Source organism: Meriones unguiculatus, chromosome 15 (assembly GCF_030254825.1).
Source record: "Meriones unguiculatus strain TT.TT164.6M chromosome 15, Bangor_MerUng_6.1, whole genome shotgun sequence".
In the NCBI taxonomy this organism is placed as follows: Eukaryota; Metazoa; Chordata; class Mammalia; order Rodentia; family Muridae; genus Meriones; species Meriones unguiculatus.
This window is the reverse complement of record NC_083362.1, coordinates 1,901,861-1,960,000: the sequence shown is the minus strand read 5'-3', so window position 1 is coordinate 1,960,000 and position 58,140 is coordinate 1,901,861. Positions and strand designations below refer to the sequence as shown.

Here is a 58,140-nt window from a genome sequence, read left to right as displayed (position 1 = left end):
CCTTTTCTCTGCCCCACAGCTCTCCTGCCATCTGAGGTAAAGAAGGTCATTGCCGTCTCCCTGCTATTCGTCAGGTGGTCCTTCACAGCCGTAGCCACCACCTTCGAGGGCTTTCTAACATTCGCAGCAAAGCCAGTGGGAGACTTCACTGTTCAACCACGTGACCTCTACAGTCAACTGAGAGGCTGCGGTGTAGCTCAGCTGGCAGAGCGCTTGCCTCGCACGCAGGCCTAAGTTCCATGGCCAGTCCTCTTAGACCAAGCGTGGTGCCACACGCCTGTAATCCCAGGGCTTGGAAAGGAGCAGCTTTGGGACCATTATCAGCCATACAGCAAGGCCAGACGGGGATACGTGAGATCTGTCTCCATCAATCAATGAAGTCTACTAAAAGCAAGGGGAGCTGGAATCAGGTTCCTCCCTGATTTCACAGATGTGGACTACCAGGCCCACACTTTGGACATGTTGAGAACTTTTCTCCTTCTTACAATGTGGTCTTACAACACCAGTTGCCCCTGCTGACGGGTAGGAATGTCACAGTTATGAGAGCATCTACGGCCTCCTGTACAGGCCTCCAGCCACTGAGTCCTTCCAGAGGGACACGCTGGCCCTCTGTCCTAGACTGGCTTTCTCCAGCTGGCAGCTCCTGCATGTAAGCCCTGTGACCACACCTGTGCCCAGTGGCTTGTTTCCCTTCCTGTCGGGATAGGAATTCCTTTAAGCTCTCTCATTGGCTGTGGAGTCACCTCCCCCAGGCAGGATGCCAGGCCTCAGGGAAAGAGCTGTGTTTCCAGTGGAGACTGTCTGCCCAGGCACTAGTAGCGATGGTACCTGTCCTGCTGTCCTTGCCCCTCCTTCTGGGTCCTACAGTCCTTCAGGAGACTGGTGAGTGGGCAAAACAAAGAGAGATTGGGAAAGAAACAAAGGGAAGGCAGAAAACAGAATTCTGGGCCTCATGTACCTGGGGTTCCTGTTCGTCCAGTAGTAATGGGTCTGCAAAGCTGCCAGTTCATTTAGCTCACCCTTCTGGGAGCGTTTGGGAAGTCACTGGACTTGTGTTAAAAAAGACCCTAAAGAACATGATTATTCAGGCTGGCGGTATGGCTCAGTTGACAGGGTGCCTGCTCTGCAGATGTGAAACCTTGGGTTCAGTCCCTCGGCACTGCTTAAACCAAGTATCTCATGCCTGTAATCTCAGCTCAAGGGAGCTGGAGGCTGGAGCTTGAAAAGCTCAAGGCGAGCATACACTATATACTGGGTTTGTCTATTTTAATCTGCCTTTAGTGTAGGTTTCACGCATGCGCAGCAAGCACTCTGTTTACTGAGCTACACTGCCAGCCCTCAGACTCATGTTCTTTAAAGTCTTACTTAACACAAGTCCAGTGACTTCCCGCTGGTGCTAGAAGGATGAGCTAAGTTAACTGGCAATTTTGCAAAGGCGTTGGTATCGCCAGTGGGGCGGAGGTCTGTATGGTAAGTGGCAGGTGGCTGGAAGGTACGTTATTCTTACAGTGGAGTCAGACAGCAGAACTGAATGAGGGGCACACAGAGTTTGCTCCACTCTCCACCCCCCCTTTCTTCCATGGGCTGGACACAGTTGTCTGACTCTGGGGGAAACAGAATGGATCCCAGGGGAAAATACAGAGGTTAGAAGACGCTCGGAGGAAACCAGGCCCTTCCTCCAAAGTGAGTGAGAAGCCAGGAAGGGCCACAGGCAGTGCCGGGGGGAGCCAGGAAGGGCCACAGGCAGTACCAGGGGAGCCAGGGAGGGCCACAGGCAGTACCAGGGGAGCCAGGGAGGGCCACAGGCAGTACCAGGGGGAGCCACAGGCAGTGCCAGGGGGGAGTGAGGGAGGGCCACAGGCAGTGCCAGGGGGAGCCAGGGAAGGCCACAGGCAGTGCCGGGAGGAGCCAGGGAGGGCCACAGGCAGTGCCAATGCAGGGAATGAAGCTAGTGACTGCACACAAAATTTGGGGTGACGAGTTCCAAGCTATGCCAGCTTAAAAATGTTCACAAGAGGTTCCCTACTTACGCCTGTTCTCTAATAAAGCTTTGTATTTAGAATGTTAAGTTTATTCTAAAGGGGCTGGAGAGACAGTTTGGTGGTTAAGAACACTTGTTGCTCTCAAAGAGGACCTGTGATTGGTTCCTAGCATCCACGTGCTTATAAATGCCTGTACCTCTAGCGCCAGGGGATCTGACAGCCTCCTCTGGCCTCTTTGGGCACTGCACACACATACACGCACGGGAAACACATGCACATATATAATTTTTAAAATAAACATATTTTTTAAATGTTAAGTATATTCTATACCAAAAATCTGCCTTGGTAATAGGCCTCTAGAGAAACAGAACTAGTAAAACAGATCCACAGATGGATGGACGGATGGACGGACGGATGGACGGATGGATGGAAAGATAAAGACAAGTGATGGGAAGATAGGCGGATATATGACAAATAAAAAGAGTGATGGTGTCTTGATCAGGGTTTCTATTGCTGCAATGAAAACATCTGACCGAAAGCACTTTGGGGAGGAAAGGGCTTATCAGCTCACACTCTTGGAGTGTGAGTCCATCACTGGAGGAAGTCAGGTCAGAACAAAACAAGGCAGGAACCTGGAACAAGGCAGGGGCGGATGCAGAGGCCATGCCACTTGCTGGCTTGCCTCACAAGGCACCTTCCTTTCTTACAGAACCCAGGAACACCGGCCCAGGGATGGACCACCGCAATGGGCTGGGCCCTCCCCCACTGATCACTAATTGAGAAAGTGCCTTACAGCTGGGGCTCACAGAGTCATTTCCTCTACTGAGCTCCTTCCTCTCTGATGACTCCAGCCTGTGTCAGGTTCACACAGAAAACCAGCCAGTAAAGACAGATAGATAGATTTCTCAAAAATAAAAAAATTAATGTGGCCGACAGACCAGAGAGATGGCTCAGAGTAATGGTACTCACAAACCAGCCTGTTAACTAAGTTTGATCCCTGAGACCCAAAGGTCTCTGAGACATGGTGGAGAGAGCCAGCTCTTACAAGCTGGTTGTCCTCTACCTGCCACACACAGTAGCACGTGCATGCACGTGCATACACAAGTTGCACACACACATACACACATATACACAAACATACACATGCACACACAAAAATATAATTAAAAAATAAGGTAGAGAATGATGAAGACACCTCAACTTGACCTCTTACCTCTACAGCCTGCACATGTGCTCACACCCACAAGAACACATACACCAAACACACACACAATTTCATATGCAGAGCAGAGGGATACAGGGTAGACTCTGCCACGTCACCCTGAGTTCAAGCATAGCCCCTTGGCATGAATGGACCTCCCATGGTGTGAGGTTGGCAGCAAGGCAGGAAAGGAAGGTGCTCCAGGTCAGGTCCTCCCTCCTGAGGCTCTGCAGCTCCACAGTGGGCCCCCTGTGCATAACCCCACCCCACAGAACCTTCTCCTCTTCTGCAGGGACGTATTCTCTGATCTTCCTCTACACTGGGCTGTCCAGGCCCAGCAAAGGCAGCCCCAGGTTTCAAGCCACCGCGTTTCTCAATGACCAGGCCTTCTTCCACTACAACAGCAACAGCGGGAAGGCAGAGCCTGTGGGAGCGTGGAGCCAGGTGGAAGGAATGGAGGACTGGGAGAAGGAGAGCCACCTTCAGAGGGCCAGGGAGGAGATCTTCCTCATGACCCTGAAAGACATCATGGACTATTACAAGGACAGTGCAGGTCAGTGAGCTCTTCTAGACCAAGGAATTGAAGGGTCTTACCTGAGGCAGCCTGGTGAGCATGAGTGGAAAGGAATCCACAGGATGAAACTAGACACACACACACACACACACACACACACACCACAATTACAATTAATAAAAAAAGAAAAAGAAATTAAAAGTAACTTACATTAGCTGGGCATGGTGGCGCACGCCTGTAGTCCCAGCACTCTGGGAGGCAAAGGCGGTAGATATCTGTGAGTTTGATGACGGCCTGGCCTACAGAGTGAGTTCAGGACAGCCAAGGTTACACAGAGAAAACCTGTCGAAAAACAAAGAAACAATACAAAAAAGTTACTTGCATTTACTGCACATTTACTCTGTGCCCGGCTCAGGTATGAACACATTTAATGATCGAAATAACATCTCCAAAGATCATCACTCTTGTCATTTCAGGGTTTTTTTTTTTAAGTGTTTCACTTAAAGTTAACTATATTTCATAGTTCATTCAACAAGGCAGGTGGGAGGGCCAGGGAGAGAGCTGGGATTTAAACCCAGACAGTTTAACAGCGTTTAGAGCCTGTGCCAACAGCGCCACTCAGGCTGGGTAAACACCTGCTGTTGTACACAGACCTACCTGTAGGTCACTCTGTGTAAGAGCCGTTGTTCAGGGGGAAGGGGTTCAGGCTCTAATGTTGGAGGAAACAGTGAGGATGGTGGCTTATCAGTGATTCCAGCATCCAGAAGGCTGAAGCAGGGAAATTGCTGTTTGTGGCAGCATGAGCTACGTGATGAGATCCAAGCCAGCCTGAGATCCCCCATCTTACAAAGTGAGACCCTGTCTCAAAAATAAACAAACAAATGAATACGATACTAACCACTGAAAGGAGGGAAATAATCTAATTATGTATAGAATAATGCTTTGAAAGCAACACAGAACCAACCAGTGGAAATTCCTATAATCCATACGAAACCAGGAATAAACCAGGCGCATGCCTGCAATCCCAGCCCTCAGGGAGGCCGGGGCAGGAGGATCGCTGTGAGTTTGAGGACAGCCTGGTCTACAAAGTGAGTCCAGGACAGCCAAGGCTACACAGAGAAACCCTGTCTCGAAAAACCGAAAAAAGAAAAAAAGGAAGGAAGGAAGGAAGGAAAGAAGGAAAGAAGCAAGAAAGAGAGAAAGAAAAAAGAAAGAAATGAACAAACAAACCATGAATAATTCCCATTTAGATTTAGCTTGGACATAGGAGTCCAGGGTGTTTAATTCTGAAGGACTCACCATCCTTTAAACATATAAGTTCATTAGAAGAGAAGATTCAAAAACACTTGAAATCTGAGTGCTTGCCTAGCACACACAAGGTCCTGGGTTCAGTTCCCAGCACCGCATAAAACTAGGTATGGTTTCACACACCCATAATCCCAGAATTAGGAAGATGAAGACAGCAGAGTCAGGAGTTCAAAGTCATCCTTGATACCTAGAGTATATGAGGTTATTACCTGAGACCCTGTTAGACAGAAACAGACTTGTAATCTGTCCATAATTTATGAAATTCTCCAACTATAAGGTATGTGTTTCCTCTCAGAGTGGCCTGAAACAACCAGCCAAGTAGTTTCTTCCTCTGCTGTGTGCCTGGCTAGCAACCCTGCCGCAACACGCTGGCAAAGTCAAAGAGTACTGAGCGGGAAGTGAGGATTGAAAGAAATAAAGCAAGACATAGGGATCAGCTTGAGAGGACTGTCAGTAAAAACTGTAGCAGCCCCGTTTATTCCACAGCTCCTTTTTATAGGCAAAACAAGGCACATCAGTACTAGGAAGGGGTTCATGGAGCAGTCAAACTTGTTTCCTTAGATTACTTCTCTTAAAGCAGAAATGGTTCAAAATCACAGAAACAAGTTAAGGGAACTTTGCAAAACTTCCTGCTATTTTCAAGGTGAAGGCCAGGGTGAAACATGAAACATGTTTTTTGATGAATACTCAATAACAAAGCAGCTTGCCAAACAAGCAGCTCTCCACACAACCCATTTGCCAAGACAAAGACTTGAGTGTTTAGATATATCAAGCATGCAGGAATGAAAGTCACTCAGCTGGAGTTGGCATCCATCTGACTGACTCCCTGTGGGGTGGGGGAGGCTTCAGGGTCTCACACCTTTCAGGGAATGTTCGGTTGTGAGATCTCGAACAACCGAAGCAGTGGAGCATTCTGGAGGTACGCCTACGACGGGGAGGATTTCATCGAATTCAACAGAGAAATCCCGGCCTGGATCCCCTTAGACCCAGCAGCTTCAAACACCAAGCTGAAGTGGGAGGAAGAAAAAGTTTACACACAGCGAGCCAAGGCATACCTGGAGGAGGAGTGCCCAGCAATGCTGAAGAGGTACCTGAACTACAGCAGATCTCACCTGGACCGAAAAGGTACGCACAGCTTTCAGGATCTGCTCCAAACACTGAGCTAAAAACCAAGATAATCTCAGGTGTAGAGGATCATGACACGTTGCCCCGTCAAACCCTATTAGTCCCTTAATCCCCCAGGTTTCATATACTAGGATTCATTCCTTCTGAACCCATGATGTGAGAGCCAAAAGTTCATCAAAACTTTAGATTGGAAGAGCTGGGGATATAGTAGAGCACCTGCCTAGAATACCCCAGTGGGGGGCTGGGGTGTGGCTCAGTGGTAGAGCCCCTGCCTAGAATTCCCCCAGTGAGGGGCTGGGGTGTGGCTCAGTGGTAGAGCTCCTGCCTAGAATCCCCCAGTGAGGGGCTGGGGTGTGGCTCAGTGGTAGAGCAGTGTCTAGCATTTACAGGAGTCTGGATTCAATTCTCACCACACACACACACACACACACATATACACACACACACACAAAAGTCAGAAACAAAACTGGCTCAGTAGCCAAGTTTCCTAAATAACCCTCACTTTGCAGCACATGCGCCCAGCACCCAGAAGGCTGAGGCTGGAGGACTGTCATGAGTTCAAGGCCACCCTACATGACAAGTACCAGGCCAGCTAAACCCTGTCTCAAAAACAGGTGGGAGGGACAAAGAGAGAGAGAAAGCACGGAGGCTTCAGCAGGCCCTCAAAATCCGTATTTCAGGTTCCCAACTCCTTGATACAGTGATGCCTCTTGTCTTGTTTATAGAGAAAAAGTAGGTGTATAAAACATCTGGCTAGGAAGAATGAACATGCGGGAGCAGAACCAAGTGCCACACACACGGAGACTTTCACTGGAGAACAGGGAGAAAGACTATGTAAAACAGGGAAAGGCTTGATGGACAGAGATAGGGACAGAACTAAGGAGCTGGGCTGAGATTCTAGTGGCAGGGGAATAAGCTATAAAGCACACTCAAGACACTTGCTATGGTACATGCCAGTGACCCCAGCACTCTGGGCAGGAATATCACAAGTTCAAGGCCAGCCTGGGCTACACAGTCTCTCTGTTGGGTTAACTGTGTGTATATGTATGATGTATATGTGTGTGTATATGTATGAGGGTGTACACGTATGGGTGGAGATCAGAAGACAGCCTCAGTTTTTGACCTTCTACCCTGTTTGAGACACCAGGCTGGCCTGCCTGCCATCTTCCAGAAATCTCCCTGTCTCTGTTACCCATCACCATCTATGAGCTCTGGCAATAGAGACATGCGTGACTGCAGCCAACGTTTATATGTGTTCTGGAGAGCATCATGCTTATGCAGAAAGCCCCTTACCCACCGAGCTGGCTCCCCAGCCCTGTCTCCATTAGATGTCAACACACTGTAAGATGAGAAAGGGAGTGAGGAAGAAGCTGTGGACATCCATATAACCCGGCAGGGAAGCTTTTGGGAAGCCCCAGCCCTTACTGAACTTCACAAAGGTCTCTTGGGGGATTCACACTGGATGGTCATCCAGGGAGTTAGGAATAAAAGAGACATGGCAGCAAGAAGCCTGCCTTAAGCCCTCAATGTCCGCACTTTACCCACAGCTCCACCGACTGTGACAATCACCAGCCATGCAGCCCCAGGAAGAAAGAGGATATTCAGATGCCTGGCCTATGACTTCTACCCACAAAGAATTAGTCTGCGCTGGAACCGGGCCAGCAAGATGATGGCATCGGGTCCAGGACAAGGAGTTTTTCCCAATGGAAATGGCACTTACCTCTCCTGGGTGGAGGTGGAAGTCCCCCCACAGGACAGAGACCCCTACTTCTGCCACATAGAACACAATGGGGCGTCCCAATCGCTCTCAGTGCAGTGGGATGAGACAAAGAGAGCAAAAGCTGAAAGCCAAGTAGTGGCTCTGCCTCAGTAAATTACCTTCTCTGCCTGACATGAACTTCAGAAGTCAGCGGCACCAACGAGGTCTGCCATGGGCAGCTGTACAGCAGCCAGCAAGAACCCGAGGAACAGGCGCGGGGCCGGACGACTTGGATGCCAAGCACTGAGTCCACTCTCGGTGTCAAAGCACCTTGCCTTGTAAAACCCCTCATTGATTAATCCGTAAACCTTCACAATTATTCTAGCACAGCACAGAAAGGCATTCTAAACCCTGAGATGTTATCAAAGTGACGTGACTTGATCATGCATCCTGCCCCGCATATTTGATTCACGTGGATGTTTTCATATGCACACAAAGATGCTGTCCTAATATTTCTGGTGATGTGAGAAAATGTCCTGACGAAGGCAGCTTTAAGAGAGAAAAGGGTGTATCAGACTTACACTTGCAGGTCTCTGTTGTGTGACTCTATTCTCGGGAAGACATGAACAAACATCTGCTACCCAGTTAGGGAACCAACTACAGATCAAAGTGAAGGGGTTGAATTAGCGGAACTAACTCTGTGTTGTTTCTCAGACTCCATCCAAGGTTAGCTTGTCCCTGGAGTACCTTGGTTCCCAGTCTTAAGATCTGAGAGAGAGAAAAAAAAAAAAAGACTGTTCTCATCAGCTTGCAGCTAGACACAGCAACTGAGGCAGACTGATAAAGACAGGGTCTGTAAAGAAAACGTAAGTTGTTCCCAAGGTCGCAGTGTTCTTCTTGGCAAGCTGTTCCTCTCTGTGGTTTGGCCAGATGCTGTCAACCAACTAGGTCAAAGTGCATTTCATTCCTTCACCTTTTGTCCAATCATGTAACACCAAAGCTTGGAGGTCCCTGCTTGCGGTTCTTCCCTTTAAAAACCCTGTCTCCCTGTCGCTCTCCCAACCTGCTGTGTCAGGAAGGATTGCAACCCAGGCTCGAGCTTCTAATAAAAATGTTCTCTTGCGTTTGCATCAGACTCGTAATCCTGGTGGTCTCTTGTGGGTCTCGTGATCTAGGCATAACAAAAAGAATACCACCCAAGTCCAGCTTGTGGAGAATATGGGTAAAAGCTTATTCCCAAAAACAGAAATGACCCAAAGTCAATTTCAGTACTACAGTCCACCACAGCATAGGTGACGACGGCTCATAAAGCTGGACACCTGGGACCCACTACCCAACCTGCCGGCAGCTCAGTAGTCTAGAGAGTGTTGTTTGCAGTAAGCTCAGCTCGTCTGAGCCTCTTCCTGGCGGCCAGGCTGGTCTATGCTTCTTCCAGGAAGTTCGGCTTGTCTGAGACTGTCTCTTGGCAGTCTTCATTGCCCATCCATGCTTGGAGAAGGTGGGACCTAGTGAATTTGGTCAGTTTCAGTGACTTCCTGAAGCTATTAAGCTGTTTACTTCCTGAGCTTAATGAGCTCCCCTGCAGAATGGAATGTTTCACATCCCCTTAAACCAGTGGTTCCCAACCTGTGGGCCGTGACCCTTTTAGGGTTCAAATGACTCTTTGACAGGGGTTATGTATCAGATATACTGCATATCATATATTTACATTATGATTCATAACAGAATCAAAAATATGGTTGTGAAACAGCACCCAAAATAACATTGCATAACATGAGGAACTGTACTTATGGGTAACAGCTTTAAGAAGGTTCAGAACCACTGCCTTAGATCATCCTGTTGCTTCACCTCCCTTTAAACATGCTACGTCCTAACAAGCCTCCTCCCAAGATGGAAGCTTGCAATCGTGACAGGAATTACTAAACAACAGTTGTCGTCCACCACTGTGGAGAAGCCAATGCAGGAACTTGAAGCAACTAGCCACATCCACAGCCAAGAACAAGGAGAAAATGAATGCATGTGTGCCTACAAGTGCCCAGCCCCTGCTCTACACTTATACAGCCCAAGGTCCCCGCCTAGGGGATGGTGCCACCCAGAGAGAGCAGGTCTGCTCTCCTCAGGTAACACCACAGTGAAGGATGTCTGCCACAGAGATGCTCACAGGCCAACCTAATCTTCCTGGGTGACTCCAGCTTTGCAGTCAAAACTAAGCATCACCGTGGCTTGGCAGGCAAAGGTACTCGCTGTAAAGCCTTAGGACCTGAGTTCAATCCCCAGGACCCACAGGCAGAAGGAGAGAAGCCACTTCTGAAACATGCACATGTATTTTCTCTGTCTCTCTGTGTGTGTGTGTGTGTCTGTCTCTCTTGAGCTTGCTCTCACTCTCTCTCCCCTATTTTCCTCCCTCCCTTCGTGCCCTCCTGCATTATCTCTCAATTCTGTCTCCTTAAGTTTTTTAAGGAACCTTTCTAGATTTATTCACTTTTATTTTTATTTTGTGTGTATAGTTATTTTGCCTGCATCTTTATCTAAGCACCATCATGCATCTCTGGTGCCCACAGAGGTCAGAGGATGGTGTCAGATCTCATAGAACTGTCATTATGAATGGTTGTGAATCACTGTGTGGGTCCTGGGAACTGAACCCGGATCCTCTGCAAGAGCAACAAGTGCTCTTAACCCCTGAGCATCTTTCTGGTCCCCTAAAAATTAAAAAAAAAAATGTCACCACAACTATGTTTTTAAAACCTTGAGCATCTTTACCTTGGGATATCACATGGCTTGGACCACTCAGCCCCTTGGACATCATTCAGGAAACCACTTCTGGTAGCCACAGATATGGCCATAGCCCTGATGACTGTGACATTTGAAAAATCTGCCAGAGCCCAAGAGTTCGAGGCCAGACTGATCTACACAGTGAGTTCCAGGTGAGCCAAGGCTACATAGTAATACCAGGTCTCAAACACAGAGAGAGACAGATGCAGAGAGACAGAGAATAAATCTGCACAAACGAACATTTCTGCCTCAGTTTCCTTAGCAACCTTTCACACTGTGAGACACCAGTCTCCACTTTCAGCCTTCCAAAGGTCATTATAGCCTTAGGACACACACTTAGGAGGCACATTCTCTCCAGAGCACACCCAGAAGAATCAGGAAACAGGTTTTTATTTTCCTGGACTCCTTCCCAAGACTATTTCAGCCCACTTTCTCAGCTGAGTCACCCACTGCAATCCTTGCATCAGCAAAGCGCAAAGGCAGAACCATCACTGCCATTTGATTGCATTTCACCTGCCTGCGCCTGTGTTCTTCCATGTTTTCCTCATAACCAGGCAGGGTAGCACTCGCCTGTAAGCTCAGCACTTGGAAGGTTGTTGTAGGAAGATTGCTGCAAGTTTGAGGTCAGCCTGGACCATGCGTAGTAAGGCCTTGTCTCAAAAAGAAGAAGAAGAACAACAACAACAACAACAACAACAAGGACAGGCAGTGGTGGCACACACCTTTAATTCCAGCACTCTGGAAGGCAGAGGCAGGAGGCAGAGGCCGGCCTGGTCGGCAGAGTGAGTTCCAGAAGACAATGAACCCTACACACAGACACACACACAAAATCCTGTCCTGAAAAGTCAAAAACAAAACAAAACAAAACAAAACAAACCTTCCTGGAGGGAGTCAGGCTTCAGAGGAGGTATGAAGTATTACTTACCACAGCTTATAAATCAAAGTATTGTTCCTGACCAGCTGGGGGTGAGACAGTTGGGAAGGGACAGGGCTTGGGTGAGTGGGCTGGGAAGTCGGCACTGATTGGGAACACTTGGAGGCCGAAGGTGTCGCAGGAACCGAATGTGGAACCTCCCATGGGGCCTGCTGCACTGAGCACCACTAGCACGACAGGCAAGCTGGTGCGAAACGGCAGTCCCGAGAGGCAGAGGCAGGAGGACGGCAGAGTTTAAGCACACACTGTTCATCTCCAAAGGAATAAGTAACACCCACAGAGTCTTCCCCGGACAAAACCAAGTTCAAATGCAAGTGGTTGTGAAGTAGCAATGAAGTAATTTTGTGGTTGGAGGACACCACAACGTGAGGAGCTGTATTTAAATGGTCAGAGCATCAGGAGGGTTGAGAACCACTGCTCCAGCCCAGGCCCCATCCGGTAATTTTGTTTGTTTGTTTGTTTTATTGAGATTTATCTATGTTTCCCGGCTGTCCTAGAGCTAGCTTGGATTAAAAGCAAGTGCCACCACCTGGCTCCCCTTCAGTAATTGCTGGCACCCCTGGTACGGCCTTGACTCTCGCTAGAGTCTAAAGCAGTGGTGAGGATGTAGGGTATGAGAAAAGAATCTATTTTCAATTTTTTTAAAGGAAATTTAAAAAAAAAAAGAGCTGGCAGATAGAGAAGGGACCCAGTGGTCCTAACTAACGAGCCCTAGGCTCGGGTCCTGGCTAAACAAAAGGACAAAGCGAGCAGAGACCAGCATTCCTGTTTCCCACGCCCCCATTCCTCCTCTTCCCCCGCCTTCTCCTCCTTTCCCCTTCGCTTCTTGATTGTGGGTGCGAGAGGACCAGCTCCCTCAAGCTCCTGCCGCCGTGCCTTCCCACCATGATAAACTGTACCTCCAAAAGAAACCAAAAGAAACCCTACTTTCCTTCCGTTGCTTTTGCCGGGTATTTTTCACAACAACCATGGGAAAGGCAACTAAAACATCCCCGCTGGGAGACAAGTCCTTGTACCCCAGAATGCTCCCTAATGCAAATAACGGATACCTCCAGCAGCCTAGCACACTCCTCATCTTCAAGCCCCACGCATCCTTCTAGAGGTAGGTTTAGTTGCAGTTTCACATGTTAACCACCAGGTGGCAATATGGATCCTCCTGTGGATTCCCTAAAGCTTAGCCGGTTTACAGGCTGTGAAATAAACATTTAAAAGGTCTCTAGGCTATTTCTTTTCCGTCTCTCCCCCCTCCCCCGCCCCAGCAAGAGTTTCTTTTAACTTATGACTCTCTGAGTTTAACTAGAGTTGATTGCATGAGGCTGAGTGGGGCCTTGTTGCGTGACGAAACTCCCCTTGGGGTGGCCAAACATATAGGAGCGCGCACAGGCCGAAGTACAGAGACCACCAAAGTCCAAGTTGGGGAACTGAAGGGTTTTAATGTGGATACTTCAGGAATACGGGTGAGGGGTTACTTACTGGAGCGGAAATGACTCAAAGGCGGCCGCATCACCAAAGCCCACTCCAGCGAGGGCGACAGCTCCCAGAGCTGGGGGCCTGGAGCACACTGCCCAGACTGCAGCGTGTCCGTTCCAGGCCCTGCTGGATAAACCAGCTGCTCGGCTCAGTCTCCTCTGCAGCTCTGCTCGCCCGAGAGTCTTCTTTGGAGTTTGGCTTTGCTTCTCAGAAAGGGGCTCTCAGCTCGGGCACAAATCTGGTCAGTTTCAGACACTGCCAGAAGTGAAGAAACTGTACACAACAGGGCTTACTTACTGGAGCATGAGCGATGTCCTTCAAGGAACTGGGGACGGATGCAGGTTGACACAGCAACAGTGCTTTTGCTTTAAAGGAGCCTTGTGGAGAGACGGCCTGGGAGGGGGGGCGGAGGGAGGCTCCCGGGCTGGGGTTCAGAACCTGCCTAGAGGTTGGGTTCCAGGGATCTGGGAAGCTGACCCTGCAGCCTGGGCACAATCTACAAGGTCAGAAAAAGTAAAAGCACAAAAGGGAAGAGGGAGAAAGGAGATAGGGAGGCAGAATTCTACGGCTTTTCTTATCATTGCTGTTTTTGGGGTTGGGTTTTATTTGTTTTTCAGAATTTTTTAAGGTGACTTTTTCGGTCTTGTTTTGAGAGGTTTTATCCTATTGGGGTTTGGGGGGGTTGATAGGGTTTGGTTTGTTTGGGAAGGGGTGGTATTTTTGAGACAGGAAGCCCAGGCTGGCCCCTAACTCACAGTATAGCCAAGGATCACCTTAAACTTGAGGTCCTCCTACGACCTCCACATCCCAGGTCCGGGGTTTATGGGTGGTCAGTGGCCGATTTTTAGGTACTCAATACATGATTCCAAACAACAGTCACAATGGTGATCTTCAGAGCTTACCCGCCGTGTCCCCCTTTCGGACACCATCTTCCCATGCTTAACAGCTAATAATGGCGGATGAGACTGGAGGGAGGCCTGAGGAGCACATTGCCTGCCTGTTAGAGGTTAAAGTTCCAGTTCATTCGCCGGGCGTGTTATCTGTAGAAGTATCTTTTTCTGAAAATCCCTCATGCCTTCAAACTTTTGCTGGTCCCTGCAGCAGAGTTAATAATGCGCCTTGGGATCATTCCTAACTACATGCTAAGCCTGCTTGCCCTACTGTGTGTTCAGCCTGTCTATGCTGTCTTTAAGAGAACAATGTAACCGACCTTACCGTGCCTTGCACTTCCCACGTAATCAGCTTTTACAACCTAAGCTAAGTGCATAGCTTTAATCCTAAATTAGGTACTCTCTCACGTCCCTGACCCAGAATGACAGGGGTGGGAGTTGTAATCATTTGCTGAAAGCAACATTAAAACAAAATAAACACCCCATAAATGTTCAAAGCAACATGTGGATATAAAGATGGATAACGACCGTTTGTAGTTTTGATGCTATTGTGAAACAGTTGGGAATCATGCAGTAACTTCTCACCTTGTAAAAAGACTGTTACAGACTGCTGTAGAAAGAAAGTAACTCCTCGTTCCTTTCCCACACTGTGCAGCAAAGCCCTTTGTTACACAGACTTCAGACACATCCAACTGATGGGACACACACCACAAATTACAGACAGATGGAAGACATAGAGGCCAGAGAGGAGAATTCAAGTTTGGGCTTGCTCTTGGTCTATACTGCTTGAACCATCTATAATCTCCTTTCGGTTTTGCGAGAAGGGTTTCTCTGTATAGCCCTGGCTGTCCTAGAACACACTCGGTAGACCAGGCTAGCCTTAAACTCATAGAGATCCACCTGCTTCTGCCTCCTGAGCCCTGGGTTAAAGTCCTGTGCCACCACTGCCCACCGAAGTGTCTCTAATCTTCATGCAATACTAATGCGTGTGTACACTCCTACAATCTAGCTCTCGGGAGGCTGAAGGAGGAAGACTGAACGGAAGACCAGCCTAGGCTAGAGAGTGAACTCCAGGCTACCCTATTAGGCGTGTGTGTGTGTGTGTGTGTGTGTGTGTGTGCATATATAACAGTTAGGGTGTGTGTGTGTGTGTGTGTGTGTACAGATATAACAGTTAGGGTGTGTGTGTGTGTGTACATATATAACAGTTAGGGTATGTGTGTGTGTGTGTGTATGTGTGTATGCATATATAACAGTTAAGGTGTGTGTGTGTGTGTGTGTGTGTAAATCACATGCATACAGGTCCCTTTTGGAGGCCAGAAGTGGGCTTCAGATCCGCTGGAACCGGAATTACAGGCATCTGTGAACTACCTGATCTGGCTGCTAGGAGTTAAAGTCAGGTCTTCTGGAAGAACAGTAAGTTCCCTTAACCACTGAGTTCTCCAGCCCTGAGAACTTGTTTAAAAACAACAGAAAAGACCTGGACGTGGTGACCCACACCTGTAATCCCTGCACTAGGGCAGGCAGATCTCTGTGAGTTCAAGACCAGCCTTGTCTACAAAGTGAGTCCAGGACAGCCAGGGCTACACAGAGAAACTCTGTCTCAGGTGAGAGGAGGGTCATGGAACAGAAAAGATCAAACGTGTACAATACTGATATGGGTTGTTGTTGCAGGTCATGGGAGATTTTCACTTGTTCTTCCCCATTAACAAACAATGTCTGACTACTGCCAAGGATCTGGGTCCACATGCCAAAATAAGGAGATTTGAAAGCTCCTCTAATATTCTCTAGGTAGTAGGAACCAGTTCTGGGACTGAGGTGGATCACCTGCCTAGAATCCCCCAGTGAGGGGCTGGGGTGTGGCTCAGTGATAGAGCACCTGCCTAGCATGTGGGAGATTCATGTCCTGGGTTCCATCCCCAACATGCCAAACAGACACACACACACACACACACACACACACACAATTCAGATTGTACATTTCAAGTGCTCAGTAGCCATGTGTGACTAACAGCTGCCCTATTGGAAAGAACAGGACTGGAATCTTAAAGAAAAGAAGAATCGCAGAGCACGGCACTGTCAGCTTCAAATCCTGATCTTTAATGATGCGAACATTTCAGTAACTACACATCATGACTACTGTCTAATGCTCCATCTGCTTTTAAACGATCAAGACTGAGTGTGTCAGGATGGAAGTCACATGAGTCTTTATTTAGCATAAACGCCCTCCTAGAACGGGCCACTGTCTTGACTGTGACGTAACACCACAGTCTTCCCTCTCTCCAGCGCGCTGCGACTGTGTCTCCTCTGTGCACACAGATAAATAGAATCCGTCTTTCTCCTTTTCTGAGTGGCGCGTTTCATTCGGTGCAGTTGTGCTCAAACTTCAGTCATGTTGTGTGATGTATCAGAATACCCTTCCCTTTGGGGTATTTTATATTTTTAAGGATGTAGGTGTGCCTGTGGTGGGAGCACCCACGTGAGAGCAGGGTCCCGGGAGTCCAGCACGCAGTGTTAAAGGCCGGGTAACTGGAGGTGCGGGCGGTGAGCCACCCGGCGTCAGCGCTGGGAACTGAACTCGAGGGGAAGGGAGGGAGGACTGACGTGTGCTTGCCAAGCTACAGAAATGTTTGACCGCCGGTGGGGTAGCAGGGGACACAGGTCTCCGCTCTCTAACCCCCACCGCCCCACCCCCACGGGAGGCAAGACTCCGCTCTCATTGCGGACAGCCGCACAGCCGACCCCCGAAGCGTGAGAACCCGGAGGGGCCGGCGGACTCCGCCCCTCGCGGCCCTTCCGTGTCCATCGCCGTCCCCGCGCCCCAGGCTCCCCGCGCCCCTGGGCCTGGCTGTTACTGCACCCGTGAGCCCACTAACTCTGTTTACACAAGCAGAAGGGAGCCAAGACTCATGACCTTGTTCCAGGGGCCCAAGAGGAAACAAGTCACCAAAGCCAAGATCCCAGCGCCCTACCCTCCTTGTTTGCAGACCACACCACACCGAAGTGGGGCAGAGGAGCCTCGGGGTGTGCGGAGGCCTGTTTGCTCGGCAGGGTGAGCCGTGTTTGCGCAGGGAGGGAGCTCGAAGCGGCCATCTGGCCGGTCTCTGCCTGAGCGTAAACCCTTTGCAGTCAGGCACCCTCTCTTCTTCCAGGGCCCTGGCGAGGCGGCACGCCTGCGCAAGTGTTCCTCTCTTCCTGGACGATTTTTAAGAAACTGGTGTAACACGGCTGTCGCTAAAATTCCTTCCTGGGTGGGGGCGGGTGAACAACGGCTGCCCCTTGCCCCAAGGTCCCAACGACAAAGGGAAGGCCCCGGCCCGCTGAGGTCCTGGGTAAACTCTCTGAGTTTATGTAGCTTACTGGCAGAGCGTGGGTGAGGGCTTACCAGGAGCGGCATGAGTGACCCGGAAGCAACCACAGTCCTCGCTCTGCATCGATGGAGCCCCTTTCTCTAGCTGCCAGCCCTTCCCAGAGATACCTCATGCCTGCACAGTCCAGTCCATGTTCAAAGGGCTGGGAGGAGTGGCAAGAGGGTTCAGTCACACACACACACACACACACACACACGCACACACTACAACGGTGACGTGATGCCAGGGCATGGTAGTGGATGCCTATAATCCTAGCACTTGGGAGGTGGACGCAGGAGAGTCAGAATTTCAGACTCATGCTGGGCTGAATAGCAAACGTGATGCCAGTGTGGGCTTTGAGACCCTGTCTCAAGAAAGAGAAGGAGGAAGTGAAGGAGGAGGAAGATGGATGTTGGCCATGTATGATTACACATACTTGTAATCCCCAATCTTGAAAAATGGAGGGAGGAAGATCAAAAGTTAAAGGGCTGCATATCCTTGCCTGCATAGACAGTTCAGGGTGAGAGTGAGCTACGTGGGACTCTGTACCAAAAAGAAAGACAAAGAATAGTGACACATGCCTACGATCCCAGAACTCTGGGGATGAAGGCAAAAGGATCGAACGTGATCTACATAGTGAGTTCAAGGCCAGGCTGAACGACACAGCTAGATCTTGCCTCCAAAATACAAACAAAATGCAATATAAAATAAAATAGGAGATGCATGCTGGAATAGAGGTGAAGCCCAGTGGTCAGAGCACCCACCTAACATGCACATGACACTGGGACGGAGGCCCAGCATAGAAAAAATAAAAAGAACAAGGGGAAGTGGGTATGGTGTGCAGCAGGTGAGAGCCAGGAGTGTGCAGTGAGACGCTCCCTTAAAAAACAATAAAAAGAGTAAAGGGTAGGAGAAGGGGAGGAAAAGAAGATTTGGAGGAGAAGGAAAAGGAAGAGAAGAAGGGAGGAAAGGACAGAGGGATCGTTGACACCTATAAAAAAGCACTTTGCACCCTGGTGTGGTCACACATGTCTTTAATCCCACAACCCAGGAGGCAGAGGCAAACGGATCTCTGTGAGTTCAAGGCCTTCCTGGTCTATAAAGCGAGTCTAGGGCAACCAGGACTATTACACAGAAAAACTCTGTCTCAAAAAGGAAGAGGAGGAGGAGAAGGAGGAAAAGGATGAGAAGGAGGAGGAGAAGGAGGAAAAGGATGAGGAGGAAGAAGAGGAGGAGAAGGAGGAAGAGGAGAAAGAGGAAGAGGAGGAGAAGGTGAAGGAGGAAAAGGAGGAAGCGGAGGAGGAGAAGGAGGAAGAGGAAAAGGAGGAGGAGGAAGTGAAGGAGGAAAAGGAGGAGGAGGAGGAGAAGAAGCGCTTTGCAGTTACAAGCAGTTTCCACATATGCCGTCTCATGTGGTCCCCATGACGGGATCACTATCACCAAGTCATGCCTTTCTACAGATCGGCAACTGGGACTCAGGGGGCTCCATCCGCTTGCATAAATCACACACTCAACAAGAGGCAAAGGCCGAGAGATGGCTTCACCTTCAAGCTCTTTCCATCCTGTCGCCCTTCCTCTTCGTTAGGTGGCAAAGAGCCTGTCGTTCTGCAGAATTGCCTGGCAGATGGCTCCCAGGGACAGCCCTATAGTTCAGGGACCTAGCCAAAGCCAAGGGGTTGATCTAGGAGGGGAGTGCAGACCATTCCTGGGGACCTGCGCTAGAGCATTCTGCGAAGGCCAGATGAGCCCTGAGACCCAGCCACTGGCCAGAACTTAACACATGGAAGCGACCGTCACCAGCTGAAACCACAGAAATAAGAAAGGCAGCTTGACGGGAAATCACAGTGTAGTAGTTAACTCGTGCGACGCCGTGACTAAACACCAGACAAAACAACTCAGGACGAGGAAGATTTATTTTAGCTCCTGGCTTCAGAAGTGAAGGAGACACGGCAGAAAAAAAAAAAAAATTGCAACACGGGCAAGCGTCTCCTGAAACATCTCAGCTTCGTTACATGTTGGACTTTGAATTAATCTTCGGTTGTTGCACACTTGCAACCTTTACTGCTATCAAATGTTTGTGACCCTCACATCCAGTTACACAACTCTACAATGGCGTCACGACCGTCGGCTTAATTAGCTGTGTTACAAATGTCCCATACTGACCCAGCGTCCCATACTGCTCCCTGGACAATAGCCTAATGCCGACTTGTGTCTCTGTGGCATGGGTTCCCTCTCCTCAGCCATTTGATGTGTGCTACAGGCAAGAACTGAGGGGACGCTGCTGTGAATGGCTAGCCTGTGACTGACAGCTCAGAGAGCAGAGGAGACCTGTAAAAATCACAATCAGCAGCTGAGAAACAGCGGGACCAAAGCCCCACATCAATATTAAATTCCTCACACATAGGGAAAAGGAAGAATCCCATGGGAACTCTGTGAAGAATGCCATGGTCTTCCTTTTTTATTTTTTTTCCTGTGTTTGTGTGTTGTGTGTTTGTAGGTTTGTATGTGTGTCTGGGCACAAGTGTTTGCCTGTGTGCGTGTGTGCATGTGTGTGTGCATGTGTGTGTAGACCAGAGGACAAGCTGGAATAGCATTGTGACTTCGAGGCCAGCCTGGACAACATGAGACTCTGCATCAAAGCAAACAACAAAATCCACTTCATGACTCTATGATCGTGGGAGAATTAAACACATGATTTTTCTGCATAACTTATCATAAACTCAAAACTCAGCAGCTCTGTGGAGAGACCGCCCCTCCCAGAACTCGTGAAGGAAAAGTGCTGCCTACCCGGGACACCACCCAGAAACCGCCAGTGTAGGTGCTAGCCACACAAAGCAGGAACACTTCCCTTGGGCATGGCTTCCACCAGTTTTCGCAGCATGGGCAGAAGCAGAAGGCTCGCTTTGCCGGGTGCCCTTCAGGAACTCAGGTTTCTTTGGGAACCAGCCAAACATTCATCGTTACCTCTGGGTAATTGTAAACTATTATGTTTCATGATTCTACACTTTCACCTTGAGTTCTTTCAAAACTCCTGGGTGGAAGCCTTGTGACGTCACCAACTGAGCCCATTTGCAGGTTCTAGAATCTCAGGGTTACCAACACCATTCCCTGCAGGACCATGAATATTTGTGGGACCAAGCAATTTCCTTCTCTTTGAATCTATCCTGAGAAAACAGAAATGCTATCAAGTATCATGTGCAAACTTGTTTTTACATGCTTTTTCTCAAAACATCAGTATGAAACCATCTCACTTGATGTGTGTGTGTGTGTGTGTGTGTGTGTGTGTGGTCATTGTCTCTTTTTAAATTTTTGTTTACTTACTTTGGGGAGGGGTACAGGCATGCCTCAGCATGAGTCTAAGAAGTCAGAGGATAGTGTGCAGGAGTTGGCTCTTTCCTTTTCACCACGGGTTCCTACCATCAAACTCAGGGCATTAGACCTAGCGTCCAGTGCCCTTACCCATGGCGCCACCTCATTGGCCCAGGAACAGTGTCTCTTTTCTCCCATATGGATATAAGCTCCACTGTTTTCTTGAGCAGCTAAGGCGAGTGAATTGTTGAGATGACGGATAAATAATGTTATAATATTAATAAATTGATATGGTTAATTAACAATGGAATCATTGGTTGCTAATTGTCAGCATAATGCCCATTAACTAAGTCTCATTAGATGTCAGAGCCTTCTTGGTCTCTGGAAATGTCCTTACAGGCACCCAGAAGTGGATTGGTGGTGGTGGTGGTGGTGATAATATTTGTTACTGGGAATTAAATTTTGATGTCCAACAACTCAACTGTATCTCCAGCTGTCCTAACGCACTTTTCTGTCTGTTGTGATAAAACAGTGCCAAAAGCAGCTTGGGAGGGGAAGGGCTTATTTTAGTTTCTATACATAGGGGAATAAGTAGGCAGGAACTCCAGGCAGAAGCTCAAAGCAGAAAACTAACAGAGAACACTGCTTACTGGATTGCTCAGCTACCTTTCTTTTTAGTTGTGAGTCTGGCCTTTGAGCTCCAGACCTCAGCTACCATTTTTACCCAGTCCTGGGCCCACCTGCCCAGAGCGGGCTGGGTCCTCTTACATCGATAAAAATAATATTTTGCAGACAATTTCCAGGCCAATGTGATGGAGACACTTCCATTCCAAGCTGATAACAGCTCTCTGCTTCTTTCCTAACATTTATTTTGATGTTCAGTTACATGTATGTCCGTGTGCAGTGTATGATTACAGGTGCCCAAAGAGGCCAGAAGAAGGTTTTGGATCCCCTGGACCTGGAGTTGCAGGGGTTGTGAGCTGCCCAGTGGAAGTTGAACTCTGATCCTCTGCAAGAGCAGTTTGTGCTCTTAACTGCTGAGCCATCTCTTCAGCCCCACCCGCTCCCTTGTTTAAACTTATGTTTTGACATAGGGTCTCCCTAAGTTCCCCGAGCTGCCCTTGAATTCACTCTTTGAACTTAACAATCCTCTGGCCTCAGCGCTTTGAGGCCAGACCCACCAGTATACATTGTTACTCATCACCCCCAGACCGTTGGTCAAGACGGCGAAGTTGGCAATAAAGATTAACCAGCAAGCAAATGACAGACAAGGAGTCAGATGAAGCTTCTGTGAAAACGGGAACTCATTAACTCACCAGAAAGGGCCAAGGTGCACTGTACCACCAGAGGAAGGACCACTGGAGTGTCACCAGCCCTCCCTCTTTCTCTCTTGGCTAGCTTTACTATCTCACCATGGCTACACCCGCCTCCAAAAGCGTGGGAAGGCCACTTCTTCAATGCCATGAACAAAGAGCCGTTCAACAAATCTCAAGGTGACTCAGATTAACAGCCACACGGGTGAGGAGTTTAGTTTGACTGAAGAATTTACTTCCAGGCCAGCTTCTATAGCCAGGGAAATCAAGATGTGTGAAGAAATAACACCTCCCCTTCAAACCACACACCCGTGGGACAGATGGAGAGACTCTCCTCAGTGGGGAGGGATTGAAATTCAAATCTTAGTTTGCTGAGCTAGCAAGACGGCTCAGCAGATGAAAGTATTTGCTACATATGCCTGGCAGTGGCCTGAGTTCGGTCCTGGAACTTACAGTAGGAGGACTGTCCTTTGGCCAACACACACATGCCCTTCCATGTACGCATCACACACATACCACCACCACCACCACCACCATCACCACCATCACCACCACCACCACCACCATCACCACCATCACCATCACCACCACCACCACCACCACCATCACCACCATCACCATCACCACCATCACCACCACCACCATCACCACCACCACCATCACCACCATCACCATTACCACCACCACCATCACCACCATCACCATCACCACCACCATCACCACCACCATCACCATCACCACCACCACCACCACCACCATCACCACCATCACCATCACCACCACCATCACCACCACCATCACCACCATCACCACCATCACCATTACCACCACCACCATCACCATCACCATCACCACCATCACCACCATCACCATCACCATCACCACCATCACCATCACCATCACCACCATCACCACCATCACCATCACCACCATCACCATCATCACCATCACCATCACCACCATCACCACCATCACCATTACCACCACCACCATCACCACCATCACCATTACCACCATCACCACCATCATCATTACCACCACCACCATCACCACCATCACCATTACCACCATCACCACCATCACCACCATCACCATTACCACCATCACCACCATCACCATTACCACCATCACCATCACCACCACCACCACCACCACCATCACCATCACCACCATCACCTACAACAACAACAACACCAATAATAAATATATTTTTTTAAATCTACCTGCCTTAGCCAGGTGTGGCAACAGCACTCAGGAGGCAGAGGCAGGTGGATCTCTGAGTTCGAGGCCAGCCTGGTCTACAGAGTGAGTTCCAGGTCAGCCAGGGCCACACAGAGCAACCCTGTCTAGAAAAAAGCAACAACAGCAACAACAATAATAAGAAGAAGAAGAGCAGGAGGAGGAGAAGGAAGAGGAGGAGGAAGAAGAAGAGGAAAACAAAAGCTCAAACCTCTACTAGGGTAGAAGGCAATAATGGACACCTGAGGCTGTGCTCTGACCACCACATATACGCCATGGCAGGAGCACGCCTGAACTTAAATGCACATGTAATCACCTGTGTGTGCACACACACGAACACACACATGCATGCACACGCACACACACAAACACATACCCAGAGGAGGGGAAAGACAAAGAGGAGAAGGAAGAGAAGTGTTATTATTATTATTATTATTATTATTATTGAGCTTGCACGTGAGATTGAGCTTTCTCCTCCTTCCACTTTTTTTCCATCTAGACCTCACACCCACAGACAGCACCACAGGTGTTCAAGGATGGTCTTCTCAGTTTACTGACCCATGTGCCAGTCATCTCTGGAAACATAGACACACAAGTGGTCTTTACCCATTTTATAGGTACCTCTCTTTCTCTTATTTTAAATTGTGTGTGTCTGTGTGTCTGTCTGTGTCTGTGTCTGTGTGTTTGAGTATACCACATACATGCTGATTTCCTCAGAGACCAGAAGAGGGCATTAGATGCCCTGGAGCTGGAGTTATAGGCAATTGAAGGCTATAGATATTGGTGCTGGGAACCTATAACCTGAAACCTACAAGCACAAATGCTCCAGAGGTTAAAGCAAAAGGATCATGGGTTTCAGGCCACTCAGAGCCTCATTGTCAAGGAGCAAGGAGGGGGTGGGGAGACACACACAGAGAGAAACAGAGACACAGAGATACAGACAGACGGACAGAAAAGATGGTAAAGACAGTAAAGAGTCATCCTTGCATCATCCTTGCAGATGCAAAGTGATACAGTTTGGATCCCAGAACACACATTGAGGCTCACAATTGCCTGTAACTCAGCTCCCTGTAACTCTCAGGAATCTGAGGAACTCCTCAGACACATGCATATTCATTGGAAGCCTGGGATGCACATTTACACACACACACACACACACACACACACACACACACACACACACCGGCTAGCTACTCTATGAACCAGTGTTTGAGTAGCACTTAGAAGTGTCAAGAATGCTCCTTCATGATACCTGTGCTAGTCTTAAGTCACCTTGACACACAAACTCGAGTTCTCTGAAGGGAGGGAACCTCAGTTGAGAAAAGGCCTCCGTAACACCCAGCTGTACAGCATTTTCTTCATTAGCGATCGACGAGGAAGGCCCAGCCCATGGTGGGTGTTTCCGTTCCTGGGCTGGTGGTCCTGGGCTCTACAAGAAAGGTTGAACAAGACAAAGAGAGCAAGCCGGTGAGAAGCACCTTCCATGGCTCCTGCACCAGCTCCTGCCTCCAGGATCCTGCCCTGTTTGAGCTCCTGTCCTGATTCCTTCAGTGACGTTCAGTGCTGTGGAAATGTGAGCCAAATAAACCCTTTCCAGCTGGTTTTTGCTCATGATGTTTTATCACAGCAACAGAAACCCTGAATAAAACACTATCCTGGAGGAAAGGGCACCGTAGTGCCACTCTGCTCTCTTTCTAATGCCTGGAACTGAGGGAGATGAGAACTGGGTTATACGGTCATCAAGTAGCATCGAGGACAAGGAGTTCTCTCAGGTTTACCAACATAAATAAATAAATACATAGCACTTGGTTTCTGAGTAAATGTGAGATTATATAACAGAATTAGAGCATCGCAGTGTGAAGCTTCGTCGCAGGCATGCCTGTGTCCTTCAGCAAAGCCTTCAACAAGTTCAATGATCGGGCTGGAGAGACGGCTGCAAGGTTAAACCAGCACTCTCACAGGGGACCTGGGTTTGATTCCCAGCACCCACATGGTGGCTCGCAACAATCTGTAAGTCCGGTTCCAGGGGATCCAGATTCCTTCTTCTGAGCTCCGAGGACACCTTCGATGCACACAGTACACACGCACATATGCACGCCAGCAAAACACTCACACACGTAAAATAAATCTAAAATGATTTCCCAGCTCATTTCGGTCATATCAGGCTGGAAGGATTTCAGGTTGTTGTTTTTCTCCATTTTGCTATTTCCTTTAATGACACTGGTAAGAAATGATATGAATTTGCACCCAACAGTATGCTGTGGTGGCTTAATGAAAATCTTATGCCTTTAATCCTAGCAGTCCGGAAACAGAGGCAGGCGGATCTCTGGGAGTTTGAGGCCAGGTGGTCTATAGAGTCAGTTCTGGGACAGCCAGGGCTACACAGAAAAACACTGTCTCAAAATAACAATAATAATTAGCCTAAAAGCTGTAAGTGAGCTAAAGTTTTTACTGAAGTTCTGTTTGCTTAGGGGTGGGGGAGCCCCTGCTTCTCATCCGGGAAAAACAAATACTTGGTAGAAGCTGCCTAGAAAGAAGTTTGTGGCAGCAGACAACGGTGCTGCAGATAGCATTTCTGTTTGCTAAGAGAAAAACGCTTCTACCAGGCAAAACATGTTGTTATTTGCAAATGCTTCTGTTTTATTGCTGCCTGCCAAGGGTTTGAACATTCCCTAACCTACATAACTATCTGTCCCTGTATACCTGCCTGCCTAAATTCCCTGAAATGATTAAGGGACCCAGAGGCCACTCTCAGATTGTCACAGAGGCTGCCTAACTTACAAAAAGCTGTAAGGCCTGGACCCTTCAAAGATTGGCCTATATGTGAATAAAGGTTTCTCTTCTCCAGGTGATTGGATGTCTCCTTGTTGGGAGTGATTTCCCATTAACGATATTGCAATTGCTCTTTTAGTTTAGTAGTTGTTTTGTTTTTCATGACGTTACCTCCTCTAAGCACTAGCAGTCCAGCTTGTAGGTATGGTCTCGCTCTTGTGGACTTTTGGAATATAGAGCCTTATAGAAGGTGGGGCCTTATTTCTGTATTGCCCAAAAGCAAAGTGATGAAGGCGGTAATTGTGGGTTAGGAAAACACCTTGAAAACTGCCTGTGATTCCTCTGAAAAAAATCCTTGTAAACTGCTATAATAGCATAGTCCACATGAGCCAAGCTCTGAACCCGTGTAAATGACTTGTTTACCGAAAGACAGCCTTTTTTTGTCCACGGGCCAAGTACTTGAAAACACACGCACTCAGTTGGCACACCTAACCAGAGCTGATTTGTGAAACCAGCCACCCTGGCTTAGCTTTGATCTTCCTCTGTCTGCACCCTTGCTTCAGCTCTTCTGCTAGATAATAACTGTAATTACTGCCCAGGACGGAAAAGGCCAGGAGAAAGTACAAACATAGAGCTGAAGACACTGCCTCAGGAAAAACTGGACACCCCCAACAGAACCACTTCATTTCCACTGTCCCGAGCAGGGCTCAGGGCAAGAGCTTCGGAGACGGAGATTCGAAGTCCTCCCAGTTCCTAGAGAGAACCCGGAAGCTCAGCGCGGTCCCGGAAGATGAGATGCCGAGTTACTTCCGGTCTTTGTGACTCATTGTGTCTGTGGCGAGGCGTTGGGAGGGCCTAGGTCGGTGTGCGGTGCCCTTCGGCCGGGTTGAGCCCGGGAGTCAGCCGTGCGCGGTCCCCGGCGACCCCAGGCCGCTCCGCAGACTCAGGGTGAGTCTCATGGCGGACTCTCGCGAGGACGGGCGGGCCTTGAGGGTGGGCCGTGTGGCCACGGGGGGCTTGGAAAGGAGCCCTGCTGGGTCGCGGCAGGGCTCGCACCCCCGGGGTCAGTAGGGAACGCTTTCGTGTCATCGTGCTCGCATGACGTTTCTGAGGACGAGATCGCGAGTGAGCGTGGTCCCTGTGTCTGGATTCTTCTCGCGCTTCCTCCGTCGCCATTTGCTGTGATTGCGGGGAAAGTGTTTGGTGTGGTTTTCGTTCTACTGCTGTCCATCGCTCCCCGTCCCATCCCTGCCCTGGGTCCTTGAGGATCGTGAGGTGAACGACGCGGAAGGCAAGTTTTGAGGTTCCGCAGACGTCTCCAGATCACCTGCTTTTCTGCCTCACCAGCTCCCATCACTGAGTGAAGGCGCTGGAAGCTTGACAGTGTGGTTAAGGGTCTAGTAGAGATTAACAGCCGGCTGTCACCTTTATGGAATGCTTCGGAGGCCCTTGCTGGCTTAAGCTTTTTAAAAATGTGCTGTCTGGGAGATTAGGTGGGGTTTTTAGTTCACCTTGCTGGTTTGGAGTGGGCGAGAACGGGAGGAAATCACACTGATCAGCGTAATGACCTTGGATGAGACATTTTGCCAACTGTCATTTTTATTATTAAAACTGTCTCTGCTCAAAGAGACTCTTCCAAATTTGAAAGTAGTGGAGTTGGTAAATATACCTTTAAAAAGAAAAGTTCTTTAGCATGACACTCTCCTTCCTTCCCCTCTCTTCACACATACACACACATTTTGACTTTGAGAGTGACTGTGCCATGGCTTGGGACCAAAGAAAGCATTTATTGTACAGGGCAGTGCTAGGCTAATTGGAGGCAGTCAATAAATGTTGAATTGTGAAGAATTCATTGTAACCACATCAGCAAGTGAAGTTACTAGAAAAGCTGGCCAAATACGGGGAAATACCTTATCACAGGGAACTATAGTGAAGATTTATCCAGATGCTTTCTTCAGGTTTGTGTCCTCTTTTAATTACCACACAGGAGTCTTACTCGCTACTTTATTCAGTTTCTTAAATTACAGAAATGCCTGCTACTAAATACTGTTATCTTTTGTTGATTCTCTGCTTAATCTCTCCCTCTGGAAATTTTTCAGATGGTGTAGACCCTACAGGCCAGTGTACTAAATCTTACATCTTAGCTTTTTATTCTGTGATATTCTTTTTTGTTTGTTTGTTTTCTTCGAGACAGGCTTTCTCTGTGTTTGGCTGTCCTGGATTCCCTTTGTAGACCAGGCTGGCCTCGAACTTACAGAGATCTGCCTGCCTCTGCCTCCCAGAGTGCTGAAATTACCAGCATGTGCCACCAAGCCATCTGGTATTGATATTCTTTAGGTATCCTTAAAAGGGTGGGGGTCCTCTCTCTAGCCCTGGCTGACCTTGGAATTCTAGCCACTGCCTCTGGAGTGCTGGGATTACAGGCGATTGACACTAGGCCATGCGCTGCCTTTTAAGAATAGCTTTTTCATATTATGAAGTGTTTTATTTCTCTGTTGAAAAAAGGGGAGTGGTGGATAGAGGATGATTTATTTAAACTTGCAAGACTATGCCATAGAAGAAGTAATGGACTTTGAGAAAAGAACTTTTGAAATAAACCGAGCTTGATGCCGAGTCCTTTCTCATCGGAATGTTACTTATTTTTTCTTTAGGGGTCTGGTTGATGGATGGTCATCTTTCCTAAAGGAGATAATATGTCAGAATGTGTTTCATCTCAGAGGAACCCCAAAGGTGGTGTTCTGCCCCTCCTCCTCTGTTCCTACCCCCATTGCTAGTAAGAATACTGGAAACCACTCAGGGATGTGTGACTTATTTGCAGGGGACATAATTCATTTGTCCCAGGCCATGCCACCTTTACTGTTACAGGATTTCTTTCACTGCTAATTACAATGTGTAGTTACATCTCTAGGATTTACTTTTTAAATGTTTTCTGACCAGCTCTCAAGTATCCCTGTCTAACCTGGGATTCACTGTGTAGCCAAGACTGGCCCTATGCTCTAGACCCTTCTTCCCCCACCTCTGAAGTACAGGAAATATTGGCATGTTCCCCCACACCTGGCTTGTTTGTGTTGTGTGTCCTGAGGTTAAGCCCACGTATGCTAGACAGGCACACTGTCACCCAAGTTCATTTTTAAAAGTCAGACTTCCCAGTGCCTGCTAAGAACCAGCAGTGTTTTGTTTTGTTTCGTTTAATTTGAAGACACATTGAACACAGAAAAAAAGTACTGATGTAAATTCAATAAGTGTTTGGCTCAGTGCAGGGCCTTAGACCTCGTGTACTCTGCCACTGACTGGCACCCCTGGCCTTTTTGTATTTTGTACTTGTTTTGTTGATATTTGGGGGTTTTTGTTGTTGGGTTTTGTTTTGTTTTTTACTTTTATGTTATGTCTCCTGTAGCCTAGGATGGCAGTGAGCTCCTTATCTTCCTGCTTCTACCTCCCAAGAGCTGAGATTACAAGTTTGTGCCTCCAAACCTGGCTCGTATTTTCATTTCAGACAGGGTCTTAACAAGTTGTCCTGGCTGGCACTGAACTCACTTTGTAATCCAAACAGATCTGGAACTTTTGATCCTTCTGTCGTGCATTTCTCTTCAAAGAATGCTCAGGGGTGGGTTCGCACATTTGCATAGCGTGCTCCAGGTCCCACGTTTGATCCCTAGTCCTGCAGAAATAATTACGGTAATTCGTGGGCAGGGGAGATGGCTCGATTGGATAGGTGCTGGTTGTATAAGCATGAGGACCTGAGCTTAGATTCCTAGCTCCCACGTGAGGGACACATGCCAGGCCACCTCCCATGTGAGGGCCATGTGCCTAATCCCAGCCTTGAGAACAATGACCCCCAGAGCAAGCTGGCCAGCTAGCCTAGCTGCATCAGCTCTGGGTTCAAGTGAGAGACCCTGCCTCAATAAAGTAGAGAGCAACTGAAGAAAACACCCTTTGTCAGCCTCTAGCCTCCACATACAGGCATACCATGTTCATGCTGGAAAACAGAAAGCCTAAATTAAAGGAGAGCTTGCCCTGAGATGTGACAGTTTAGTTTCAGGTCCTACTCTAGCATTTGCTTGCTCTTAGAGCTTAGGTTAACTGCAGCTTGACATTACAAGGCAAGGTGGTAATCAGACCTCCTCTTCAGACCCACTGTTGGTGTGTGGTCTAGTGAAGCACTCAGTGTGTTATTTGGCACCTGCAAATATTGGTTGCATTCTCACTCCTCCTGTAATGCTCATGTGCATCAATGACGGACAGGTGGCACCTCAGCTCAGGTTTGTAAGATAAAGTGGGATTTGAAAAGGTAGAACTGGCAGAGCATGACAGAGGTGCTGGGTACAGACTCGCTCTGCTGGGTAGGGAAGGGCTTGTGGAGTGGGAAAGTGGAAACAGAGTTGAACCCACTGACAGAAGCTGTAACGTTTTAGGAGCAGTAATCAGGGTAAGGTAGCAAGTACCTTGTGGGTAGAAGATAGAGGTGGAGCACCAAAGAAGCCTGACTTGAGCATGGATTGGATTGGACATAAATATAAAAAAGGGTTACTTCACTCAGCGAGTTGTGGACGTAGCAGTGGGTAGAGCGCTTGCCTAGCATGCGTGAAGCCCTGGGTTCCATCCCCAGCGCCGCATAAAACAGGTATGCTGGCACACACCTGTAATTCCAGCACTCAGGAGGTGGAGGCAGGAGGATCAGAAGTTAAAGGTCATCCTCAGCCATAGATATTGTGTAGAGGGCTACAGAATATGACCCTGTCTCAAAAATACTTCACTCTGGCTCTTGGAGAACTGTGTGAGGAGGGAGGAGTCAAAGAAGGTGAGCTGTTAATTTAAGCCTGTGCAAGGAGGAACTAGTGGAATTCTCCCTGGGTTACCCACTGTTCGTGGCAGGGATGGCTCTCCCCACATAAACAGTTCAACTTCCCATCTCCTTGCGTAAGCTAGAGTAATCAGAAGGCAATGCACATCTTGAAGGGTGAATAAAACGTGGACCGACAGAGTTAATAAATAAATGGAGTTGTTCACAGCAAGAGTGAAGACCGTTGGTCATGGCGGGTGCTCAGGGGAATGAGCACTAACAGGAAGAATGCAGTAGGGCTGGACAGAGGAGTGGGGTGAGTGCTGAGGTGGCGTGTGTTGCAGTCACTGACCTTGGTGTTGTGTGTATTGGGATGGAAAGAAATCATCACTGAACTGAAACACCTGAAAACAAAACAGCAGCTGGGAAGACTGTCCTCCGCTGCTGAGAACTAGTGCAGTGCCTCAGCAGGTAAAGGTGCCCAGCCTGGTGGACCTGAGGTCAATTCTCCAGACCCATGTGGCAGAAGAAGCTCAGAAGTTGCCCTCTGACCTTCGGTAGCTCGCTGACTGAGGCAGTGAATGTGTGAATACACACAGCTATAATTTACAGTGAATTTGTTTAAGCCTGGTCACTTACAAAAACTTGCATACCGCATATGTTGTCAGTGTTTTGTTTATTACTACTGGAAGAGAAGTTTCCTGTTAGTACATGTACACGATCCCATTTCTACAAATCTCATCAGTATTTTTAAGTGAGAACCGTGTAATTAAAAATGCTTTCCTAGTTTAAAAGTATTGGCTTTGGCTGGGGTATGCTCAGTTGTAGAGCCCTTCCTAGCATACACTAGGCTGTGGGTTTGGCCCCGCCTTGTATAAGCATAAAAATGAATTTCACTTGAAAAGCTCTTGGTTTAATTCACTATGAAACACTTGGATGATCTGTTTCTGAAACGTTTTGTTTTGTTGGGTTTTTCAATTTTTTTTAATTAAATTAATTTATGTATTTGTGTGTGGAGGTTGAGGCCAGAGAACAGTGTGCCGGAATCTGTTCTTTCTACCATGTGGGTCCCAGGCTTAATGGCCACTGCCTTTGCCCACTGAGCCATCTTGGGCACCAAGATGCTTGGTTTGAGTGGCTGTGTAAAGAAAGGCAACACTTCCAGAGACCAGTAAGTTCATGGGAGAAGCGCAGCCACCATACTCAGCAGCTCAGGAATCCATCTCCATGCTGAGTACTTATCAAAATTCAAACTTCCACAAGTCTGTTTTTATTTTCCATTATTTTTTTAAATTAATACTTCTGATAATGTGTTACAGCACATTAATTTAATTAATTTAAAAAAGCAGGGACCCTGCTTTTAATAGTAGGGGGGACAACGCCAATCACAGTACTCCCAACAAGTATAAGATCCCTTTTTTATTTGACATTTGTTTCCGAGGGACGGGAAGGGGAGGGGAGGGGTGATAAGGTGGGGGAGGAGAGGAGGGAGGTGACAGGGGTGGGAAGGTGGGGATAAGGCTGCTTGTGGAGATGAAAGACAGCTTTTCTCCGTTCACCTTGTGGGTACCAGGGAAGGAGCTTGTATCCTCAGGCTCAGCAATTAGAACTGTAACCACAGAGCCATCTCATCAGCCCCTAGCGTAAGATTTAAAGTGTCATGGAACAGTAAAAGTTTCTATTGCAGAGACTTCAGTTCAAAGCTGGGGAAGTGACTCAGCAGGTAAATGCACTTGCCACCAAGCCTGACAACCTGAGCAATCCCCGTGACACGTGGTAGAGTAATCCTGTGACCGCCACACATGCACTGTGGCGTGTGTGTGTGTGTGTGTGTGTGTTAAAAATACATGAATATATGACAACTCTCCATTGAAATTCATTTGGGAGATTTTTTTAATGAGCTAGAAAAAGTTCCAAGTGTGTTTTTTAAAGGTTTGTGTGCGTGTGTGTGTGTGTATGTGTGTATGTGTATATATGTATGCGCGTGTGTGCGCGCGCGCCAGGTACATAAGACTCATCTTGTGATGTCAGTGCTGAAATTTAAACCCCAATCCTCATGATGGCACAGCAGGTGCTCCTGACTACAGAGACATCTCTCCAGCCCCAGAGTTCCAAGGTTGTAGAGAATGGACACATTGAGGCTATACAGAGATGGCTCCAAGTTTAAGTGCTTACACTCCTGTAAAGGGCCCAGGTTCAGTCCCCACACACGTAGCTCCAGTGTTCTCTTCTGGCCTCTCAGGCACCTTCACATATGTGACCCACATAACCCATGAAAGCACACATACACACAAATTATTGTTTTCAAGAAGGAGGTACTTGTTAAAGATGATTTCCAGAGTAAGTGATAATTGGGTTTCTGGCAGTACTTCGAACATATGCTTTTATAATTGTTTTTAGGTACCATGGACTCAGCTCCTCACTTAGCCACACTGGAAAGCACTCTACAACTAAGATATATCCAAAGCCCCCCACACTCTTTTAAAGCCACCAGCTTTCCTAGTCACTAATGCTTTTGAACTTGGTATGGATGAGCACTTGGTTTTGCTTCTGTGTGGCTGAGACCTCGCTGTCAGCGGAGCTTTAGCTGTGCCATTCTCTTTTTTCATTGTTTTTACACCATGAGTCCTCCGATAACAGTGTCCTCACATCTTTAAAGTTGCCAGTCTCGTGTGAAGATGAGATTAGGTGAAGACAGATGGAATAATCCACTATTTCAAATAATATAGCCCAATTAAGCAAGGGAATGTCCTAGGATCCAAAACTAAACAAGCAAGTTGAAAAGAGAGGTTCCACTGAGATGTGAGGTTCCCGACTTGTGACAGCTCACCATCTGACCAGGTGACTTCTTTGTGACTTAAATTATCTCATCCATCCCCTACCCCTAAGGTAAGGTTGCCCTCTGTAGCCCTGGCTGCCCTGAAACTTGCTCTGTAGACTAGGCTGGCTGTGAACTCAGAGATGCCTCCTGAGTGTTGAGATTAAAGGTGAGCGTCACCATGCCCAGCTCTTGGGTTTTTTGTTTGTTTGTTTGTTTGTTTTTAGGATAGCTTCCTACTGCCAAGGCTGGCCTGGAACTGTTCTCAGGTTGAGTTCCTGATTCTCTTGTCTCTGCCTCTCAAGTTCTCAAAAATTGTAGGCTTCCACACTTGACTCTCCTACAAGCACTCTTCCCCCATTTTCTCTTTTCCTCTCAAATGGGTCTCAGGTAATCCAGACTGGCCCTGAACTTGCCACAGAGCTAAGGATGACCTTTAACTCCTGGTGGTCCTAGATGCTAGGATTACAAGTGTGTCATCATATCTGGTTTATACAAAACTATAGAGTGAACCCATGGCCTTGTGTGCATGCTAGGCAAGTGCTCTGTTAACCATGCCAGATCCTTAGCCCTTTCTTATAAAATATAAATACTCTGTTGGCTGTTTTCTGTGTTCCCTAAAGGAAACTGCCACCGTAGGCCACCACAGCACTCATAAAGCAATGAAAGTAGTGAGATGCTACAGTAATGGGCCCTGTGTCTTCAGCGTAGGCACACATCTGCTCCTAAGGATAGGAAGATTCTAGACATCAGTTACATCTGCTGTGTACACACTGACATCTTCCTGCCTGCCAGGCTTTGGGCAGTGGGGGAGGAGATGGTTCCTGTGCTATGCTTAGCCTGGCCCTTGGCACCCACTGGACTTACTTTTGTAAATGCCCCCATTTCCTCACCTTCTGTCTCTGGAAGGACAGTGCTCTGACCACAGGCAAACACCCTAAGATTAGAGGCCACCATTGAAGGTTTCTGTTTGCAAACCTTAATATCAGAAGTGACACTGAGGCCAGTGCTGCTTTCTGGTGGTTCTCTCCTTATTTTTAGAGACATTGTTAGTGTCTTGATGTGTAGCCTTGTGTGGAGGATGGGTAGCACAGGCCACTTTGCATGTGTGCACATGTGCACATTCTCATGTATGTGTGCATATGGGGGCTGCAGGACAGCCTTGGGTGTTTGTTGTCTTGCTCGGTTTTTTGAGGCAGTGTCTCCCGCTAGCATGGAGCTCACTGAGAATGCTAGACTGGCAGGACTTTGAGCCCAGGGTCTCTTTTTATAGTGTCGTCTTTCTGCTTTTCAGCTTCAGGAATAGTGCAGGAACCAATAGAGAACAGTTGCTAGGACAGAAACGGCAGCCTGATCCTGTTGGACCCCACCAGTTCCCTGAGCCTGAATGATGACTGCCGAGTCAAGGGAAGCCACGGGTCTGTCCCCACAGGCTGCACAGGAGAAGGATGGCATAGTCATCGTGAAGGTGGAAGAAGAAGATGAGGAAGACCACATGTGGGGGCAGGACTCCAGCCTGCAGGAGACACCGCCAGCCGACCCAGAGGTATTCCGCCAGCGGTTCAGGCGCTTCTGTTACCAGAACACTTTTGGGCCTCGGGAAGCTCTGAATCGACTGAAGGAACTTTGCCATCAGTGGCTTCGACCAGAAGTCAACACCAAGGAGCAGATCCTAGAGCTGTTGGTGCTGGAGCAGTTCCTGTCCATTTTGCCCAAAGAGCTGCAAGTCTGGCTGCAGGAGTACCGGCCGGACAGCGGGGAGGAGGCCGTGACACTCCTGGAGGACCTGGAGCTTGACCTTTCGGGACAGCAGGTAAAAAGAGCTGCCACCTGTCGTTTGGAAAACGGGCATCCACTCGAGTAGGCTCAGAGAGAGTGTTGGGAGTGTTTGGGCAGTTTCTCTTACATACTGCTCTGCTGGGTTCTTTCAAAGAATTCTGGGAGCTGGGCAGTACAGGTCAGTTCTAGAACCTAAGCATGGCATTTGTGAGGCTCTGGGTTCAATGGCTGACCAGAGGAAGGGAGGGAGAGGGGAAAGGAGGGAGGGAGGGAGGATAGGCCCTTTGCTCTCAGCATCCATTGGCATACATTAAATGGCCTTTTTTGTTTTTAAAGATTTATTTATTATGTATACAGTGTTCTGTCTGCATGTATACCTGCACACCAGAAAAGGGCACAAGATCTCACTATAGATGGTTGTGAGCCACCATGTGGTTGCTGGGACTTGAACTTAGGACCTCTGGAAGAGCAGCCTGTGCTCCTAACCTCTGAGCCATCTCTCCAGCCCCCTAAATAGCTTTTCTTTAATATTTCTAAATTCTACTTCATAAGTTATTTACTGGGCCAGGCATAGTGCTTCGTGCCTATAATTCTAAGATTTGGGATGCTGGAGCAGGAGGATTAGGAGTTCAAGACCAATCAGAAGTTTTACCTGGAAACCATTTTCCCCCCTCAGGTCCCAGGTCAAGTTCATGGGCCTGAGATGCTTGCCAGGGGGGTGGTGCCTCTGGATCCAGTTCAGGAGTCCTCAAGCTTCGACCGTCATGAAGCTGGCCGGTCTCATTTCAAGCATTCGTCCAGGAAGCCTCGTCTCTTGCCATCCCGAGGTAAGAACCTGGTTCGTGCGTGGAGAAACAGCAACTGTTGGGTTAGAGATGGGGCTTAGTTGGTAGAGCCTGTCACACATGAGGTGCTAGGTTCCATCCCCAGCACTCATAAAATGAGTGGCAGCTCCTTTAGTGCCACACTGGAGGCAGAAGCACGGAGGTTTGTGTGTACGAGGACAGCCTGGTATACACAGTGAGTTTCAGGTCAGCCATGGGCACATAGCAAGATCCTGACTCAAAAGCAAAACAAAAAGGCAGGCCTGGTGCACTTGTAACACTCAGGACTTGGTGGAAGGCGGGGGTCAGTATCTCAAGGTCATCCTCAGCTTCGCAACAAGTTTGAGGGTAGCCCAGCACCAAGGCCATTGAGGAGGTGAGACCTTGCCCCCTCCCCTCAAAAGAAAAGGTGGGAAATAAAGGGTCCAAGATGCAGGTACCTCTTTCCATGTCACCAGCTAACTCCATCAGAAGCATGCTTTTTTGATTATCTGCCTTTTTTATTATTATTAAATTTACTTATTTACTTTACATCCTTCTTGCAGCCCTCTCCTCCCAGTGCTCCTCCCTCACACACCCCTCCCCAATTGCTCCCCTCTCCTTCTCAAGAGAGGGGAGAGGCTCCCCATGGTACCGACGCACTGTGGCCCACTAAGTCACTGTAGAGCTAATACACCTGTTACAGCGTAGCTCATGGCCCAGCCTTAGGCTGAGTGTCTCCTAAGGAGGCAGGTGAGCTGGGCACCGTGTGCTCACTGACTGTCACATCACTGTTATGTGTGCATCCCTGATGAGCTATGTGCATCCCTGATATCCAGCACGGTTCTGAGTGGAGGGTATTAGAGCAAACAGGATATTATTTCCAGCCTGACTGGTTTGTTTTGAGACAAGGTCTTGCTCTATGGTCCAAGGCTGGCTTCAAACTTGCAGTCCTCATGCCTCAGGCTCCTGAGTGCTAGGATGACAGGTGTGCACCATCAGGCCTGGCTTCCAGTCTGGGTCTTGAAACACTTCAATTAGCATTTCTTTTTTTTTTTTTTTTCTTTTCTTTTCTTTTTATTTCAAGACAGGGTTTCTCTGTATAGCCTTGGCTGTCCTGGACTCGCGTTGTAGACCAGGCTGGCCTCGAACTCACAGAGATCCACCTGCCTCTGCCTCCCTGAGTGCTGGGATTACAGGTGTGCACCACCACGCCCCACTTAGCTAGCATTTCTTAAATAATATTTATAGGGGTCATAAATCTTTCTAATGATCATATATATACATTTTGTGGGGGTTTTTGTTTGTTTTTTGAGACAGGGTTTCTCTGTGTAGCCCTGGCTGTCCTGGAACTCACTCTGTAGACCAGGGTGGCCTCAGAGATCCACCTGCCTCTGCCTCCTGAGTGTGCTGTGAATAAAGTCATGTGCCATTACCTCCCGGCATAAAATGTTTTTTAACATTGTTTTCAAGGTTACTTTTAAAATTACCAAAGGGAAGAAAATGGGAACAATTTTCCTTTTTGGCTGAGGAAATGAAAACAATATTAGTTCAGGATTTATTTCTATTGAAATCTATTACATTTGGTTGGTTCCCTTGCCCACTTTAAAGAAATAGACCAGACCATGATTTTATGAGAGTCTGAAATAAAGCAAGTACATAGAATATCAGAACAATTATCAAAGGCTCAGTAGTTCTTGCTGTCCTCACAGAGGACCAGAGTTCACCTACATCAGGCCACTCAGATCTGCCTGTATCTCCTGCTTCAGGGGATCTGATGCCTTTTTCTGGCCTCAAGGGCACTTGAGCACTCAAATACACACGCACACTCACACACATACAGAGTCTTTTTTTTTTTCTTTTTAGGTTTGTTAAAGAATTACAGAAGAGTTAAAGTGTGTTCTTTTAGAGTGGGAATATTAGAGAGCAGAGCTTACAGGAGCATTCTCCCCAGATGTCCTGGAAGACAGCAGCAGACAGTACGGTTTTCTAGGTTTAACTCCACCTGTGTCGATTCCCTTCCGGGACCCAAGAGGACTCCACAGGCAGAAGTTATAACAGTGTCATTAGGGGTCAGCAGGAGAGGACATTCAGCAGCTAATCCAGATTGATGCTTCAGGTAGCTAGGGAAATGGATTTAGAGAGCGCAGCTAGAGTTGTTACTTACTAAATTGTTCTTGAAGAAATCGAGGCATGGTTTGCTCTCAACTTCCTCTCTGTCTTGTTCTGTCTTATGTCCTAACTCTGGACTGCCTAAGTGTTAGGGTCTTGTTCTTGTGTGTATTTTGCCTCATGGGTGGTAACAGCTCCAAGCTGTAGTGATTGAGTGGTGTGTTTCTTTGGTCCTTAGCAGCTTGGTACCATCTCTGTCTACCAATACTGTTTCCAACTCTAATGATGCTTGGCAAAGGAAAGGAAAAGGAGAAATTTGAACTTTACACCTGATTTTTTAAAATCTCATTACTCACTGCATACAGCTGATAGTCACAAGCTGTGCTGCAGCTGCCTTTGTTATGTGTGTTGGCCCCTACCTTTCTACATTTCTCATCAGCATTTAAACTGTGTGTTTTATCAAACAGCGACTGTGACCAAGTAAGAGGGGGAAAAGGGTCAGAATGGCAGACACGTGCTTAGCAGTGGGGAGGTCCCTTTCTTCGCCTGTCATTCTCAGTGCTCTGTGATCTTGAAGATGTGTTGTCCACAAGTGTACCCAGAAACGGGAGCCTCCTGCCCTTGGTGCCAGACTTGCAGCCACTGATCCTCAAGCTGACATAGGAAGCTGGTTTTAGACTGCACCTACCATTCTAAGCTGAGTCACACCCTCTTCAGGGCCTCACTTTTCTTCTTTTAAAGTTTGGACCTGGTGATTTCAAGGACCCTTCTATGAGCTCCATGTGGTTCAAATTTAAGACTAGAGGCCTTGGGGAAGCTGAAGTCTTCCAGTCAACTGTATCCTTTGGAGCTATCTTTTTGGTAGTGGAACATCAAGCAGTGAATTTGCTGGTGTAGGAAGGAGAGTGCTGGGTTCTTCACTGAGGGAGGCTCAGAGAAGAGCCATTTTACTCACAGCCCCTTTCTCCTCCTCAGCTGTCCCTGCCACTCACGTTCCTGCCCCTCATCATGAGGGGAATCCCAGAGACCAGGCGATGGCATCTGCACTATTGACCGCAGATTCCCAGGTGAGCCACGGGCCCCTCTTTCCTCCTGAGCTCCTGTATCTGCCCCTTCTGGAGCACCTCTCATGAACCTCAACCAGGTCGCTTGCTCTTGGTGCCCAGAGAAGCCCCACTCCCCTCAATTTTAGTGTCCTTCCGACATAACCCTTCAGTCCATCAGGGTTGGGCACATGCTCTCTAGTGTCCCACAGTCCTGCGGTCAGCTCTGTCCTTGACCTCAGCTTTGGGTAGTAGGACTGTCCCTGATGTTGCAGGGAGCTGAGTGTGGGGATCTCCTGTTATTTCAGGCGATGGTGAAGATCGAGGACATGGCCGTGTCCCTCATCCTGGAGGAGTGGGGATGTCAGAACCTGGCTCGGAGGAATCTCAGTAGGGACAGCAGGCAGGAGAATATGGGGAATGTGTTTTCCCAGGGTAAGACTGATGCACAATTCTTGCCTGCTAAGGTTGTTTTGCTTCTGTGCTGGTTAGTAAGGGAAAACCTTTGTGTTCCTTGAGTTCTGAAGGCATGGTACTCCAACTCCCTGTTCCTGCCAAGTTTGGTACCTCTGGGTAATTTCTGCTCTTTGGTATCAGAAATAAACTCCTCTGTTCAGAGTCTCTCTCAGCTCCCCAACCACTCTGTTCTCTGGGAGGAAGGATTCTTTCTGCTCTGGCGTGAGGCAATCTCCTAGGAAATCTACTTTTCCTAGGAGAGGTAGCCAGGCAGGCGACCACTGTCCAGTTCCAGCCTGTTTTTAGCCTGTTCCTAGACTTACAAGGCACCCACCCTCCTTGGCGGTCTGTCTCTTTGTATTCAGAGATTGCTCAACATGAACGTTGTGGTTCACAGCCTTGCCCTGGCCCTCCCTTAGGATCAGGTTCCCAGGCCCAGCCCTAGTGGTGGTCTTCTATGAAGAACTCTCGGTGCTGAGATGTAAGAAGACTAAAGTAATTCAGAGGGCATCAGCTAGATAAAATGTCACAGCCAGCTGACAACGCTGTTGCGTGGGTCTCTCCCAGATCTTAAGTGCTAGGACATGGTGCCACCAAGAAGCCCACAGGTGTGTACCAGGAGGAAAGGTCATAGCAAGAACTTGTCCACCTTGAGTGGGTAGAGGGGGGATGCGCAAAGTGGCCGTGGAGAAAGGGTGTGACTTAAGAAGGTGGGTTTGGTTTGGAAACCAGTATAAAGGAGAGGCTGGCTTTTAGGTCCTTATTCTTTATACTAGATAGAAATCTTTGCTTCTAAGCTATCACTACTATAACCTTTTTAAAAATTATTTAATTTTATTTATGCACATTACTGTGAAAGTGTCAGATCACTTGGAATTGGCGCTACAGACAGTTGTGAGCTGCCACGTAGGCACTGGGAATTGATCCCGGCTCCTTTGAAAGAGCAGACAGTGCTTTTAACCACTGAGCCATCTCTCCAGCCCCACTACTATAACCTTTGAAGGAAAAAACAAAAAACAAAAACAAAAGGAACACTCTGGAGAACTGTCCAGCTGGTCCAAGACCTTAGTTTGGAATTCAGAAATAGACCAGCTTTCACTTCTCTGGTTCAGTGATTATGATTATTTCATCAATAAGCCAAGCATTAGATATTACCAGTTCCTCTAGTCATAGCGTTCAGGAGCCTACCGAATGGGATGGCACCGACTTTCTTGGAGTCTTTACTTAAAAGCAAAATCCGAGGCCAGCAAGATGATTCAGTAGGTAATAAATAAGTGAAAAGCTTGAGGGCAGGGGAGATGGCTCAGCAGTGAAGAGCAATGGCTGCTCTTCCAGAGGACCCATGTCCAATTCCCAGTACCCAACCCTCTATAACCCCGAATCCAGGAGGTCCAGTGTCCTCTTCTGGCCTCTATAGGCACCAGGCATGGTACACAGACATACACATGCAGACAAAACACTCATACACACAAACATTTCTTGTTGGCTTTTGGTTTTTTCTTTCTTTTAAATAGTAACATGTATTTTAATAGTAACAGTATTTTAATATATTGGTTGCTGGGGGCTGGAGAGATGGCTCAGAGGTTAAGAGCACTGGCTGTTCTTTCAAAGGTTCTGAGTTCAATTCCCAGCAACCACATGGTGGCTCACAGCCATCTATAATGAGATCTGGTGCCCTCTTCTGGCCTGCAGGCACACATGTAGGCAGGATGTTGTATAAATAGTAAATAAATAAATCTTTATTTAATATATATATATATATATTAAATATATATATATATATATATATATATATATATATATATATATATACTGGTTGCTTAACTCTACACTGTAAAATGTGTTTTTCGGGGCTGGAGAAATGGCCCAGGGGTTAAGAGCAGTGACTTCTTCCAGAGGACCTGGGTTAAATTCCCAGCACCCACATGGCAGCTCACAACTGTCTTTAACTCCAGTTCCAGGGGATCTGACACCCTCATACATACATATAGGCAAGACACCAGTGCATATAAAAAAGGAATAAGAATTAAAAAAATCATTTTTTAAAACTTGTTTTCTGCTATCTCTGATTACAGTCTCAGGAATTGTCTCTTTCCTATAAGTCTCATCTATCAGTTGGTGAAAGTTTTAGCTATTTTGGTAATGAATCCCCAGATGCCTCCTTCATCCCTTCTCTGTCACATGAGCTCTGTGCTGTTCTTCCTGGTGGAGGAAAACTGCTTCCTGTGCCAAGGGACCCCGTAATCTACCAGGGTCAGGGCTTTTTGTTTCCTGCCAACTATCTCCTTCCTAATAAAATATGACAGAACTGGGGAGTGTCTGTTTTTCCTTCTGCTAACACCACTAACCAGTTCCTCAGGATGACTTGCCTGTTCTCTTTTCGTAAGACTTACAGATATTTGCTGGAAATGCAATTTGACTTATTTCTTACTATATTTTATTTTTGTGTAGCCCTGGCTGGCTTTGAACTCCCAGAGATCTGTCTGCCCCTACCTCCACTGTGATGATTAAAGGTGTTTGTCACTACACCCAACCATGACTTGTTAAATACAGTTTCTTTTAAATTAGTTAGCAAGTAACCGCGTAATAGAAGAGCCCCTGACACATGTCAGCTCCTTATCCTGAAGTTTCTCTACTCACTCCCCACCGTGCCGGTTTATTCACATTCTTTTCACTTTTTTTTTTTTTTTCCTTTGAGTTAGGTCTTGCTATGTAGCCCAGACTGACCTGTCAGTGGTGATTCTCCTGCCGCAAGCTATTGAATGCTGGCTGGGCACCGCTGTGAATGCCTGGCCTTATTTGTTCTCTTTGCCAATGCTATGATTATTTTTCCACCTCCATCCCAGTGTTTCTTCCCCTTTTTCTGCATTTATCTTTCATCCTATGAAGTCATTTTCCCAGATACATAGAAGCTTCTTAGAAAATAATGTCACTGTATTAACACCTGTATTCATAAGAAAACGGTGCTATTCATATTTTCTGTTTATCATGTCAGGTTCTGAAAACAGGAATGGGAATGAGTCAGCCTCAAAGGCTGAAGTCAAAGAAGATTCCACCACCTCTCATGGGGAAACAGTAGGAAGATGCCAGAAAGAATTTGGAGAGAAACGTGAACAGCAGGGCAGAATAGTTGAAAGGCAACAGAAAAACCCGGAGGAGAAAACTGGCAAAGAGAAGAAAGAGCCTGGGCCACCTACAGCCAAGGAAAAAAGGCCCACCACAGGAGAGAGAGCCCCCAGGGAGAAGGGCAAAGGTTTGGGAAGAAGCTTCAGCCTCAGTGCAAACTTTAATAACACACCGGAAGAGGTTCCCTCCGGAGCAAAGACTCATAGATGTGATGAGTGTGGGAAATGCTTCACGAGAAGCTCAAGCCTCATCCGCCATAAAATCATCCACACTGGAGAGAAGCCGTACGAATGTAACGAGTGTGGGAAAGCCTTCAGCCTCAACTCAAACCTTGTCCTGCATCAGCGCATCCACACAGGAGAGAAACCTCATGAATGTAACGAGTGTGGCAAGGCCTTCAGCCATAGCTCAAATCTCATTCTGCACCAGAGAATCCACTCTGGAGAGAAGCCCTACGAATGTAACGAGTGTGGCAAAGCGTTCAGCCAGAGCTCAGACCTCACGAAGCACCAGAGAATCCACACAGGGGAGAAGCCCTATGAATGTAGCGAGTGTGGAAAAGCTTTCAACCGAAACTCATACCTTATTTTGCATCGGAGAATTCACACCCGAGAAAAGCCCTACAAGTGCACTAAGTGTGGCAAAGCCTTCACCAGAAGCTCAACGCTCACACTGCATCATAGAATCCATGCCAGAGAGAGAGCCTCAGAATACAGCCCAGCCTCTCTGGACGCCTTCGGAGCATTCCTGAAAAGTTGTGTGTAAAGCAGGAGTGTGTCTTCAAGCCATTTCCCCCCTTTTGTTTCCAGAATTATGTCAGACATACGTGCCCACTGAGGGAAAAGTGATAACACTGTCAAGTTGTCTGAGAAGTCACACTTACGGATCCTTAGAGTTACATCAACAGTGTTGCACCTTCCGGTGCTCTGTAGGCATGTAATTCTCATAGTACTTGCGAGGGAAAGCTGGTCATACGGATAGTCTTGAGGATACTTCCACTCAAGATAAAAGCACACACAATAAAATGTCAAGCTTTCCCATGTTGGGTACACCTTTAAGGTTTGCTTCCCAGAAACCACAACACATAGTTGGAGAATCAAGATTAGCTCTGAATTTTAACTGAAGTTAGAAAGCCACTTGCTGCAAATAAGCCCTACTTGGACAATGTATATTTCTCAGTGAAGAGAGACAGTTAGTACAAAAACTACATTGGGATATGCTGCTAGAGCAAGTTATAGATCCAGAGAGTTGTGTATCTGATCACTGGTAGCCTGCCAAAGCGATAGGAATCTAGAACTGCGCTGAGCAGAATCAAACCAAAGATTGCTGTCTTTCTGAAGGAGGGTATATGCGCCAGTTTGTAGTTCCAAGGACTAGCAAATGTGGGTGACCCTGCCCTCGTCAGTGAGATGGGTCCTACTGAAGTAGCAACAAATCAAGATGCTTTTCCCTCTCTGACGTCCCTGAAGCACTCTAGCACTCCTGAGGGCACTCTCCACAAGTTAGCACTTGATTGTAGACTCATTTAATCTTTCCTCATTCAGTGTATGGAAGCTTTTATCAACCAACAACACCCCCCCCAAAAAAAAAAATGCTTCAGTTGTCAAGAAATATAGTTCTATCCCTGACAGCCAGCACTGGATGTAATACTGAACACGCACAAGGCACTCCTTACGATGGCCTTCTAACAGGACTATCACAGTTGTGATAGAACCTGAGAATCGTGCGCATTCCTGAACTACGGGACCCTCAGAGCCATAGGCTACACTAGAACTTATCCTAGTCGATGTTACTGTCCTAAATATAAAGAAAAGTGGTTAGCTACCTGCAGAGACGCTGCAGACATGGACCAGTAAGTAAATCCCACAGAAAGCCAGAAGTGATTCTTGCTATCCACCTACAGAAGAAAACTGCACACTAAAGTCCTGTGTGTGTGACAGTCCGTAGCAGAGCTCTTGTCCTCGGCCGGCACTCTTCCAATTAGCTGCTGAACCGTGATGTTTTGAGCACTCTCCAAGTTGTTCGAAACTTAGCTAATGCTATTCAAAAGATGTGGGTTGTTGTTCTTTTCTTTGTTTGGTTTGGGTTTTTTTTTTTTTTTTTTTTGTCTGTTTTTCTAACTCTCAGAGAAAGGGAAAATTACAGGAGCATTTTTTCCACACATAACCCTAACCTTGTTACCGTTAGCCGGCAATAGCAGAAGGTGTCCTGATGTACTAGGAAGTTCACCCCCACGCTGGGCGGTTGGTGGTGTCACTGCATGTCATAGGACACAGTGTCTTCTCTGTTCTCATGAAGTGGAGTTAGGGGGCTTTAGCCTTTCCCGTCATCTCTGCAGGTGGCTTCTCAGAAGCTCCTGATGGAGACTTAACACATGCAGGAGACCCAAGTATCATGGACTCTGCAGGTATCAGGGGCTTGGATAGAGAGCTCTGTCCGTGAAAGCATTCAGATAACGTAGGCAGCTGCAGAACCCTAGAAACATAAGCTAAAGACAAACTTGAAGACTGTCGACATGAGCACCTGGTTTAAGATTTCCCCTCAAGGAACAACTAAGACCATCTTGCACCAGTTGTTCACTGACAGCAGCGAAGTCCATGAGACACAACAGCAGGTCTCATCAGATGGGCGCCTGTGGCCTCACCTCCAGGTCAGACTAGACTCCTGCAAGCAGTCATTGTCCAGTCCCTCTTGACTTTATTTCTTAGACCAGTCCCAGGTCCCTGGGCGCCTGAGCTCTGAGCTCAGTGCTGGGTATTTCTAGCCAGCCCAGCAGAGCTGCTCTGAAGAGCATGCCAGACTCACTTTCAGCAGTGGGTTGGAGGTAGAGAAATGCTTTAAGGTTCTTCCTGAAGGAATGAGTCATAGTGATGGTGGACTCTTGTGAGAGCTCCGACCTGCCAAAAAGCAACTGAAATAAGGTACAGGACTCCGGGAGCCCACCCAGACACCAGCTTTGATCCCAAGGAAGAGCTTTGGTCATTTGCCTTTTGGCTGCTTAGACACAGGCATGTACACAACTACATGCTGATATACTTAGCCACCACTCTGTTTTTAAATGAAATTGAGACATTTGATTCCCATTTTATTGAGGCGTCTTGCTATTACTGGGGTGGCTTCAAGTCTTCCTCAGGCAGTCCTCTGAGGAACACATGCAAAGATGTGTTTTTCTTAGGAAGCAGACTATAGTGGTTACCAAGACTTCTTAGATGCTTAGCACAGTGTCACTGTGTTATGGTCAAAAATGCTGACATCTCAGGCTACTTGTTAACAGTCTAACTAGTTAACAGTTATTAGTTAACTTACTAGCTAACCATTAGCATGCTAGTTGACGTGATGGAATTCTTTTGAAGACTTTTAAGTGTATTTTTAACCTTATGACAGACATCAGATTTTTCAAGCTGTGGACTTTCTACTTCAGCCTGGCAGGCAAGGGCTCAGCATAAGATGTGTGAGACAACTTGATATGTAAAGCACTTGATATTAAAGGCATAAACATGAGAGCGCTAAATGTGTGTAGAGACTGACATGTGGAGTATGGGGCAGTCCACGCCTTGCATATGTCAGGAAATTGATTCCAGAAGGAGACGTGGTCCGAGTGTAATGTCTGGCAAAGCTTACGCTGTAAATAAACTCTTACGTGTGTGAGGCCAACTTCATCGTACTCATTGCTTTGGACAGGAATTTCCCTTGGTCTGTCCCAGTCATGCAGTCTGTTCCAGAAACTGCCAATAGAGCTCAGTCTTAACTCCAGAGGATCCACAGGAGAAAACAGGCGTGGGGAAATGCTAAAGAGACAGTAAAAGCATACAACTTCTTACAAAAACTGTTAATGCTGAGAACCTTGATATATTTTGTAAGGCTGTGATGTCAGTGTGGTTTTGTACACCTCACACCCTCCTTCATATTCCTTGTAACATGTTCCACTCTTGAACAGAACTCGTCACCGGGAAGAAAAAAACAACTAATAAGGTTATAAGCTAGTTCACAGAACTAGGGCTGGGGAGTAAACCTGCTAGCTTGATGCTTTCAGTTGAAAGGACAGTTTGTGAAGAGTCAGTGGACACTAACGTCAAGTAGATTCTGTAAGTGCCTCTTGCAAGCTGCCTGGTCTCTGTCATTCAGAGGGAATGGTGTGCTCTGGCTTGTCTGGGAGGGCAGAGAGTCTTGTGTGTTGGTCATATATTTGGGGGAAACCTACAACCAACAGGAAGTACCCTGGCACGGCTAGTCTGCCTACACTCAACTGCAGCACCACAGTTCTGTTCCCACTCAAGGCCTCTGTGTTTAGACAAGTGAGGCTCGCTCCACAGGAAGGGCTCCCTTCCAGGAGACACGGGTAGGTCTTCCAGGGAGGGAGGCCATCTCACAGTGCGAGGCTTGCTTTTGCTTTACTTCAAGGTCCTATCCTTGCTCCCATTTTCTGGTCCATTTATGCTTAGAAGACAACGTTTGAAGATTCATAGATGTGAATATTTGTTGATTTAAGTTTTCAACCCTAGAATTGTCAACTTTATTTCCAAGGACCATGCTGATCAGTTTATCAAAAGAGAACTTAATCAGGTTCTTCTTGCCATCCTCATGGAAGACTAATTTTGTTACTTGGAGTGACGATGCTGAAACACTCAAAACAGCAAACTTGCCAGAAGAGACATTTTCTGTGTCCCACTACAAAGAACTCTCAGAAGTACGTATGAAGAAGGGCTGGGGATGTGGCTCCGTCCCTAGCACTGCATCAAAAGGATGTGGGGCTTGTGCCTGTAGGCCCAGCACTTTGGGAGGTAGAGGCAAAGGGATCTGGAGATTGAGATTTTCCTCTGCTCCATAGCAAGTCTGAGGCCAGCCTGAACTGCATGAGAGCCTGTATAACTGTATCTGCATATCTATAAGGGAGCCAGGCATGGTGGTGCAGGCCTGCAATCCAGGCACTCAGGAGGCTGAGACATCACAGGTTCACAGCCAGCCTGTCTCCAAAGGAAAAGAAATGTACTAGGACTTCCCACTAAGGGAATGAAGGCCTGAATTGTATGAAAGAGAGAACCAGAGATCACTTCATAGAAGTTAGGGTAGATTTTTATTTTAGCTACTACTGGAGACAATGAGCAATGTTGGAAAAGTTTTCCTAACATAGATCTAGGCTTTGCTCTTAGTATGGAAACACTACTGTACGTTTTAAAGCAGTTAACGTATTTTGCTATTCAGATTTTTTTTAATTATGTCTGAAAATACCTATCTTGCTTTTCAAAACTTTGTGAAACAAACTTGAAGTTATAGGTAAGGTAAGCCATCTCCAATACTGCAGGTCAAACATAAGTTTGGGAAATCCTTTTGACATCCAATAATACTAATGTCCTGATATGAGAACTTAGCTTCCTGTTTTCTGGTTCTCATCACCTGGTTCCATGTTTCTCTCTAACATTCTAAACAGCAAAGTGGAGAGTGAAGGTTAGCAACTCTAAACTGCGGTTCCAAATGGAAAAAAGTCATGGTCTGTTTTTTGTTTTGTTTTAATCTTGGAGGTTGTGACATGCCCCCTTCCAAAAAATTACTCAACTTTAAATTACTTGATCATTAGGCAAATTAATTGGGCTTTAAAATTGTCTTTCTTCACAAGCACTCAAGTTCTTGAAGATAGAAAGACTGAAGTTTTTGAAGGTGTGGAAGAGTCTGGACCAAAACTTGGACTTCATTCCAATTTGAGATTGGGGCTAAGTCCTTTAGGTCCATGAAAGGATGACCAGTCACACTGAGTCTCAGATATCCTGTAGTCTCCGGACCGGCAAAAGAATGGCCTCGTGATCTGCTAAGGAAGTGCTGATCCAGAGAGTCAGCAGAGAAGCTTGATTTGGGAGGTGGGAGTGGGTGCTGATTGCTCACCTTCCCCTCCATCTTAATTGGTAACAGCTTGATTCTAGAGTGCCCTGACTGGGAGTATGAGGCTTACCTGGATCCCTCGGTGGGGGCGAGGGGCGTGGCTCAGGAAAGAGCATTTATGGAGAGTATGCCATGAATGTGAGTGGCCCCAGGATGAGCCGCAGCTCTTGCCTAGAGCAACCCTAGTGAGGGTTAGGGATGTGCCTAAGCCATAGAGCATTTGCTAGAATACCACAGTAGCGGGCTGCGACGTGGCTCAGGAGCAGACCCATTGCCCAGCATATGCGAGTCCCAGCACTGCCCCCACCCACGAGAAATGCTTCTGCTCTTAGGGGGTTCTTACAGCAACTCGTGGGAGGTTGTGATTAAACAGGAAAATCTTGTCCTCAGAATATGAGTGTTAAGGGTTAGGGTGGTTATGCAAGCAAAAACAATTATTTTAAGTTGAGTGTATTTTTATAAACTGTCAGTTAAAGGTTAGTCAACATGATAAGCCTAAGCGTATAGAGTTATTACTACCCCAGGCACATCCTGTTTATAGGGTAGGTAAATCATCTCTTTTGTCCATTCCCAGCGTATACTAGAATACATTAGACCCAAAGAAGAAACTGTATGCCAGCAGGATTAAAATTATTGTTAGAAACTGGATCTTTGATTTGACCAGCCTCTGAAGAGACCAGACACATAGTCGATGTTCAATAAATAATTTTTAAATGGAATTTGTTTTTAAATCCTCATTCATATTTCTATAAGGCCTCCTTTTACTAAATAATGGGATTTAGGAGAAAAGTGGGTCTTTTAGATTGGTTTCTTTGCTTTTCTTAAAACTAGAGAACTCTTTCAAATAAGTTGAAGCATTGGTTGAAAGCTAGTTTCCAAAGAAATGGAAGGCTGGGTCTTGTCTGTTGTTCATATATTTTGGGGAAACATACAACCCACCTGGAGTTCCACTACCACCCAAAGCAGGTGTGACACACCTATAATCTGAGCACCGTGGCAATAGAGGCAAGAGCATCAGGAAGTCAGGGTCATCTTCGGCTACGTGTTGAGTTTGAGACTAGCCTGGGCTATGTGAGATTCTGGAGAAGAGGAAGAAGAGAGTGTGCACCTAAAGATGGCTAGTGGTCCATTTTAGACCAGTGAGGTCCGATTAGAGGTTCAAGAAGGAAAGTTAGAGGAAAACCTGGAGACACATAGCAAGTATTCTGTTACCTTCTGGGTCTTGGTAAAATAATAAATTGCCATTTCCAGCAGGTGGTTGATTTTGTGTGGGGGTGTTTCTGTTTTGTTTTTCTTTTTTTATCCTCTTGCTATGTTAAAGGTAGGTGTTCAGGGCTAGGAAGATAGCTCATTTGGAGGCGTGGTAGAGTACTGACATCAGACATCAGGTTTGCTGCTTGGCTGGTTTGGATTCATGGTTCTCTGGACACCCATGACAACGTCCTGCAAATCAAGTCAATTCTGACACTGCCTAAAGTTGGTGCACAAAGACCCCAAAGGTTGAGGCACTCAGTCTCACAAAACTGTTCTCACTTCAGATGCAAGGCAGGAGTCTCCAATTGCCACCTCCATTTCTGGCGAGCTGTTAAATCAGTGATCTCCACAGCCTTTACCTCTGTTGGAATGGTGCACAGAGTGCTTTACTTACTGATTTAATAATTAAAAGGATAGAGCCATACCGTGTAGGACTGAGGCAGTCACATGGTTCTGAGCAGAAGAGGAGGAAGCAGACCAGTGTCAAATGGGTTTCACTGGTAAGCCAGACCTGCTCAATTTTGATGCACAATCCAGAGGCCTGGCAGATGGAGAAAAATGAGACAGTACCAGCATTGGTTGTTGGTCCTTGGGGGTAGACATGAGGTTTCAGTACATATTAGGGTCTTGATAGATAGCTGTTGAAGGTCTGAAACTCACTATGTAGTCAAGTCAAGTAGCAAATTATTACAGAGTTAGACCCACCTCTGCATCCAGAATGGTCCCTGAAGGGCGTGCATGTTCTCTGAGGCAGTATTTCACCTTGATCTCCAGACTGCTCTTGAATTCTATGTGGCTGCTGTGAATTGTGCTGACTGTCTCATGGAATCATCTTCAGAGGCCACGTCCTGATTCTATTGCTGTTCATCTAGTCCTTTTTGTTAGTTTAAAAACAATTCTCCATTTATGTGTCAAAAAAAAAAAAAAAAAAAAACGTAGGATAGTGGCCAGAGAGGTGACTCAATTTGAGAGTGCTGGCTGATCTTCCAGAGGACCCAGGCCCAACTCTTAGCATCCATATGGTAGGCATACATATTCTGACTAACAGTCCATTTGAGGGAAGCCAAGCCAGGATCTCAAACTGGGAGGAAGCTGGAGGCAGGAGCTGATGAGAGGCCGTGGAAGAATGCCACTCAGTGGCTTGCTCAGCCTGCTTTCTTACAGAACCCAGGTCCTCCAGCCCAGGGGTGGACCCGCCCGCAATGCTCTGGGGCCACCAATCATGAATTAAGAAAATGCCCTACAGGCTTGCCTACAGCAGATCTTTTTTTATTTTAAGTTTATTACTTTATATCCCAAGGGTGGCCCCTCCCCCTCCTTCCCTTCTCCCTTTTCCCTCAGAAAAGGGGAGCCCCCTCCTCAAACATCAACCCTCTCCAGCACATCAAGTCATATCAGGACTGAAAATATCCTCATCCAACAAAGCCAAGAAAGGCAGCCTTGCCAGGGGAAGTGATCTAGAAGCAGGCAGTAGAGTCCATGGCAACAGCCCCTGCCCTCCACTCACGAGGCAACTCACATGAAGACCAAGCTGCTACAAATGTGCAGGGGGCCAAGGTCCAGACCACGAATGCTCCTTACTTGATGTCTCAGTCTCCGAAAGCCCCCATGGGACTGGGGTAGTTGTCTCTGTTGGTCTTCTTGTGAGGTCGCTGTCCCCTCCAGGTCCTTCCATCTTTTCCCCAACACTTCCACTGGACTCCCGGGAGCTCTGCCCCATGCTTGGCTGCAAGTTTTGATTCACTGCTGGCTGGAGCCTCCCAGACAGCAGAGAAGTTGGGCTACTGTCTGCAAGCATAGCAGAGCATCATTAATACTGTCAGGGGCTGACTCTCTACTGTGGGGTGGGTCTCAGGATGGGCCAGTTACTGGTTGGACTTTTCCTCAGTCTCTGATCCCTCTTTATCCCTACACTTCTTGTAGGCATCGTAATCTTTGGATCAAAGATTTTGTGAGTGGGTTCTTGTTCCCTTCCCTCCACTAGTCCTGCCTAACTAGGAGGTGATCATTTCAGTCCCCCCCCCCCCCCGTTAGGAATCTCAGCTAGAGTCACACCCATATCCTCCCAGGAGCCCACCCTGTCAAAGGCTTTCAGCTTATCAAAAACATGGGGCCCCCTCAGTTTCCCATCTTGTTCCTAGCCCTCTCACCTCCCACCCTTGTTCTCCCTACATCTGATCCCTGCTCTTGTCCCCCTCCCCATTCCATTTCCTGCTCATTTCCCCCTCTTGATCCACTTTTTCTGTCTATTCTATTTCCCCTTCTGTGTGACATTCTGGCACTCTCTCTTGGGCTCTCCTTGTTACTTAGCTTCTTTGGACCTGTGGCCTGTAACGGTATGTACTCAGTTATAAGCGTATATTAGACCTATAGTACAGGTAGCCATACTACAAGCCACAGATCCAAAGAAGCCTACAGCAGACCGTACGCAGGGTTTTTCTCAGTTGAGGTTCCCTCCTCTCAGTTGACTCTAGCCTGTATCAAGTTGATATAAAACTAGCCAGCACCATAGAAAAGAAATGAACAAGCCAGGTGAGGACATGCATAGGGCAAGGTGTAAGGTGGGCTGCCATGCTTCTCTGAGCGAGCCTTCCAGTGTGTTCACCCACCTGGAAACTCCAGGCATGACCAGATTGGTCCTGAGTGGGAAATCTGCTGCCTTTCAAGAGAAACTGAGCACCCTCTACTGGCCAAACATTCTTGTGGCTACAAGCATAAGTGAGTAAGTTAAAAATGAAAAAACAATTATCTGCCAGGCATGGTGGCATATGCCTTTAATCCCAGCCCTTCGAGGCAGGGGCAGGCAGATCTATCTCTAAGTTTGAGGCCAGCCTGGTCTACAAAGGGAGTTCCATGACAGCCAGAGCTACATAGAGAAACCCTGTCTGGGTTGGGGCAGAGGTGGAGAAAAAAAGAAATCATCCATCTTAGGGATCAACATGAAAACTAGATGTGATGGAGCATACGACAGCCTCAGCACTCAGAGGCTGAGCAGGAGGGGTGTGAGTTTGAAGGCAGTCTGGACCATGTTCCGGGCAGTCTCAGCACTCAGAGGCTGAGCAGGAGGGGCGTGAGTTTGAAGGCAGTCCGGACCATGTTCTGAGAACCCGGATGGCTGATTGGAGTGGGGAAGAGAAGGGCTTAGCAGGGAGGGAAAGAGGAAAGGGGAGAAACCAGCTCAACAAAAAAGGAGGGAGTCAGGAACCGCAGCGAAAACTGCTGGGGTTTCTGTTTTTCTGTGATACAGAAATGGAATCTATAGAATTTTGTAGAATCAAATAATCTCTGAAGACAACAGAGCGGAGTGATGGAGTGAACAGTGGAGTCATAGAAATGAGTCCAAACCTGCAGAGTCCAAACCTGCAGGCCACGTTTACTGCAGTGTGTGTGTGTGTGTGTGTGCGCCACAGAGCGTGTAGAGGTCGAGGACAACTTGCAGACTCTGGTCCTCTTCTCCCAGTGTGTGGATCCAAGGGATTAGACTCAGGCCATCAGCTTTTATACTGCAAGACCGAGAAGCAGTTTCCTGGCATGACCATAGAGTGTTGCAGGGGATGTTTAGGGCAATTCTAACCTTCCAAACATGAATGTGGGTGTGCTGTGTGCAGTCCAACCAGGAAGCCTTTGGCCAAGGAAACAGGCGGTCACTGTAGGAGGGGGTGCTGTGAAAGGCTAGCCTGGGTGAAAGGCTAGCCTGGGTGAAAGGCTAGCCTGGGTGAAAGGCTAGCCTGGGCGCCAAGGTCACACGTTCCGTCGGCCACATATTTGACTCACTGGCTGTACTGATGTGTTCACAGGCCTGCTAAGATCTCCCTCTCCCTCCCTCCTGCTTTCTTCCCCCCTCCCTCCCTCCCTCCTTCTCCCTCCCTGTCTCTGCCCCTCCCTCTCTGTCTTCCCCTTCCTCCCTCTTTTCCCCTCCCTCCCTTTCTCCTCCCCCTCCTTCCCTCTGTGTGTGTGTGTCTGTGTGTGTGTACTAATGATCTCTGTAGAAGTGCTGGGATTACAGAGATGTATGTCACTGCACCTGGCTTTCACATGGGTTCTGTATATAGTACTTGGAGTCAGGCTTGCTTAACGGTGGTTTGAATGAGATGTCCCCCATAATCTTGGGCATTTGAATACTTGGTCCCTGGCTCGTGGTGATGCTTAGGGAGGCTTGGATATTGCCTGAGGAGTTCAGAGACTTGCCATTTGCTGCTTGTTCTGCTGCTTCCTGCTTGGGGGTCAAGATGTGAGCTGTGCCAGGCGAAGTGTCGCACTCCATAACCTCAGCACTCGGGAGGCAGGGGCAGGCAGATCTCTGTGAGTTCGAGGACAGCCTGGTCTACAGAGGGAGTCCAGGACAGCCAGGGACACACAGAGAAACCCTGTCTTGAAAAACAAAACAAAAAATATGTGAGCTCTCAGTTATCTGCTACGCCTGGCCTGCTGCCTCCTAATCATAATGAACCCTTATCCTTCTGGAACTGCAAACTCAAGCAAACCCTTTCTTCGGTAAGTTATCTTGGTCATGGTGTTTTATCACACCAGTAGAAAAGTAACATATTTGTCAAGCGCTTTACCAGTGAGCCATCTGCCCAGCCCTGGAACTGGGTATTTGTCATTCTTAAACTTGTGTGTCATAACATACCTGATCTAGTGAACATTCTTCAGAAGTGTTTGGTCAGTGAACAAATGAGAAATCAAACTATTTCTGAAGAGGAAATGCATGTGGCAAATCACAGTGAATCCTACATCACAGTGACAGACTTTTCCTTGTTTCCTTTCTTGCTATGCTCATGGTTATATTAATGGAAAAAGAAGAATGGGTCATCATAAAATTACTTGATTTAATATGATGTGAATGAACAACCTGTCATCCTATTTTTATTCTGTCTGCTTTTTAATGTTTTAACATAGAGTTCCCTGTAGGCCAAAGCTGGCCTGGGATTCATGTTGCTGAGAATGATCTTAAGCGCATGGTCACCAGGCTCCAGTTCCCACAGGGTCACAACTGAGTGCTGCCACTTCCAGTTCTGCTGATTTTAAATCTCTTCAGCGCTAAGCAAATAGCTTGATGATTGAGCGCTAGCATGCACAAGACACTGGTTCCATCCCCAGCACAGAAAAAAAAAAAAATCTGGTGATAAGTATAGAGACTCAAATCCTGTTCTCCACTTTGCTGCTGGATCTGGACTGGATCTGATCTGCCCAGACCCTGGTTTCGTCCTGTGTAAACAAGAGCTCACACAGACTGTTCTTTGTGTACACAAGTGTGTTCGACTACAGGTGAGGGCCTGAGGTCAGTGTCCGGTGTCGTCTTCAGTTGCAGAGTTCTCTACTTCGTTTTTGAGACCAGGTGTGCCTGGATCCGGGGGCCGCAGGGATCCTTCCAGCCCTGCGACTACAGCCATGTAATGTACCAGCCTTTTGATGTGCTGCTGGAAATCCAAACTTAGCTCCACGTGCTGGTGTAGCAAGCTCCTTACTCACTGAGCCAGGTATTCCAGGCCGGCCTGGTCTACACAGTGAGTTCCAGGACAGGCAGGGCTACACAGAGAAACCCTATCTCGAAAAACCAAACAACGAAAACCTTCCAAAAAAACAAAAAGGGGCGGACGAGGTCGCGGACGCCTGTAATCCCAGCACTCGGGGAGGCAGAGGCAGGCAGATATCTGTGAGTTCGAGGCCAGCCTGGCCTACAAAGCGAGTACAGGACAGCCAGGGCTACACAAAGAACCCCTGTCTCAAAAACACAAAAATCAATCAACCAACCAAACAAAAAGGGAAAACAAAGGAAAAGGGAGAGAGGGGGAGGGGAGAAAGGAAGGAGGAGAATGGGGGAGTGGGAATGAGAATGAAAAAAATGGAAAAACAAAAGCCAGGGGACTGGGCCTTCCACGTCTGGGACAGCCCCCGTCTCCGCTCAGCAGGGAGACCGAGAACTCCGGGATTCCTAGAGGGGCGGCTGCGCCCCCTCCCGCGGGGTGGGCCTGTGACGCACTTCCGTCTGCGCCGTCCGTCGTTCGGCGGCCGTGCGGTTCAGGCTCCGGAGCGGCTCCGAGTCACGGTGAGCGGCGCGCCCCGGGCTGGCGGGGCGGTCGGGGGCGGTCGGGAGCGGGAGGGGCGGCCGGGCCGCGCGGCTGCGCCCGGAGGCCTCCTCGGTGGCGCTGGGAGCTGTCCGGGAGGCGCGCCCGCCCCGCCCCGCCGGACGCGCCGCTCCGAGAGCGCTTTCCACCCCCCGAGGGCGTTCGCGAACAAAACCCCGGCTCTTGCTTCCGGAGTCGCTTTTCTGGGACCCCGCTGCAGCCCTGCGCGCTCGGTTATCCGACGGAAACGGCCCTCTTCTCCAGCCCTCGCCGGCAGAGCTAAGCAGGACCGATTGTTGAGACCAAGCCCAAGGTTAGACACCTAACCCGGATCTCGTTAATCTCGGGCTGTGTCCATTCCAGGCGGGGAAGCAGTCCCCTTTGTGTGCACAGAACCAGGATCTGCTCCAGTCTGGGAAGATTTTCAGACGATCGTTTTTGAGAATAGGAGAGAGAGGTGATTGGTTTAAGTGACACACTTGGAAATCTGTGTGAAAAGGGGACAGTTGAAAATCAGCAGACACGAAAGTTGTTTTTCAAGTGCTGGAAGGCTTCCGAGGAGACAAAGTATTGGTCCCGGTCTATTGAAGTGATGCAGAATTTGGCTCACTCTAAAGGAGATTTTCGTAGCAATTAGATCCGCCCGGCAGTTGTGCACTTTAAAAAATTATTGGCCTTCCCAGAAGCTTGTTGAAAACTAGTTTGCTCGGTGTGAGACAGAAGTTTGCTGTGTAGCCCAGACTGGCGTGTAAATTGGTGATCCTCCCGACTCTGCGCTCCTCGGTGCTGTAATGGCAGGCGTGTGCCAGCATGGCTTCAGCTTGGAGTTTCCAAGCGGAGCGAGTCTTCAAGGCATTATCTACCCGTAGGTAGAAAATGCTGTTGATTTGCTACAGTGTGTGGTAATTTGATTTGTTTATGCCTCATCTTGCACAGAATGGCCTTGAGGCCGATTAAGAGGAAAGTGTAAACCTTGCAGAATGGGCGTAAAGGAGGGAAAAATTAGGAAGTGACCAAAAGCCTGCTTGAATAGACTGTATGCTTGCTAGACTGCAGGAGCTAGAGCTTTTGGTTTTTTACTGTGAGTGTGAGTGACGAGAGAGAGGAGAGGGCGTTGTGAATTGCATGGGTCAGTGTTTCCCCTTCATCCTAAGGGCAGCAGGCTCAAACTCCGCAGATACTTCTGTTTTGATTGAATTTCCTCTCAGTTTCTTTTGAGCAATATTTTTGTCAGACTAAGTAACTATAAGCATATATAATGTTGAGCTTAGTGATACAGTTTTAATCCCAGAACTCAGGAGGGGAGGCAGGCCAATCTCATGAATTCCAGGCCAGCTACACAGTGAGACCCTGTCTCAAAAACTGCAACACACACACACATACACATATTCTTTTTGTCTTCCCATCCACTATTCTATTAAATCTAACAGCAGGGCCACAAAAGATGGGTCCGCCAGTAAAGATGCTTATCCCCAAGGCAGACAGCTGGGTTTGATCCCTGGAACCCACATGGTGGAAGGGGAGAATGGAGTCTTTCAGGTCAGCTCTGACCTCTAACCTCTGCACATACTTCGGCGTGCATCTTACACACACACAATTGATTAGTTGAAAGGGGAAGGGACTGAAGAGATGACTCGGCGGTTAAGAACATGATCTGCTCTTGCAGATGACCCAGATTCTTCCCAGCACCCATTTTAGGTGGTTCCCAGAGGGCCCCTCCACAGGTGCAGGGCATGCTCGCTCTGTCGTTGTGTCTCTCTCTATCTGCATGTGTGTGTGTGTCACACACATACCTACACGCCATTTTGAAATATTTTTTTTATGCTAAAGACCCTTAAAACCTTAAATATAGGACTTGGGAAATGGCTTAGTTAGAAAGGTACTTTCTGTGCGAGCACGAGGGCCGAGTGCACTGGTAAACCCAGGTATGTATGTCTGTGCCTGAAGTCTCAGTACTGGAAGGGCAGGGACCTGAAGATCCCTGGTCCACTGGCCACCCAGCCAACCCAGCTGGTCCGTGAGCCTCAGGCTCAGTGAGAGACTGTCTCAAAACAATAAAATGAAAGTGATAGAGGAAGACACCTGACACTGACCTCTGGCCACACACATGCACAGGCAAGCTTATCTGTACACATGAACACACATG

General features: G+C 47.7%; 3 protein-coding genes across 5 annotated transcripts in view; all 3 read left to right on the top strand.

The window, feature by feature from the left end:
* Positions 1 to 722: 722 nt before the first annotated feature.
* Azgp1 (alpha-2-glycoprotein 1, zinc-binding) lies at positions 723 to 8,962 on the top strand. The gene is made up of 4 exons (XM_021661814.2): positions 723 to 882; positions 3,476 to 3,736; positions 5,855 to 6,130; positions 7,678 to 8,962. Exons 1-4 carry the CDS (start codon positions 822 to 824, stop codon positions 8,001 to 8,003), a joined length of 924 nt encoding a protein of 307 aa, XP_021517489.1. The 5' UTR covers positions 723 to 821; the 3' UTR covers positions 8,004 to 8,962.
* Positions 8,963 to 26,517: 17,555 nt separating this feature from the next.
* Zkscan1 (zinc finger with KRAB and SCAN domains 1) lies at positions 26,518 to 49,391 on the top strand. 2 transcript variants are annotated; one of them, XM_021661791.2, is made up of 6 exons: positions 26,521 to 26,826; positions 34,774 to 35,292; positions 35,935 to 36,085; positions 39,149 to 39,240; positions 39,525 to 39,651; positions 42,668 to 49,391. In XM_021661791.2, the coding sequence occupies exons 2-6, from the start codon at positions 34,867 to 34,869 to the stop codon at positions 43,561 to 43,563; spliced, it is 1,692 nt and encodes a 563-aa protein (XP_021517466.2). In that variant the 5' UTR covers positions 26,521 to 26,826; positions 34,774 to 34,866; the 3' UTR covers positions 43,564 to 49,391. The 2 variants fall into 2 exon arrangements, with proteins under 2 accessions (XP_021517463.1, XP_021517466.2); XM_021661788.2 differs by lacking the exons at positions 39,149 to 39,240; positions 39,525 to 39,651 and having other exon boundaries at positions 26,518 to 26,826.
* Positions 49,392 to 55,891: 6,500 nt separating this feature from the next.
* Zscan21 (zinc finger and SCAN domain containing 21) overlaps positions 55,892 to 58,140 on the top strand; it is a 12,737-nt gene continuing 10,488 nt past the window's right edge. Inside the window, exon 1 of one of the 2 annotated variants that reach the window (XM_021661789.2) lies at positions 55,892 to 55,975. The gene's annotated coding sequence lies outside the window, so the exon portion shown is untranslated. Of the gene's footprint in view, positions 55,976 to 55,996; positions 56,308 to 58,140 lie in introns of those variants that run through there. The other variant, XM_021661790.2, reaches the window with a different exon arrangement.

What these genes read in the sequence shown, in the direction of transcription:
- Azgp1 (XM_021661814.2), top strand. Translation starts at nt 822, where the DNA reads ATGGTACCTGTCCTGCTGTCCTTGCCCCTCCTTCTGGGTCCTACAGTC. An exon ending in CTATTACAAGGACAGTGCAG is followed by an intron (nt 3,737 to 5,854) that starts GTCAGTGAGCTC and finishes GGGAGGCTTCAG; the next exon opens with GGTCTCACACCTTTCAGGGA. An exon ending in ATCTCACCTGGACCGAAAAG is followed by an intron (nt 6,131 to 7,677) that starts GTACGCACAGCT and finishes CTTTACCCACAG; the next exon opens with CTCCACCGACTGTGACAATC.
- Zkscan1 (XM_021661791.2), top strand. Translation starts at nt 34,867, where the DNA reads ATGATGACTGCCGAGTCAAGGGAAGCCACGGGTCTGTCCCCACAGGCT. An exon ending in TTGACCTTTCGGGACAGCAG is followed by an intron (nt 35,293 to 35,934) that starts GTAAAAAGAGCT and finishes TTCCCCCCTCAG; the next exon opens with GTCCCAGGTCAAGTTCATGG. An exon ending in TCGTCTCTTGCCATCCCGAG is followed by an intron (nt 36,086 to 39,148) that starts GTAAGAACCTGG and finishes TCTCCTCCTCAG; the next exon opens with CTGTCCCTGCCACTCACGTT.